The sequence below is a fragment of the Tympanuchus pallidicinctus genome, unplaced genomic scaffold, assembly GCF_026119805.1.
Source record: "Tympanuchus pallidicinctus isolate F22 unplaced genomic scaffold, pur_lepc_1.0 scaffold66, whole genome shotgun sequence".
NCBI classification, from domain to species: Eukaryota; Metazoa; Chordata; class Aves; order Galliformes; family Phasianidae; genus Tympanuchus; species Tympanuchus pallidicinctus.
The window spans coordinates 127,675-194,108 of record NW_026294787.1 but is presented as its reverse complement, the minus strand read 5'-3'; the positions used below and the strand labels follow the sequence as shown (position 1 = coordinate 194,108).

The following is a 66,434-nucleotide window of genomic DNA, read 5'->3' as shown; positions in this document are numbered from 1 at the left end:
GCCGTGCCCCACAGGGTGACCCCACGGCCTTTAGGAGATCCACCCCACAGATCCCAAATGCCGGCGCCTTCAGGTGCCCGACGCTGTGGGCCGGGGAGCCAACGCCCTGCAGTGGGCCTCTATGGGTCCCGGCCCCATTGGGAACCCAGCACCCCACAGCCTGCCCCATGGGTCCCAGCCACCCCGGAACCCAACACCCTATGGCCTGTCCTATGGGTCCCAGCCTCACTGGGAACCCAACTCCCCATGGCGCACCCTATGGGTCCTGACCCTCCAGAACCCAGCGCCCCACAGCCCGCCCTATGGGTCCCACAGCCCCCATAACCCAACTCCATCCATGCTGCCCCACACATTCAGACTCCCAATGCCGCAGTGTCGGAACCCAACGCCCCCCACACCCCACACAGACCCCACACCCCTCATAAACCCCACAGCCCCCCTACCCCCCCAGCCCCCTATGCTCCTCATACACCCCGCAGCCCCCCATAAACCCCACAACCAGCTACACTCCCCCTAGGCAGCCTTGTACCCCCATGCACCCCACAGCCCCTTGGACCCCCCCGATTCTCCTCAGACCCCACAGCCCCCCATACTGCCCCTATACTCCCCTTCAGAGCCCCCCTACCCCCCCACAGACTCCATGCCCCCCCACACCCCCATCTGCCCCACAGCCCCCCCACCCCTCGCAGTCCCCCATGCCCCCCACAGTCCCTTGGACCCCCTACTCTCCTCGGGCCCCACATCCCCCTGCCCCCCCCCTGCCCCCCACATTCCCCCTATACTCCCCTACAGCCCCCTACCTTCCCAGACTCCATGCCCCCCTGCCCCCCATCCACCCCGCAGCCCCCCGACCCACCTGGCCTTCAGCTCCTTGTGCTCCTCCCTCACTTTGCTCAGCTCCAGCTGCAGCCTCGCCCGCTCCTTCGCCACCGAGTCCAGCGTCTTCCTCGCGTCCGCCAGCTCGGCTTCGTAGGCGGCTTTGATTCCCGACACCTCCCGGCTCACCACCTCCTCGGACTCGGTGATCCGCAGCCTCAGCCCGGCGTTCTCCAGCTCCAAGGATCGCACTTTGTCGATGTAAACGGCCAGGCGGTCGTTGAGCTCTTGGAGGTCCTCCTTCTCCTGCAGCCGAGTGATGCGGGTCGGGGACAGGGGGGTCCCCGAAGTGCCGCCGCTCCGGCCGCTCCTCCGTTGGGACGGGGTGGACATGGCGGCTGCGGGGGGCGGCGAGGAGCCGGGGGGTCGAAACGGAGCGAAAATAAGAGGCGGGGGTCCGGAGGCGGCACCGGCGGCGGAGGGCAAAGGAGAGGCGGCGGGGGTCGGCAGGCGGAGCGGGGCGGAACGGCGGGGGGCTCCGGGTCGGGGGGCAGAGGGCGGCCGAAGGGGGGGCGGCGGAGCTGCCGGGGGGCGGCGGGGCGCAGGAGGAGGGCGGGGGGCGCACGGAGCAGCGCTGGATCCCGCGGGGGCTCCAACCCGAACGCCGGCGGAGCGCGGCGCCGCGGAGCTGCTGCTCTTATAGCGGGGGGGGCGGGGAATCCCAGCCCCGGGGGGGCGGGAAGGCGCTGCGTCACCGCGTGGGGCCGCGCGGAGGGGGGGCGGCGGGGCGGGCGGCGGCGCTGAGCCCCATAAGTTGTGGGGCGGGACGGGAGCCGGGGAACCCCGGGGGGCCGCAGTGAAAGCCGGAGCTGTGGGGCGAAAGGTCCCCGTGGAAGCCCAAAAGTGGGGGGCAGGAGGTGCCCATAAACCCGAGGCAAACCCCATAAGTGTGGGGCAGGAGGATCCCAGGTGACACCCATGAACACATAGGGAACCCCACACGTGTGGGGCAGCAGCTGTGCAAGTGACCCATAAACCCACGGCAAACCCCATAAGTGTGGAGTGAAAGACCCCAGGTGACCCCCATCACCCCATAGGGAAACCCAGAAGTGTGGGGCAGCAGCTCTGCAAGTGAACCCATGAACCCACGGCAAACCCCATAAGTGTGGGGCAGCAACTCCTCAAGAGACCCCACTGACCCCAGAGTGAAACCCCACAGATGTGGGGCAGAAGTTCTCCAATTGACCCCAATATCCTGCCCAGTATCCCCCAATGCCTCCCAGTACCCCCCGACCCCCCCAGTGCCCCCCAGTCCCCCCCCGGCCCCCTTTGAAGCCCCCCCCCATTCCGGGCCGCTTCCTGGCTGCCGGCTGGGCGGAGCGGGGTTCCCCCCTTGGCTGCAGACCCGCCCCCCCCCCCCCCCAAACCCCACCCAACCCCCCCCCTTCGACCCCCCCCCCCGGTGACTCACGGCGGCTCCGCGGCAACGCGACCCAAACAGCGCCGCGCCCCACGAGCCCGCGGGGGGGGGCGGCTCCGGAGGCCGCCGTGAGTCAGAGCTCCCTATGGGGAGGGGGGGGAAAGGGGGAATTGGGGGGAAGGGGGGAGGGGGGGGGGGAAGGGGAGGAAAGGGAGGGAATTGGGGGAATTGGGGGGAAGTGGGGAAGGGGGGAGGGGGGGAAAGGGGTCCGAGCTTGGAAAGTGAACGGCAGGGCTCAGTGAGGGGGGGGGAGGGGGAAAGATGTGGGGGGGGATGGGGGGGGGGGTGGGGGGTCAAATATGGGGTGGGATGTGGGGTGGTTGGGGTGGGACATTAATGACCCTGACCCCGTAACCCCAGCCCTGACCCTGTGAAACTGACCCTGACCCTATAACTCCAACTCTGACCCTATAACCCTAATCCTAATCCTAACCTTAACCCTATAACCCTAACCTTGACCCTAACCCTGTAACCCTGATCCCATAACCCTGAGCTTGACCCTGACTTTGATCCTATAACTCTAACCTTAACCTTAACCCTCACCCTATAACTCCAATCCTAACCCTGACCCTATAACCCTAATCCTAGCCTTGACCCTCACCCTAACCCTATAACCCCAACTCTGACCCTGACTCTGACCCTATAACCCCAGCCCAAACCCCAACTCTAACCCTGACCCCAACCCCAACCAACCCTGATCCTAACTCTGACCCCATAACCCCAACCCTCACCCTGTGACCCTGACCCTAACCTGACCCTGATACAGATCCGAACCCCAAGCAGCCTCGACCCTATAACTCTAATCCAAACCGTATCCCTGTCCCTATAACTCTAACCCCACAACTCTGACCCTATAAATCAACCCCAACCCCAACCCTATACCCAACACCAATCCTAAACTGAATGCTGACCCTGATACCTGAACTCTGACCCCAACCCCAACCCTGACCCCATAACTCTAAACTCTGACCCTATAACTCCAATCCTGACCCCATAACCCAACCCTGACCCTGAGTTTTCTCAGTGGCTTTGGGGTCTTTAGGGTGGCTTTCTTGAAGGGTTTTGTGCCTATCAGACTTTTCCCAATGGGTTTTGGGCGCTATGGGATTTTTCTCAGCGGTTTTGGGGTCTGTAGGAGGTTTTTTTTTCAATTTTGGGTCTATTTGGGCTTCTCTGTGGGTTTGGGGTCCAGGGGAATTTTCTCAATGGGGTTTTGAGCCCTACGGGGTTTTCTCAATGGGGTTTGGGAATGCAGGAATTTTCTCAATGGGTCTCAGGTTTTTTTTCAATGGGGTTTTGGGTCCATAGTTTTCCTATGGGGTTTTGGGCCCCTATGGGGTTTTCTCAGTGGGTTTTGCGTCCATAGGGGTTTTCTCAATGGGGTTTGGGACCCTATGGGATTTTTTTCCGTGGGGTTTTGGGGCCCTATGGGGTTTTCTCAACAGCTTTTGGGTCCTCAGGATTTTTCGCACTGGTTTTGGGTGCTGTGCGAGTTTCCTTAACGCAGTTTGGGTCAGGAGGATTTTTCCCAACAGGATTCGGGTCTACAGAAGTTCTTCAATGAGTTTTGAGTCTATGGGAACTTCCCGGATGTTTTCTGCCCCATAGGAGGTTTCCCAATGGGGTTCTGGGTCCGTGGGATTTTTCCCAATGGGTTTCGGGCCCTATGAGGTTTTCCCCACGGCTTTTGGGTCTGCAGTTCTCCCTATGGGTTCCGGCTCCACAGGCGTTTTCCCAATGGGGTTTCGGCTCCACAGGAGTTTTTTCAGCGGGATTTTGGAGCCCTGTAAGTTTTTCTCCACGGCTTTTGGCCCCACGGCGTTTTCCCAATGGGTTCTGGGTCCACAGCAGCTTTCCGGCGGCCTTTTGGGGCCGTACGGGAGTTTTCTGCACGGCTTTCGGCCGCCGGCGGCTTCGTGCAGCGCCCGAGGAGCCGCGCAGCGCAACTCGGCTTCAGGGCCGCCGGACCCAGCTCGATCCGCCGCTCCGCCGCTCCGCTGTTTGTTTGCGCGTTGCTCGGAGCTCCGCTCCTCTGCGGTTTCCCGTCCCCCGAAGCGGATATTTTGGGACCGTTATTACAATTCTTTCGGGTTTTTTAATTTTTCCTGTTGTTATTGGGGAGATCCCGACCTCCGGCCGGCGCTGACGCGGAGCTGACGGCAGCGCTACGAACGGGGATGGGAAGGAGGGGAAACGAGGGGCGGGGGAACGGGGGGCGGCGCGGCGGAGGGAAGCGGCAGCGGCACCGCGTGGCCATCGAGAGCCGGGCGGGATGCGGGATGGGATGCGGGATGGGATGAGGGATGGGATGCGGGATGGGATGCGGGATGGGATGAGGGATGGGATGAGGGATGGGATGCGGGATGGGATGCGGGATGGGATGAGGGATGGGATGCGGGATGGGATGCGGGATGGGATGCGGGACGGGATGCGGGATGGGATGAGGGATGGGATGCGGGACGGGATGCGGGATGGGATGCGGGATGGGATGAGGGATGGGATGCGGGATGGGATGCGGGATGGGATGAGGGATGGGATGCGGGATGGGATGCGGGATGGGATGCGGGACGGGATGAGGGATGGGATGCGGGATGGGATGCGGGATGGGATGCGGGATGGGATGCGGGATGGGATGAGGGATGGGATGCGGGATGGGATGAGGGATGGGATGAGGGATGGGATGCGGGATGGGATGAGGGATGGGATGCGGGATGGGATGCGGGATGGGATGAGGGATGGGATGCGGGATGGGATGCGGGATGGGATGTGGGATGGGATGCGGGATGGGATGAGGGATGGGATGCGGGATGGGATGCGGGATGGGATGAGGGATGGGATGAGGGATGGGATGCGGGATGGGGGATGCGGGATGGGATGCGGGATGGGATGAGGGATGGGATGAGGGATGGGATGCGGTATGGGGGATGCGGGACGGAATGCGGGATGGGATGCGGGATGGGATGAGGGATGGGATGCGGGATGGGATGCGGGATGGGATGTGGGATGGGATGCGGGATGGGATGAGGGATGGGATGTGGGATGGTATGCGGGATGGGATGCAGGACGAGATGCGGGACGGGATGAGGGATGGGATGAGGGATGGGATGAGGGATGGGATGAGGGATGGGATGCGGGATGGGATGAGGGATGGGATGAGGGATGGGATGAGGGATGGGATGCGGGATGGGATGAGGGATGGGATGCGGGATGGGATGAGGGATGGGATGAGGGATGGGATGAGGGATGGGATGAGGGATGGGATGAGGGATGGGATGCGGGACGGGATGCAGGACGGGATGCGGGATGGGATGAGGGATGGGATGCGGGATGGGATGAGGGATGGGATGAGGGACGGGATGAGGGATGGGATGCGGGATGGGATGAGGGATGGGATGCGGGATGGGATGAGGGATGGGATGAGGGATGGGATGAGGGACGGGATGAGGGATGGGATGAGGGATGAGATGAGGGATGGGATGCGGGATGGGATGAGGGATGGGATGAGGGATGGGATGAGGGATGGGATGAGGGACGGGATGCGGGATGGGATGCGGGACGGGATGCGGGATGGGATGAGGGATGGGATGAGGGATGGGATGCGGGATGGGATGCGGGATGGGATGCGGGATGGGATGAGAGATGGGATGCGGGATGGGATGAGGGATGGGATGAGGGACGGGATGAGGGATGGGATGAGGGATGGGATTTTGGATGGGATGCGGGACGGGATGCGGAATGGGATGCGGGATGGGATGAGGGATGGGATGCGGGATGGGATGTGGGATAGGATGAGGGATGGGATTTTGGATGGGATGCGGGATGGGATGAGGGATGGGATGTGGGAAGGGATGAGGGATGGGATGTGGGAAGGGATGAGGGATGGGATGAGGGATGGGATGCGGGATGGGATGCGGGATGGGATGCGGGATGGGATGCGGGACGGGATGCGGGATGGGATGAGGGATGGGATGTGGGATGGGATGAGGGATGGGATGTGGGATGGGATGCGGGATGGGATGCGGGATGGGATGTGGGATGGGATGCGGGATGGGATGAGGGGCAGGATGCGGAATGGGATTCGGGACGGGATGAGGGGCAGGATGCGGGACGGGATGAGGGGCGGGATGTGGGATGAGATGCGGGATGGGATGCGGGATGGGATGCGGGATGGGATGCGGGATGGGATGTGGGATGGGATGTGGGATGGGATGCGGGATGGGATGAGGGATGGGATGTGGGATGGGATGAGGGATGGGATGTGGGATGGTATGCGGGATGGGATGTGGGATGGGATGAGGGATGGGATGCGGGATGGGATGTGGGATGGGATGTGGGATGGGATGCGGGATGGGATGAGGGATGGGATGTGGGATGGGATGAGGGATGGGATGTGGGATGGTATGCGGGATGGGATGCAGGACGAGATGCGGGACGGGATGCGGGGCGGGATGCGGGATGGGATGCGGGGCGGGATGCAGGGTGGGGGCGGCTGCGGGCAGTGCTGCGCCGGGATGGGACAGCAGGGATCAAGGTCCCTTCCAACGCAGAGGCGCTGTGGTCCCACAGTTCTGCGGTCTGCAGGGCTCCTCCCAGCCCAGCCGGGTGGCTCTGCGATCTGTGGGGTTCCTTCCATCCCACGCATGCTGTGATCCCACGGCTCTGGGATCTGCAGGGCCTCTCCCAACCCAGCCGTGTGATCCTGTGATCCACAGGACCCCTTCCAACACACCCAGGTTGTGATCCCACCGTTTTATGATCTGTGGGATCTGAACCCAACCGTGTGATTCTGTGACCTGCAGGGCCCCTCCAACCCAACCACTCTGTGACCCCACGGTTCTGCAACCTATGGGGCTCCTCCCAACCCAACCGTGTGATTCCGTGGTTTTTAGGGCCCCAACCCAGCCTGCAGCTCATGATGTCACGAGGGACACGGAGCTGCGGTGCTCGATGTCGTCTTTGCTGCGTTCCTTACTGGTGAGGCTCTGCCCGCAGCGCCCAAACTGCAGGGAGCAGAGGTAGGAGCAGGAAGGAGGACGATCTGCCCTCCGTCAGCAAACACGAGCTCTGAAAGCACCCACAGATCCTGGAGCTGCACACGGCTGTGGGACCACCGAGATCCGTCGGTGGCTTTGGTGGAGCTGTGGGTGACGCTGCCACGCTGCTCTCCATCGTGTTCGGAAGGTGGTGGCATTTGGGAGAGGCTCTGACTGGTTGGGAAAGGGGACGCAGAGCCCCCGTCCCCAGGAAGGGGAAAAAGGGGGTGGGGGGAACCGCGGAGCGGAGGTTTCCCCTCTGTGCCTGCAGGCTGTGGGGCACGGCGTGCTGGGGCTGATGGAAAAGAAGGAGGGGCTGCTTGGTGGCAACCAGCACAGCTTCACCGGGGCGGTGAGGAGGGTTTGGGGCTGTGGGTGGGTGAAAGAGGGCCGGATCCTGCCTTGCATCGGCAGAAGTGTGGCCAGTAGGGGGAGGGGGGGGGTTCTGCCCCTCTGCTCTCCTGAGCCCCCTGGGAGCATCACGTCCAGATCCGAGCCCCTGTGGAGCTGCTGGGGCACCACGGAGCTGAGCAGAGCGGAGCATCTCCGAAACAGGGGCAGGCTGAGAGCTGGGGCTGTGCAGCCTGGGGAAAGGAAGGCTGTGGGGGGACCTTACTGCCCTGCCAGGACCTGGGGGGTGACGGGAAAGCTGGGAAGGGCTTTTTGTAAGGGCAGGTAGCGACAGGACAAGGGGAAATGGCTTCGAGCGGGAAGAAGGGAGGTTGAGAACGGATGTTAGGAAGGAATTCTTCACTGTGAGAGCGGGGAGAGGCTGGGACGGGTCACCGGGGGCTGTGGGTGTCCCCTGCCCGGGGCCACGGGGCTCTGAGCGGCCCGATGTGCTGGGAGCCGGCCCAGAGGCAGTGGGGCTGCAGCGAGGCGATGGATAGGATCCTCGCCAACCCCAGCTGCGCTGCCATTCGGTGATTCTGCCATCTGCGAGGTCCTTCAACCCCATGGCCGTGTCCCCACAGCCCCAGCGCAGCCCTGGGGAGGGAGGCGCCCCCTTTCCCCCCATTCCCGTTCCCCTGGTGCCGCAGCACCACCCAGCGCTCACCCCAGCCCAGTCTCCTTGTAATCTGCTCCCATTCCGGCGCAGCCCCGCGTCCCGATCTTCACGGCCAAGACGACCACGAAGCCTTACCCCATGTGGCTCCTCTCTGCTCGCTGAGGATCCGGCCCTGAAACGATTCCGGCCCCCCCTTGCTTTGTTATTAAATCAAATCCATCTGGCCCGCACCGTGACGCTTGTTACTCGAGCTCCCTCTCGAGCAGGGCTGGGATTCAGTGCCGGCCATGGGGGGATTCTCCCTCCTCCTCCCACCCACCCCGGCCCCTCCTGCTTTTACTCCTTTGTGTTTCTGCACAGCTCGGAGGAGCAGAGGGGCGCGGGCTCCCGGGGCAGCTTTTGTGCAACGCGGGACCCCACGAGAACATTGAAGGTCCGCAGAGACCCGACTGCCCCCTTCCCATCCTTCCATCACCAAGGGGCGACCTGGGCTCTGTCCCCCCCCCCCAACCTGCTGTCCCTCTGCTGACCCCAAGTTGGGCAGAGGCTGAGCTTGCTGGAGGGGGCTCTGCAGAGAAGCTCCTGGGGGTCCTGGCTGAGCAACGGTTGACCAACTTTTGTCCAACGGTTGACCAACAGCCAACACGTCCATGAACCCTGCATCCCCAAACCTCTATGTGGGGACCAAGGAGGTAAATCCCTCCCCACTGTAAGGGCAGAGCAAGTCCGAGAGTGCCTCCTTAGACTGAATGAATACAAGTCTATGGGGCCAGATGGCGTGCATTCCAGGGTCCTGAAGGAGCTGGCTGAGGTGGTTGCCGAGCCGCTCTCCATCATATTTGAGAAGTCGTGGCTGTCAGGTGAGGTCCCGGATGACTGGAGGAAGGGTCACGTCACTCCCATATACAAGAAGGGGAGCAGGGAGGACCCAGGGAACTACAGGCCGGTGAGTCTCACCTCCGTGCCTGGGAAGATCATGGAACAGATCCTCCTGGACAACATCTTGATCACATAAAGAATGAGCTGTGATCCGAGACAGCCAGCACGGCTTCACCAAGGGAAGGTCATGCCTGACTAATCTTGTGGCCTTCTATGATGGAGTGACGGCATTGGTGGACGAAGGGAAGGCGACCGATGTCATTTACCTGGACCTGAGCGAGGCCTTTGACATGGTCCCCCACCACATCCTCATCTCCAAATTGGAGGGAAGTGGATTTGATGGGTGGACGATCCGATAGATGAGCGATTGGTTGAAAGGCCGCAGACAGAGGGTGGTGGTCAATGGCTCTGTGTCCAGGTGGAGGCCGGTAACAAGTGGTGTCCCCCAAGGGTCTGCCTTGGGACCGGTGCTCTTTAACATCTTTATTAATGACATCGATGAGGGAATTGAGTGCACCCTCAGCAAGTTTGCTGACGACACCAAGCTGAGTGGTGCGGTTGATACGGTGGAAGGAAGGGATGCCATGCAGAGGGACCTCGACAGGCTGGAGGGCTGGGCTCGGGTGAACCTAATGAGGTTCAACACGGCAAAGTGCAAGGTTTTGCATTTGGGCCGGAAGAACCCCAGGCACCCGTAGAGGCTGGGAGGAGTGGGCCTTGAGAGCAGCTCGGCAGAGAAGGACCTCGGGGTCCTGATGGACGAGAGACTGAACATGAGCCAGCAGTGCGCTCTGGCAGCTCGAAAGGCAAATGGGATCCTGGGCTCCATCAGGAGAGGGGTGGTCAGCAGGGACAGGGAGGTGATCGTCCCTCTCTACTCGGCTCTTGTGAGGCCCCATCTGGAGTCCTGTGTCCAGGTGTGGAGCCCTCAGGACAAGAAAGACATGGAGATCTTGGAAAGGGTCCAGAGGAGGGCGACTGAGATGAGCAGGGGGCTGGAGCACCTCCCCTATGAGGACAGGCTGAGGGAGTTGGGCTTCAGCCTGGAGGAGAGAAGCTGCGGGGTGACCTCATTGCAGCCTATCAATACCTGAAGGGAACCTACAGCCAGGAGGGGAGTAAACTCTTCAGAAGGGCTGACAACAGCAGGACTAGGGGAAATGGATCCAAGTTGAAGGAGGAAAGATTTAGGTTGGATGTTAGGGGGAAGTTCTTCACAAGGAGAGCGGTTAGGGCCTGGAACGGGCTGCCCAGGGAGGCTGTGGATGCCCCGTCCTTGGCCGTGTTCAAGGCCAGGTTGGACGGGGTCCTGGGCAACCTGATCTGAATGTGGATGTTTGGTGGCCCTGCTGGGCAGGGGGTTGGAACTACATGATCCTTGAGGTCCCTTCCGACCCGGGTGATTCTGTGATTCTGTGATTCTGAACAGCGGTCGACCACGAGCCAGCAGTGTCCCCCAGTGGCCCTGAAGGCTGATGGTTCCTTGGGGGCAGCGGGGCCAGCAGGGCTGGGAGCTGCTGCCCTGCTCTGCTCTGCCCTGGGGAGGGCACAGCCAGAGCAGCAGGCAGATGGGAGCTGCTGGGAGAGCCCTGAGGAGGGGCAGCGGGCGCAGAATGGAGCGCGGGGAGTTCAGTCTGAATGAGACAAAAAACTTCTGCGTCGTGAGGGTGCAGCGCCCCGGAACCGAGCTGGGCTGGGTCTCCTCCAGAGGGATCCGAACGCTGATGGATGAGACCCCCGTCCGACAGCACCACGCTGGGTCGTGCAATTGCTGATGGCTGGGACACTGCCGGCCTGGGACGGCCACGCTCCCCCCCACCACCCTGCTGGTGAATGAGGTCGTGGTGAGTCTCACCCCGGCCCCACAGGGATCGCTGAACGGATCCGGGATCCCCGCAGGCACCGGGATGCCAGCAAAGCTGCTAATTAGCGCAGCAGATCGTTTGGGAGCTGCCACCAATCATGGGCGTCTGCTTAACGACACGGAGGACCTGGCGGTGCTGGTAGACCAGCAGCTGCAAAACGGTTGGCCAGTGGTTGACCAACAGTTGACCAGTAGGTAACCAATGGTTGATCGGTGGTCACCAACTGCTGACCAACAGTTGTCCACCAGTTGACCAATAGTTGACCAGCAGCTGACCAGCGGTTGGTCAATAGGTGACCAATGGTTGACCAGCGGTTGGCCAACAGTTGACAAGTGGTTGACCAACAGTTGATGAACAGTTGACCAATGGTTGACCAACGGTTGACCAGCAGTCAAGGAACAGCTGACCAACAGTTGACCAATAGTTAACCAGCAGTTGGCCAACAGGTGACCAATGGTTGTGCAGCAGTTGGCCAACAGTTGACCAATGGTTGACCAGCGGTTGACCAACAGTTGATGAACAGTTGACCAACAATTGACCAACGGTTGACAAGTGGTTGACCAGCAGTTGGCCAACAGTTGACATGTGGTTGACCAATGGTTGGCCAACAGTTGCCCAATGGTTAACCAACGCTTGACAAGTGGTTGACCAGCAGTCGAGGAACAGCTGACCAACAGCTGACCAACGGTTAACCAGCGGTTGGCCAACAGTTGACCAACAGTTGACCAGCAATTGACCATCAGCTGTGCAGCGGTTGGCCATGGCACATCAGCCGTGCCCCAGCCCCGCTGCTCTGAGCAGAGCCCAACCTGAGGAGCAGGGCAGGACGCGACGCACATCCACTCCTTCCCAACACAGCAATTAACAGAATTAACAGCAGGTGCCTCCATTCTTGGGCTGCTCGCACACCGGAGCGGTGTTACGGCGCCGACGCCGCCCTCCAGAGGGCTCTCAGCAGTTTGGAGCAACGTCTGCATCCCACAGGAGCTCGTGAGCGGTGCGAGGGCCCAGCCTGGGGGCAGCGCTGGTGCCTTCGCCCTCTCAGGGACGTTGGCCTGGCCCCGATTCCCCCCAGGCAGCCCCGGCTCTGGGGGAACCCAGGAACGGGTGCACTTGGCGTGCCTGAAAAGCAGCATACATCTCCCCGTTGCTATGGAAACGCTCCTTTTAAAACCAATGAATAATAATAATTAACACCGTCTATTAAATAATAGTAATGATGGCGTCCGTAATGACTCGTAATTGGTAAAGCGCCCTTAATGATGGATGGCGGCCCCGCGATCTGGGATCTTCCACCCCAAGGGCTGGGCTGAGCGCCGGGGGCTTAGCGGGATTCAGGGGGATCAGACGCTTATCAGGATAAGGAGGATGTCTAGACTGATAAGAAGAAGGGTTCAATTGGCTCAGGGCCGGATCCTGCTTCGCTGCACGCTCCGCGCATCCCGGCACACCTGGGAGGAAAGCGGGGGGGAAACCCGCGTTAAAGAGACCCACGGGGGGCACCCAGTCTGAGCCCGGCCCCACACAGCTCCCCCCAAACCCCACAGCTGACAGCGCCGCCCCAAAGCCCCCGCGGCTCCGGCAGCTCGGCGCTGCGCCCACCGCCCTCTGCTCGGTGCCCCCTGCCTTTGGGGCGGCCGCGCATCACATCCCCATCTCGGAGATTTAGGGAGATCCACGGGGGGCTGGAAGGGCCCTTCACAGAATCACAGAGTCACAGAATTGTAGGGCTGGAAGGGGCCTCCAACCATCGAGTCCAACCCCCGCCCAAGCGGATCCTACAGCAGGTAGCCATGAATCTGATCTGCAGAGCACGAGACCCCACAGCCCTGCAGCCCGTGCCAGCGCTCCGTCGCCTCACCTCAACAGCTTGCGCACATCGTGCAGAACTTCCTCTGCTGCCGCTGACGGCCGCTTCCCCTCGTCCTGCCTCCACGCACCGCCGAGCAGAGCCTGGCCCCACACCTCCGGTATTCATAAACCTGGATCAGCTCCCCTCTCCGTCTCCTGTTCTCCATGCTGAACAGACCCAGCTCACTCAGCCTTTCCCCATAGCAGAGATGCTCCAGGCCCCTCACCATCTTGGTGGCCCTCCGCTGGACTCTTCCCAAGAGATCCCTGCCTGTTTTGTGCTGGGGAGCCCAGAACTGGACGCAGTGCTCCAGATGAGGCCTCAGCAGGGCAGAGCAGAGGGGGAGGATCGCCTCCCTCGACCTGCTGGCCACGCTCTGTGCAATGCAGCCCAGGATGCCATTGGCCCTCTTGGCCACAAGGGCACACTGCTGGCTCATGGCCGACCTGTCGTCCACCAGGACACCCAGGTCCCTCTCCGCAGAGCTCCCCTCCAGCAGCTCATCCCCCAACCTGTACTGGTGCATGCAATTATTCCTCCCCAGATGCAAGACTCTACACTTGCTGCTGTTAAACCTCATCCGGTTTCTTGCTGCCCAGCTCTCAGCCTGTCCAGCTCTCGCTGAATGGCAGCACGGCCTTCAGCCAATCCTCCCAACTTCGTATCATCAGCAAACTCGCTGAGGGTTACCACCATCCCCTCATCAAGGTCATTGATGAAGATGTTGAACAAGGACCCAGCACCGACCCCTGAGGGACACCACTGGTTACAGGTCTCCAGCCAGACTCTGCGCCGCCAACGACGACCCTCTGCGCTCTGCCTCTCAGCCAGCTCTCAACCCACCCCGCCGTCCACTCGTCCATCCCACACTTCCCCAGCTTTGTTATAAGGATGTGGTGGCAGACAGCATCAAAAGCCCTGCTGAAATCAAGGCAGACCGCATCCACTGCTCTGCCCCCACCCAGCCTGCGACACCACAGAAGGCCGCCAGGTTGGTGGAGCGCGACCTCCCCCTGGTGAACCCCGCTGACGGCTCCTCATCACCTCCTTTCCCCCAGCGGTGTGGAGATGGCATCCAGCACAGCTGCTCCACCACCTTTCCAGGGACAGAGGTGAGGCCTGCAGTCCTTCCAACCCGGCCGCTGTGCTGGGCTCCCGTCGCTCCGCAGGGTGCCACCAACCCGGCCATTCCGTGCTTTCGTGGCCGTTGAGGCCCCACTCAACCCATTGTGCTGCGGTCCCACGGTTCTCCAACCCTGCAGAGTCCCTTCCAACCCAACCGTTCTGATCCCGTGTTCTCTTACCTACGGGATTCCTTCCCACCAAAACTGGGCTGGGATCCCACACTTCTCTGGTCTTTAGGGTCCCTCCCAACCCAACCATCCCACAGTTTCAGGTACTTGAGGTCCCGTCCGACCCATCCATGCTGTGCTCCCATGCTTCAATCCTATGGGGTCCCTCCCAGCGCAACCATTCTGCAATCGCATGGTTCTGTTATCTGTAGGGTTCCTTCCAAATCCAACATTCCTTGATTCTGTATAATCCAAGTGCGCTGCGATCCCACACTTCTATGATCCATACGGCCCCTTCCATCCCAACCACCCACGATCCCATATTTCTGTGATCCATACGGCCCCTTTCGGAATGGCTGGGACCCCCATCATGCTTTGCAATGATGCAAAACCCAAAGAGCCGACCTGCAGCAAACCCACCCCAGAGGCTTTGCAGTGGTGCAGCAAGCGACCCGCACACGTCCTGCAGCCACGCTGGATGCAGCAAACCCAAACCACTGGCTCTGCAACGGTGCAGCACCCAAAGGGCCGACGCAACAACTCCGCCCCATTGACTTTTAACGGTGCAAAACCCGAAGGACCAATGCAGCAAAACCCCCCCACCAGCACTGCAGTGGTGCAGAACCCAAGGCAGCAAAGGCGCCCTGCTGGCTTTGCAGTGACGCAGCGCCCAGAGGTGTTGCATCGCAGCGTCCACAGCCGCGCCGGCTGCAGCAAACTCGTCTCGTTGGCTCTGCGATGCCCCACAACCCAAAACCCAGCGCAACAAACCCGCTCCGTTGGCTTTGCGATGGTGTGAAATGCAAAGGGCCGACCCACACGACCCACAGACACAGAGGGCGCAGCAAACTCTTTCCAGTGGCTTTGCAGCGGTGCAGCACCCAAAGGGCCGACGCAACAAAGCCACCCCCCTGGCACCGCAGCCGTGCAAAACCCACGGCCCAACACAGCAAACCCAAACCACTGCCTTTGCAGCGGTGCAGCAGCCAAAGGGCCGAGCCACGCGCGCCCCACAGACACGGCGGGCGCCGCAAACACGCCGCGCTGGCCCTGCAGTGGTGCAAAACCCAAAGGGCCGACGCAGCAAAGCTCCCCGCCAGCACTGCAGCGGCGCAGAACCCAAAGGGCCGATGCCACAAACCCAAACCATTGGCTCTGCAGTTCGGGATGGAGAGATGGAGGCACCTGGGGCGGATGGCGACCTCCTGAGCCCCACATCCATGGGGCTGCCAAGGGCCCGGCGTCAGCACTGGGGCCGGATCGCTCCTGCGGCGCTGATGTCCCCATTCAGGCCGCCACAGAGGGCGGCTCCTGCAGCGCAGCTCAGCCATTGGGATCCACGCCTTTTGGGGATGGGCACCCATTTGGGACCTGCACTCATTTTTGGATGGCCTCTGCCGGCCATAAAAGGCCCCCAACAGCCCCCAATGGCCCCAGATGGCCCTCAGTAGACCCCAAATAGTTACAGATGGCCCCAAATGGCTCCAGACGGCCATCCCAGTTTTGGGATGTGAACCCACCTGGGAGCTGAACCCTTTGGGATCCGCACCTATTAAGGACCCACATCCATTTGGGATCCACATCTACTTCAGATCCACGCCCATTTGGGACCTACATCGATTTGGGATCCACACCTATTTGGGATGGGCACCCCTTTGGGAGCTGAACCCATTGGGATCCACACTGATTTGGGATGTGAACCCATTTGGGACATGAACCGGCTTGGGACCTGCACCCATTTGGGATCCACCCCCACCTGGAATGTGCACCCATGTGGGATTTGAACTCATTTTGGACCTGAACCCATATGGGACCTGAATCCATTTGGGACCCGCAGCCATTTGGGGTGTGCGTTCATCTGGGACCTGCACCCCCTTGGGATCTGATCCCTTTCAGGACCTGCACCCCTTTGGGGCCTGCACCCATTCAGGACCCGTTCTGCAGCAGACAGAACTCCCCTTTCTCTGTCCCACGGTGGGCTGTGGGGCTGTGGGGTGCAGGATATGGGATGAGGGCTTTGGGATGCGGGGTGAGGGATTTTCGGTGCCCTCGATCACTCATTTCAATGCATAGAGCCACAAGGAGGGGGGGGGGGGGGGGCAGGGCTGTGCTGTGCCCCCCCAGAGCAGCCCCACTTTGTGTGGGGCACCGCACGGCCTTGGGTGTGGTGACCCCCCCCCCCCCCCCACTGCTGAGTCCCATCTCCACCCTTTGTGTCCCCATTTCCTCCCTGGCCCACATGTGACCCCCCCCCCATCCAGCCCCCCCCCCAAGCACCTCCATGGCTGAGCAGCGCCCCACGGAGCCCCTCCCACCCGGGGCACCCAGTGGGGGTCCTCACACGACCTCTTCCATAGGGGACCCCTGATGACCCCCACCAATGTCCCAGACCCCAAACCATTCCCATTATACACGGTGCCCCCCCACTCGTGTCCCAGACGACCCCACACGATCCCCTCCACCCACAGGGACCCCGCGCTGTGCCCCACTCACATCCCCCAGGGACCCCCACAGCCCCCCCCACTCGTGACACAGCAGCCACCCCCCCACGCCACCCCCACTCATGTCCCCTCCTTCCCACTCCGTCCCCCTTCCCGTGTCCCCTGCTCCCCATGCTGTCCCCCCAGCTGTGTCCCACGTTCCCCACTTTGTCACCCCACTCGTGTCCACTGCTCCCCACTTTATCCCACCACCCACCTCCCCCACATCCCACGCTGTCTCCCCACCCATGTCTCATCTTCCCCACTTTATCCCCCCACTCGTGTCCCAGGGTCCCCAATTTATCCCCCCACCCACAGCCCCCACTCCCCACTTCCTCCATTCCACTCCCCCCACCCGTGTCCCATTTCCCCACTCGTGTCCCTTCCTCCCCACTCCGTCCCCATAAGCCGTGCCCCAGAGTCCCCACTCCATCCCCCCACCCGTCCCAGGCTCCCATGCAGCCCACCCCACCCGTGTCCCACGTTCCCAACCCCGTCCCCCCACCCGTGTCCCCACCTCCCCACGCTCTCACCCTGCCCCACACCACCACCCATCCGCGTCCCCTGCTCCCTGCACTGCCCCCCCAGCCACGTCCCACATTCCCCACTTTATCCCCCCACTCGTGTCCCAAGGTCCCCACTTTATCCCCTCACTCACACACCCCACTCCCCACTTCCTCCATTCCACTCCCCCCACCCGTGTCCAATTTCCCCACTCGTGTCCCCTCCTCCCCATTCCATCCCATAACCCGTGCCCCAGAGTCCCCACGCTGTTCCCCTGCCCCACTCCATCCCCCCACCCGTGTCCCCTGCTCCCCACACTGTTCTCCCACCCGTGTCCCACATTCCCCACTTTTTCACCCCACTCGTGTCCACTGCTCCCCACTTTGTCCCACCCCCCACCTCCCCCACATCCCACGCCGTCCCCCCACCGGTGTCCCACGTTCCCCACTTTATCCCCCCACGGGCGTCTCCTCTACATCCTCCCACTCACGCCCCCCACTCCCACCCGTGTCCCACCCCCACTTACGCCAATCCACTCCCCCCACCCGCGTCCCATCCCCCCACCCGCGACCCTCTCCCCACTCCCCCCCTCGCCCCGTTCCCACTCGTGTCCGCTCTCGGGTGGCGATGCGGGCCGCCGGACTACATCCCCCAGCATCCCACGGCAGCGCAGCGCGGTGCGGGGGGGGCGTCGGGGGGGGGGTGTTGGGGGCCGCCTCCCACCTTCAAACAAAAGAGTTTTTCCCCCCGCGGCGCCGCGCTCCGTTCCGCGCCCTTCGGGGGCTCCGCGCGGCGCTCCGGGCGCGGGGAGAGGAAAAGCGGAGGGGGGGGGGGGGGGGGTCGGGTGCGGGGTGGGGGGGGGGTCGGATCCCGCGTGTGGGGAGGGGGTGTGCGGGGGGGGGGGTCGGGTTACAGCGGGAGGGGCGGGGTGAGGTGGGCGGAGGGTCCTTTTCTGTCTGCTCCTTTTTTTTTCCTCCTTTTTTTTCTCCCTCCCTCCCTCCTCCCGAGCTCTTTGTGTCCCCCCCCCGCTCGCACACACTCGCACACTCGCACACCCCCACCCCCCCCATCCCCTCCTCTCCCCGCTCGCCCCCCCCCCCCCTCCCCGGCCCCCCCCCCCCGGCCCCCTCCCAGCTCTTTGTGAGCCATGCCGAGCCTGCTCGTCCCAGGGATAATGGAAAGGAACGGCGGCTTCGGCGATTTAGGCTGTTTCGGTGGGAGCGGCAAAGACAGAGCTCTGCTGGAAGATGACCGGGCGCTGCAGCTCGCCCTGGACCAGCTCTGCCTGCTGGGGCTCGGAGAGCCTTCCTCCTCCTCCTCTTCCTCCGCCGCGGTGTTGGTGGAGGACAGCAACAACAACAACAATAACCCTCCGCCGCCTCCTCCTCCGCAGCAGCCGCCGCCGCCGAACCCACCGCCGCCGCCGCAGCCGCAGCAGCAGCCGCCGCCGCCGCCTCCGCCTCCCCCGGCCCCGAAGGGTCCGTCGGCCGCGGGCGGAGGGGCGGCGGAACCCAAGTTGTGCGCGCTGTACAAAGAGGCCGAGCTGCGGTTGAAAAGCAGCTCCAACACCACCGAGTGCGTGCCCGTGCCCAGCTCCGAGCACGTGGCCGAGATCGTGGGGCGCCAAGGTGAGCGGCTCGCGTGGGAGGGGTCGCGCGTGGGGGGGCGACGGCTCGGCGGGGGGCGAAGGGGGGGGCGGGGGGTCTTTGTCGCTCGGAGCTGCCGGCCGGCCCGCGCTGTGCGCAGCCTGGGGGGAGGGGGTCGCGAGTGGGTGGGGGCGTGGGGGGCGCGAGTGGGCGTGCGGGGTGCGGGGTCGCTCCGTCGCGCTCGGGACAGACCCGCGCCGCTCCGCCCGTCCGAGTGTGGGGACGTGGGGATGTGCGGTGCGGGGGGGTCGCGCGTGGGGTGGGAGTGACGGCTGGTTGCGGGGGGTCTCTTTGTCGAGCGCTCCGAACTGCCCCGAGCCGCCGCTCCGCTCGCATTGTTCGGACCCCCATAAGGGGGGTACGGAGCCGGGGCGCGGTTCGGGTGGGGATCGCGCGTGGATGGGTCGCGAGTGGGGCGGGGGTCGCGGGTGGGCGCCGGGGATCGCCGGTGGGTGCGGGGGTTCCTTTGTGGAGAGGGTGCTCGGAACTTCCTCGCGCCGCCACTCCCCCTCGCATTGTTCGGGCCCTCAAAGGGGGCACGAGGGGGGTCGCGCGTGGGCTGGGGGGGGTCAAGGATGGGATGGAAGCTCACGTGGGGGTGGGGGTCACGGGTGGCTGCGGGGGGGCGTCCCTTTGTCGAGGGTGCTCGGAACTGCCCCGCGCCGCCGCCCCCATCGCATTGTTTCTCTGCCGGGGAAAAGGGGTCCGGGAGGGGGGCGGGGGGGGGGCACCGCTCCCGGACTTTCATTGTGGGGTCGTGGGGGGAGGAGGGGGGGGTCGTCTGCGGGGTCTCCGTGGATCAGCATCCATAGGAATGTCTGCGTGGGTCCGTCCGCCGAGCTTCCCCACCCCCCACGGCCCCCGGCCCCGTTTTGTGCCCCCCCCCAGCCCCACCGCCCTCCACCCTTAAAGACCCGCAGAGGGCCGCGGTGGGGGGCAGCGGGGCCGGGGGCTGCCGACCCCCTTCCCCCCCCCATCTCCGAGGAACAGCGACGGAGCGGGGAAGAAAAATCCCCTTTGTGTCGGGAGCGGCGTGGAAGCGAGGGGGGTGTGGTTGGGGCTCCGGATCGAGGATCGGATCCGAGCGAGCGGAACTCGGCTCCGAGCAGCGCCTGGCTCCCCGTCCCGCGTGGGTCCCCGTCCCGCGTGGGTGACGGCACCGCTTTGTTCTCCTCGCGGCTCCGCGCGGAGCGAGGTGGGATGGAGGAGGGCTTTAAAAATTATATATATCTCTGTAGTGAGAGGGAGAGAGGCGCGCACCACACCCAGCCCTCGGTCACCACGCGCCCACCCCCAGCCCTTCCTCCAGTGGGGTCCGCGGGAGGCTCGGGGCCGGGGGGGTCGGGGGGGTTGGTCGGGGGTGCACACACCGCACTTTGTGGGGTTGGTGGAGGGGGAAAATGGAGCGGGGCGGAAGGGGGGGATGGATGGGTGAGCGGCAAGTCGGAGTGCGGCGGGTGCAGAGTGCGGCTCCCGGGATCGGGGGGAGGTAAGGGGGGGTCATGGGGGGCTTATGGGGGTCCGTGGGGTGGGGGAGGCCGCTGTCAGTGGGGGACACGCAGAGGGTGGGGGACGGGAACGGCCGTGCATCGCTGCGCTCAGAACAATGGGGCTGGGGTGCATTTAGGGCACGGGGGGGGGGGGTTGGGGGAGTTCTGTTCGTCTTCCACCCTGAGAGCTCAGCGCCGCTGGGGGGGCACCGTGCGGGTCTTCCCTTTGTTTGGGAAAGTTCAGAAGGAGAGGAGGAGCCTTGGGGTGAGGGTGGGGATGCTGACTGGGGATCCCGGCTCAGTCCCCCCCCTGCCCCCCCATCGGGTCCTGCTGCCACCCCACACCAGGGGCCGCGTTTGGTGTCAGCCCGCGATGCTTGGAGGTTCCTTCCACCATCTTTTGTGTGCGTGAGGGTTTTCCCACATCTGGGAAGCGTTAGTGCTCGGGTCAGGCCGTGCCCCACACCGGGGGCCGCATCCCGTGCTGCCCCTGGCAGAGGGGGACCCTCCCTCCCCTGCACCCTGGCGATCCTGCGATGGGCAGAGCGTGGGTAGGGGGTACCGATTTCTCACCCCCCATTGGAAAAGAGAGGGGGAGGAGGGGGGAAGAAGAAGCGCCACTGAAATGAAAGTTGGGTGAAGGCTTTCGGCGGTGGCACGGCGGAGTTTTCTTCGCGCTTTTGGTGCTTTGTGGTCGGACGAAGCGCTGCGCTCCTTCCTGGTGGGACGGCGCGGTTCCCACGGCTGGATGTGGAAACGGGGGGGAGCTCTGGGCCCGGGTGTGGGGACCCTCCCTGTGCCCCCGAGCAGCGCGGGGCCATCGATGGAAGATGCTCTTGGTGGTGCTGGAGGGGCCTGCGGGCACTCGGCCACAGCTTGGCTGCAGGTGTTTGGGTCAGCGCGGCTGTGAAGCGTGGGCAGGGGGGAGGTTTGGTTGTGGGGGCTCTGATTTGTCTGGAAGGCACCGCGGGAGCTGAGCTCGGCGCCTTCAGCTTGCGTTGGCTGGAGGCGCGTTGACCGTAGGCCGCGTGGCTCCGGACCGTAGACTGCATTGACCTTGGAGCACGATGCCCATGGGCCTCGTCTGCCATCTACATCACCTGCACCAAATCCATCACCTGCACCAAATCCACCACCTGCACCAAATCCACCAAATCCACCAAATCCACCACCTGCACCAAATCCACCACCTCCACCACCTGCACCAAATCCACCACCTCCACCAAATCCACCACCTCCACCAAATCCACCACCTGCACCAAATCCATCACCTCCACCAAATCCACCACCTCCACCAAATCCACCACCTCCACCACCTCCACCACCTGCACCAAATCCACCACCTCCACCAAATCCACCACCTCCACCACCTGCACCAAATCCACCACCTGCATCACCTCCACCACATCCACCAAATCCACTACATCTACCAAATCCACCACCTCCACCACCTCCACCACCTCCGCCACCTCCACTAAATCCACCACCTCCATCACCTCCACCAAATCCACCACCTGCATCAAATCCACCACCTCCATCACCTCCACCAAATCCACCACCTCCACCACCTCCACCAAATCCACCACCTCCACCACCTCCACCAAATCCACCACCTCCACCACCTCCACCACCTCCCCCACCTCCACCACCTCCACCAAATCCACCACCTCCACCACCTCCACCAAATCCACCAAATCCACCACCTGCACCAAATCCACCACCTCCGCCATCATCCCCCACTTAACCACGTCCACCACGCGCCTTGTGCACGGCCCACGTTCACCACGGGCCGTGTTGGCTGTAGGCCCTGCGGCTGTGCGTCACGTTGACCATTGACCATGTTAACCATAAACTGCACTGGCAGTTGACTGCATTGACTGCAGACCTCGTTGGCCATGGCTTACGTTGACGGTAGACCGTGTTCAACATGAATTATGTTGGCTGTGTTGACCATGTTGACAGGAGACCACGTCTGACTGCAGACCAGGTTGACCACAGGCTGCGTTGGCCATGGACTCTGTTGGCTGCGGACCACATTGGTTGAGACCACGTTGCCCAGACGCTCGTGGGAGCGTTTGGCAGCGCTGGGACGGGCGCTGATCTCAAACGGTGCTTCGGCCTCTCCCAGCCTCCATGATTTTATGGTTCCCAGAGGTGCTGGGTGCCGTGGCGTCTGCGCCGGGACGGCGTGGAGTCCTGAGCTGGGGGGATCGGGGGATTCGGTTGGAGGCATCTGGAGCTGCTCCTCCAGAGTGGGGGGCTGCAGGGAAGGAATGAGGAGGGGGCGGTCGGAGCAGCGGCGCTGTGCGATGTGTGACCTCTTCCCTCTGCTCTGGCCGAGGTGAGGGGCGGCCAAAGGGAATTTCACCTCCCCATGTGCCCTCTTCTTCCTCGGTGTCGGCTGCAGGCGGCTGCGTGGCCTCGGAGGTGGCGTGAGCTCCGGAGCCCGCGGGGCACTCCGTGGTTCCGTCCCTTCCAGCTCTGCGTTGGGCACCGACCTCCCCGGCACCCGGAGCTGAGCGGTGGGTTTGCCGAAGTGCAGCACGGAAGCGCCCGAGGGCCTCGCAGGATTTGGGATGCGGTTTGGGATGAGGTTCTGGGGCAGAAGAGGTGGGGAGGCCCTCCTCCATCGCACCCTGAGGGTGTGGTTGCTGGGAAGGGTCACCACGGTGTCGCACGGAGATCCCCAGAGCGATGGAGGCGCGGGGGGGCGCGAGGACGGCGCCGCTCTCGCTTCGCTGCCGGGCCGCGCTCCGCTGCCTCTGACCCACGGAGCCGGGATGGCCGTGGGGCTCCGCGGGAGGGCTGGGTGTGGGTTCCTTTGTGCGCGGGGAGAGGGCCGAGGCCCCTTCGGCTTCCTGCTGCTGGGAGCGCCGCGGGGCCCGCAGCGCCTTCCCACCGGGCCGTGATGCTGCTGTCGGCAGCGGCCGCGTCCATTGTCACCCGGAGCCGGAGCCGCCCTTCGGAGGAGCGACTCCCGCCCCATTGTCAGTGGGAAGGAGCTCCGCGCCGGGAGCATCGCTCCTTCTCGGCAAGGTGAAGCCCGGCAGAAGCCCCGCTGACCCCGCTGTGGGGCTTTTTGTGTCCCCCCAGCAGCGCTCCGACGCTCCCAGGAATGCCGGGGGGGTCCGAGCGCAGCTCGCAGCCCCGTGGGGACGGGCGGAGGAGACGGAGGGCGTTCGGAGGGGCGCGTCGCAACGGGCGCGTGGCGGGGCCGACGCTCGCTGCGCTCCGGCGCTTGGGGACGGGTGAGCGGAGCCGCGCTCGGTGTCGGGCCGCGGCTGGGAAGAGATGCTGAGGGATCCGTCCGAAATTTGCACCGGGGAAAAGTGCGGCGCCGCGGGAGCGACTTCGAGCCGCTCCAACCGGAGGTGGGAGGAGAAAATGGGGCTGGGAGGGAAACAAAGGGAACGCTGCAGGGAGACGGCGCGGAGCGGAGCCGGGCTCGGGATGCTGGAGCCCAAATGTAGGGCAGTGGGCGAACGTGCCCCCCGCCCCCACCCCCGCCCCTTCCGCCGCCTTTGTCTGGCGGTGTTCTGCCCCCCCCTCCCGGCCCCACTCGTGTGCGGCGTCGCATCGCATGGCATCGCGTCGCACGGGGCCGTGGGCGCACCCAGGCGGTGCGGGGCGATGCGGGGCGGTGCGGTGGGACGCTCACATCCCCCCTCCTCCCCCCGGCGCAGACAAGGCGCCGATTGTCTGCGGGGTCGCGTTCTGTTGGGTTCTGCGTTGGTTTTGTGTTGGTGTCTTTTGGTTTTAACACAACTTTCATCCAACTCCCGGCGCTGCCGCACCGCGATGAGCGCTCCCTCATTTTCCTGCCTGTCGATTCCTTTTTTCCCTCTCTAACTTTTTTCCGCCCTCCCAGCACAACTCCTGGCATCACCAGAGCTGCAGACCCCCGAGCAGAGGGCTATCAGCGCCCTCGCCCCACACATCTCCACCAGGGTCTTTGTGTTGTCTTCGATGGCAGAAGCGCCCACCTCGCTGGGGATGTGGGGCGGCTGCTGGTGTTGGGGCCCTCTTTCATTTCACGACGTAACGGCAAAAAAGAGTGAATCCTGATCCCTGCAGTCCCTGGAGGTGCGCAGGGCCGGGTTGGATGGGGCCCTGGGCAGCCTGGGCCGGTGTTAAAGGCTGGCAGCCCCGCGTGTGGCGGGGGGTTGGAGATTCGTGATCCTTGAGTCCCTGCCAACCCAAACCAGTCTGTGATTCTGTGGTTCCCTGATTCCGTGATTCCATGATCCTGTGATTCCATGACTCTGTGATCCTGCTGTGCCCACCGGCTCCGTTTTCACCGCGCAGCGACGTCAGAGCGCTGCCTGCAGGGCCCTACAGGCAGAGCTGTGGGAAGGAGCCCCGGTGTCGATGAGAACCCCAAATCTTTTGTCCATACCAACGGTTTTCTATCGCACCAAAGGAAGAAATGCACCCTCCTGGTTTCTGTGATAGGAAGAGCGGTGGGGGCTGCGCCTGCTGCTCACCGTGGGACCCAGCAGAGCGGCGCAGACCTCCAGCTGTGCCACCGGCCTGGCGTCGGCCCTTCCAGCCCCATCAGGGCCGGGCTCAATGGCTGGGAGCTGGAGTGGAAACTGTAGGAAAACCACTGCACTGGGAATGTCGTGTTTCCCACTGCGCCGTCCTGCTGGCACTGCTGTTGTGTGTTCCCATTTCCCATTGCTGTTCTTAGTTCCCATTTCCCATTGATGCTGTGTGTTCCCATTTCCCCTTGATGCTGTGTGTTCCCATTTCCCATTGATGCTGTGTGTTCCCATTTCCCATTGCTGTTGTGTGTTCCCATTTCCCCTTGATGCTGTGTTCCCATTTCCCATTGCTGTTCTTAGTTCCCATTTCCCATTGCTGTTCTTAGTTCCCATTTCCCATTGATGCTGTGTTCCCATTTCCCCTTGATGCTGTGTTCCCATTTCCCATTGCTGTTCTTAGTTCCCATTTCCCCTTGATGCTGTGTGTTCCCATTTCCCCTTGATGCTGTGTGTTCCCATTTCCCATTGCTGTTGTGTGTTCCCATTTCCCATTGATGCTGTGTGTTCCCATTTCCCATTGCTGTTCTTAGTTCCCATTTCCCATTGCTGTTCTTAGTTCCCATTTCCCATTGCTGTTCTTAGTTCCCATTTCCCATTGCTGTTCTTAGTTCCCATTTCCCATTGCTGTTCTTAGTTCCCATTTCCCATTGCTGTTCTTAGTTCCCATGTCCCACAGCTCTTCACATCCCTCTGGCTCCGTCCCACTGGCTCTGCCCGTTCCCGCTGCTCACGTCGGCGCTCAGGCTGCGCTCGGGGCCTTTCCCCACACCTTGTGGTCAATGAGGTGCAGTGGAATCCCGGTGGCTTTGCGGTGCTCTGAGCTTGGAACGGTCCGGGATGAGTCTGCGCAGAGCCGAAGGCGGATGGGCCGCGTCCCACAGCCGCGTCGCCCCGTGAGCAGAGGGGCTCCTCAGTCCTTCCTTTACCTCGGGTGGATTTTGTTCGCTGCTCGCGCAGGGCAGAGTTTTGGCGCCGTGTCCCAGAGCCCCGTCCCCCCTTTCCCGGTTTCCCAGGACCTTTGCATTTGGACGGGAGCCGGAGGGGCCGTCACACCTGGGCGATGGCTGCACCAGATTCACCCACCTCCAGGTTTGGTCATTTGGAGACAAGGTTTATCCATTTCCATGCCAGATTTAGTCATTTCCAGACCAGACTGAGTTGTTTCTAGTCCAAATTTCTGATTTCTAGGGCATTTTTAGATAGGATTTGTCCATTTCTGGACCAGGTTCCTGCATTTCTTTGTTACCAGTGCTGTTCAGGCACTGGTCCCAGTTGGGTGTTTCAGGTTTGCCTCTGCTTTGAGTGTTTGTGGATCTCTATGGGAGCTGAACAAACACATTCACTTGGAGCCCGTTGGCCAAAGTCAGAAAAAAGAGAAAGAAATCACACGAAACGCGAATTGGTTTGGGATCAGTGCTGTGGCAGAAGGAAAGGATCCAGGCAGTGGAAGCTGCACTCTGCTCCGCTTTGCTTCGCGTTTTTGTGCCGCGCGCTGCGACCCCGAGCAAAACCGCTGTGGGGGCTTCAGCTCCGCATGGAGATGGGGAAAAACACAAACATACGTGGAGGGAAGCGGGGAGGTGGGAGGGGGGGCAGATTTCATTTTGATGCAGCGCCATAAAGGACCCTCGCCTGCTCTGCTGGGGATGGGGCTGCTGGGGGAGGAGGGGGGGCTCAGCTCCTGGGGTTTCATGATGGGGGCTGCGATGCGGAGCAGTGGATCAGAATTGGGTGGGTGGATCAGATGAGGGAGGGTGGATCAGATCGGGAAAGGTGGATCAGATTGGGGTGCGTGGATCAGATTGGGGTGTGTGGATCAGATCAGGGTGTGTGGATCAGATCGGGGTGTGTGGATCAGATTGGGGTGGGTGGATCAGATCGGGGTGGGTGGATCAGATCGGGAAAGGTGGATCAGATTGGGGTGCGTGGATCAGATCAGGGTGAGTGGAGATCAGCGCAGCGCTCTGGAAGTTGGGCAGTGCGTTGCCCACCCCGTGCTGTGGCTGTGCCGGAGCACCGTGCTGCTCCCCATCCCCACGGGGTCATTGATTGTCCTGCACAGCACGGCGCAGGATCCCCATCTGTCTGCCTGCACAAAGCCGCCTTTCCTGTCTGCAGGGCCGCGCAGACCCTCCCTCCTCCTCCTCCCCCCCCCTCCTCACACCACCGCTGCACCACGCGTCCTTTTGTCCGCCGCTCCATCTTCCCTCTCTCCTCTCGCCAGGCTCTCTCCCTCTCATTCCCTTTTTGGGGTCCCCCGTTGCCCCCCGCACCCCCATCCTCTCCCATTTGCTCTGGCTCCCCTCTCCCTCATTCCTGCCACCATTCCCCCATCCTTCCCCCCATCTCAGGCTCTGAGTCGCCCTCGCTCACGTGTGTTCCCACCGTTCCCCATCTGTCCCCAGCTCGGAGCCCCCATCCTTTGTCACCGCTCGGACTCTCAATGTCACCTCCACGACTGTTCCCCTTGGTGCTGCTCTCTCCCCCCAACACGGCGTTGTCCCACAGCGTTAAAAACCAACCTTGACAGTACCTGCAGCCCTCAGAAGAGGGATTCGTGCAAACCCTCCACCCTGGGGACAGCCAATGGGGGTCACCCCCAGCGCGGTGATCTCCCCTTCTCTCCCCACGCAGTGCTTCGGTGCGACCCTGGGGGGAAGTGGTGGCATTCTGTTCATCTCCCTAAGGCGGATCTCCATCCTCAGAGCCGGCACTGCAGCTGCGGGGATGATGTGCATCCCCTACCTGGGGATGGCAGACCCCAAACCGTTTGTTCCCCCAGGGGAGCCTTTCGGTGTTTGCATGGCACGCTGTGCCGTGCCTGCTGTGTGCTCTTCTCTGCTGGAGTTTCCCGACTCCAGCAGCGCGGTGCTGCAGGTCACCGCCGGTCCGCAGCAGCTGCTGCAAAACTTTCCTCAAGAAAACAGCGCAGATGGATTTCGGAGCGTGAGCTCAGCGTGGAGCGACGCGTCGGCTGCGCGGGGTCGGGGTTGGGTTGGGCTTTGGGATCGTCTTCCCGAGATGCATCTCCATCCTTGGATCCAGCATTGCAGCCTTGGGGCTGACGCGTGGCCCCACGTCCTGCATGGGGGCTGCGATGGCCACTCTTGGCCCCATCCCATTTTGCTGCTCCCTTGGAGCCGTTCCTCCATGGTTTTGCTCTCATCGCACAGCTGTGTCAACGCCCAGCGCTGCTCTTTGCTGGAGTTTCCCGAGTCCCAGCAGCAGAACCTGCAGGCAACCGGTCTGCATTTTGAACACAACACATCTGCCGCTCCACAGCAGCTGCTGCAAAACTTTCCTAAAGAAAACAGCGCCGATGGATTTGGGGTGTGAGCTCAGAGTTGAGCGACGCATCGGCAGCGTGGGGTTGGGCTTTGGGCTTTGCTCTTTCTCTGCACCAAATCCCACATTTCCAACCCCCAGGAGTGTGAGATCAGCGCCCCGGAGCTGCGCTGGGTGCAGCAGTGTCACCGCGTTCGGTATTCGGGTTTTGGCGCAGCTCAGGGCCGTCCTCTCCATCGTACAGCAAAGGAGCGAGCGCTCAGCGCGTGCAAATAACTGCCAGGAGTTGAAAGCTGTGCTGCGACTCTGCAGCAGGGCTGGGATTTGTGCATCGCGCCTTCCCCACCTGTGCCAAAGCTGCAAAAGGCGTTTTGGAGCGGAGAGCCGTCGTCGCAATGCCCTCCTGCATCGGCGCGGTGTCGTGCGTGCGACAGCAGCCGTGGGGCTGTGCGCCGTGCGGCCGGAGCTCTGGGCTGTGCCCGGTGTGGGGCGCGATTCCTGCCGCTGTGACGGCTGTGGGGTTCTGATTTTACCCCCAGAGGATTTCTTTGTGGTTGTGTCTTTTTGTGTTCCTGCCAACGGCACAAATTGTGCAGCAGGAGATGAACGCTGAGCGAGCGTCAGCCCCCGACATCAGGGAGAGGCGGTGCTGTCAGCTGGGGTCTGGGTCGCACTGGGCTGTGTGAGCTCACCATGGCGAGGAATCCGATTTTCTTGGTTCTAGAAGCGTCGTTGGTGGATCTTTAGTGGTAGAAGTGTGGTGGCAGCACGGTGTCGGGTGAGTGAGGAGAGAGATGGGCTTCTTCTGGGCAGAGGAGAACCAGAGAATTGCTCAGGTTGGAGAAGATGTCCAAGATCACCAAGTCCAACCCAACCTGTCCCTCCTGTGCCCATGGCCAAAGAATCATGGAATCATTCAGGTTGGAGAAGAGCTCTGAGATCTTAAAGCCCAACCCGACCCATCCCTACTGTGCCCATAAGCCAGAGGGTCTGGTTGTCACTCAGGAACCAGTAGCTGTGTAGGAACAAGTAGTTGTGCAGGGACTGGCAGCCGTGTAGGAACCGATTTAGGGACCAGAGGTTGTGTAGGAACTGGGGTTTGTGTAGGGACCGGTAGTCATGTAGAGACTGGCTGTCACTCAGGAGCCAGTAGTTGTGTCGGAGCCGAGAGTCAGCTGTGCGGGAACCCAGAGCTGTGCGGGAACTGGTAGTCTTACAGGAACCTGTCGTATAGGAACGAGCCACACCGCTGCGTCTCAGCCCTTGGAGAAAGCGCCACAGCACACTGCACAGCCCTGTGTGGGGGAGCAGAAGGACATTTTCAGGGCTGCAGGAGCTGCGGGAACAGTGCTGGTGGGCTCAGGGGCTCAGCACTGGTGTCACAAGTGGACAACATGGTGAGCGGCCTTGGAGGAAGGCCTGGGCCACCGTGGTGGGGAGGGGAGGCGGGGGGACAGCCTCCATCCCCAGCAGCTGCCATAGGGGCTTCAGCGAGCAGTGGGGTCTGGTGGGGTGGGACGCAGTGAGCAGTGGGGTTTGTGTGGTTTGATGGGGTGGGACGCATTGAGCAGTGGGGTTTCATATGGTTTGATGGGGTGGGATGCAGTGAGCAGTGGGGTTTTGTGTGGTTTGGTGGGGTGGGATGCAGTGAGCAGTGGGGTTTCATATGGTTTGGTGGGGTGGGATGCAGTGAGCAGTGGGGTTTTGTGTAGTTTGGTGGGGTGGGATGCAGTGAGCAGTGGGGTTTTGTGTGGTTTGATGGGGTGGGATGCAGTGAGCAGTGGGGTTTTGTGTGGTTTGATGGGGTGGGATGCAGTGAGCAGTGGGGTTTGTATGGTTTGATGGGGTGGGATGCAGTGAGCAGTGGGGTTTTGTGTGGTTTGGTGGGGTGGGATGCACAAAATGGCAGCGCCTTCTGGGGACTGTGGGGATGGCGATGGGAAAACCTTCCTCCGACATTTGTCTGCGGGTTTCGCTGCCGGCAGTCACCCATGGGTGTTGGGGGGACCGAAACCTCTCCGCCGTGCTCCGTGCCCCTCAGCCGTGGCTGCTTGATGCTGACTTCCTGTGGCAGAGGGCTGGCGGTGGTGCGGCCTTCCTGACCCTTCTTTTCTCTTTTCCTCTCTCCTCCAAGGCTGCAAGATCAAAGCTCTGCGGGCCAAGACCAACACGTACATCAAGACGCCGGTGCGGGGCGAGGAGCCGGTGTTCATGGTGACGGGGCGGCGCGAGGACGTGGCCATGGCACGGAGGGAGATCATCTCGGCGGCCGAGCACTTCTCCATGATCCGAGCGTCGCGCAACAAGGCCGGCACCACGTTCGGCAGCGCGCCCACCCTGCCGGGCCAGGTCACCATCCGGGTTCGCGTCCCCTACCGCGTGGTGGGGTTGGTGGTGGGCCCGAAAGGAGCCACCATCAAGAGGATCCAGCAGCAAACCAACACCTACATCATCACGCCCAGCCGGGACCGAGATCCCGTCTTCGAGATCACCGGCGCGCCGGGCAACGTGGAGCGCGCGCGGGAGGAGATCGAGACCCACATCGCCGTGAGGACGGGCAAGATCTTGGAGTACAACAACGAGAACGACTTCCTGTCCAGCAGCCCCGACTCCAGCATGGAGAACCGCTACTCGGAGGCCTGGCGGGTGCACACGCCGGCGCCGGGCTGCAAGCCGCTCTCCACCTTCCGGCAGAACAGCCTGGGCTGCATCGGGGACTGCGCGGTGGATCCGGTCTACGAGACGCCGCGGCTGAACGACCAAAACGACTTCAATTACGGTTACCTCTTCCCCAACTACGGCGTCAACAAGCAAGATCTGTACTACGGCGTGCCGGAGTCGGGCGCCCCGATGTGGGCCGGGCAGGAGAACGCCAACCCGGTCTCGGTGCTCTTCTCCAAGCAGCAGCGCTCCAGCAGCACCGGCGCCATCCACCCCAACTCCCACCGCTCGCCGTCCTCCTCCATCCAGGAGCCCAACCTCTCTGCTCTCCCTCGGCGCTCCCAGGGGGAGCCGCTCCAGGGCTTTTCCAAACTGGGGAGCACCGCCGCTGCCCGGACGTCCGTCTCCAGCAGCCGCGAGTGCATGGTGTGTTTCGAGAGCGAAGTGACGGCGGCGCTGGTGCCGTGCGGCCATAACCTCTTCTGCATGGAGTGCGCCGTGAGGATCTGCGAGAGGACTGACCCCGAGTGCCCGGTGTGCCACGCTGCAGCCACTCAGGCCATTAGAATATTTTCCTAAAGAGACAGAGCCAGGGCGGGGGGTGGGAGCGCGGGGAGGGGCGGCGGGGGGGGGCCAGGAGAGAGAAACGAAGGTAATAATAATTAATAATAATAATAATAATAATAATGAGACCTGAAGAACAAACGAAGGAAAGGATAAATTAATTTAAAGGAGAAGTAAGAAGAAAAAACAAAAAAAAAAAAGAAAATTATTTTACGAGCGACGTAGGTTATTTTTTACAAAGAAAAAAAAGCTAAAGGAAAAAGAGAAGCGGGTGAAGCAGGGAGCGAAGCGCGAAGCCGGGAGCCGGGGGGCAGAGGAGGCTCCACCTGCAGCGCCTCCTCCGAGGACGAGGCTGGGGGCGCGCAGCCACTCCTCGCAGCACAGCGCTGCGGCCGCTGCCCCGGGGTGGCACTGAGGTTCCTCGGCGCTGGATGATGGAGGATGGGGGGGTCCCGCCAGCCCCTCGAAGCCCCGCTGCCTCCCTGCGCCACCCCTGAGGGCCTCAGCTGCAGCGGGGCTCAGAAACGGAGAGGGAGATGAGATGAGTTGAGATGGGATGAGATGGGATGGGAACGGCCGTCGGAGATTGGAAGAGAAAAAGGAAAAAAAAAGACAAACAGAATAATAATAATAATAATATTTAAAAAAAAAAAAAAAAAGAAACCACCGACCTCTGGGAACCTGTTGGAACGAGGGCACAACTGTATTACCTCAAAGATTTAAACAAAAAAACACAAAACCGCAGCAGCTAAAGAGAACTTTGATCGTTTTCCTTTTTTTCTTTTTTTTTTTTTTTTAATTTGTCACTTTTCTAAAAAAAAAAAAAAAAAAAAAAAAAAGGCGAAAAAGGCAAAAAAAAAATAATAATAATAATAATTTTTTTTTTTTTTTTACCGATAAAATGAGAACAATAAGAGCGCGAGCGGCCGCTCGGCGGCGGGGCTGAAGGAGGCTGGAAGGGGCCGCGGGCCGAGCCGCCTCCTCCGCTCCTCCTCCGCTCCCTCCTCCTCCGCAGGGCCGGATCCTTCCGCTCACAGGGTATTTCCACACACGGTGCTTTCCTTTCCCTTTCCCCGCGCCGGGGCCGAAGAGGCGGCGGTGCAGGAGAGCGGCGCGTCCCGACGGTGAAGCAAAAAACGAAAGGCGGCGACCGAGCACGAAAGCCGGGATTTACAGAGATTTAATTTTGTTGTCGTCGTTTTTAAGCCGGACCAAAAGTTTCGTGACGCCGAGTTGGGGGGGGGAATAAAAAGAAGAAGAAAAAAATAAAATAAAATACAGAAGTATTTCTTTATGGACCAAAACCTCTCCAGCTGTCCGTTGCGTGGATCTTCCTGAGGTTGGCCGCTTTTATATATTCTATTTTTTTCAGAAGGAAACAGAAAAAAAAAAAAAAAAAAAAAAAAGAAAAGAAAAGCAAAAAAAAACAACAAGAAAAACAAACAGGAATTGCCTTGTCGAACATCCTTCGGTCATCTCAAGACTGCTGGTTCCGTTCGCTCCGATCCTTCGGTTGACCGTCGGGAAGTGGGGGAGGATGGGCGTCCGTGGGCACCCAGCCCTGGGCCAGCGACGGACGGCTGGCGGATTGGCGTCGGTTCAGCTGCTCTCCGGACGCCGAAATGCCTCAGTGGTGCAGATGTGCGTTGGACTGAGCCGGCAGCCAGGCAGCCCCGCGCACACGAAGGCACGCCGCCCTGCCAGCGCCGGGCTGGTCGTACAGCGGTGTTTCTCTCGTCTTCTCCCGCCCCGCTTCCTGCCGCTCGCAGATCCCAGACCCCAATTTAGAGCTGAACCAACGAGTTGCACAACTTGGCTGAGACAGTTCTGCAGCAAAAAATAATAATAATTGTCGTTATCGAAATCGCCCACGATTCTTTTCTTTCCCTTGGGTTTCAGGAGACTTCCATTCCGTCGTAGCGCTGTTCCTGGGAACATCCCCTCTTCTGCTCGGTTCCGCCCTCCAGATGGGGGTGGATGGGCACCAAGGGGTTTCCCTCCACCGTTTGGCATCAGTGGTAAAATTACGACCGTAGGCGGCGAGAGGTGGACGGAGGGCTGGGCTCTGTTCCTGGTTCTGCAGTGGATGCTGATATTGCGGAAAAAAAGAACAGAGATGCTGTGCTGAAGGGATGCTGTCGGGTCGGATGTGTGCTCGCCTCCTCCCCAGAGCTTTCAGAACCCTCTGGTTCCCCACGCGCTGCGCTGGGCGCCCGGAGCAGACCGGGATGTGAACATGTGCTGGGCTGGGCGCAGCCTTGAACGCGTCCTTCCTAAACCTGGTTCTTGTTCTGAGTCTGGCTTCGGTTTAGTCCCCACAAGGGGGTTTTGGGGCATGATGGTGCTCTGAGCCCTCCGTGCCAACACCTGCACTGCATCTGTGCCCCCGGGTTGCTTTGGAGCCCAGTGGTTGCTTTGAAGCCCCGTGGTTGCGTCGGAGCCCCAGCGGTTGTGTCACAGCTCCACGGTTGCATTGAAGTCTGGTGGTTTATTGGAGCCCCATGGTTGCGTTGGAGCCCCAATGATTGCGTTGCAGCCCCAGTTGTTGCGTTGGATCCCGATGATTGTGTTGGAGCCCCAATGGTTTCATCAGAGCTCCATAGTTGTGTTGAAGTCTCACGGTTCGTTGGAGCCCCATCGTTGCATTGGAGCCCCAATGACTGCATTGCAGCCCCAACTGTTGTGTTGGAGCCCCAATGACTGCGTTGGAGCCCCCAAATGTTGCATTGGAGCCCCTATGGTTTCATCAGAGCTCCAGTGTTGCGTTGAAATCTCACGGTTCATTGGAGCCCCATGGTGGCATTGGAGCCCATGGTTTGTTGGAGCCCCATGGTGGCATTGGAGGCCATGGTTTGATGGAGCCCCATGGTGGCATTGGAGCCCATGGTTTGTTGGAGCCCCATGGAGGCATTGGAGCCCATGGTTTGTTGGAGCCCCATGGTGGCATTGGAGGCCATGGTTTGTTGGAGCCCCATGGTGGCATTGGAGCCCATGGTTTGTTGGAGCCCCATGGAGGCATTGGAGCCCATGGTTTGTTGGAGCCCCATGGTGGCATTGGAGGCCATGGTTTGTTGGAGCCCCATGGTGGCGTTGGAGCCCATGGTTTGTTTGAAGCCCCATGGTGGCATTGGAGGCCATGGTTTGTTGGAGCCCCATGGTGGCATTGGAGCCCATGGTTTGTTGGAGCCCCATGGTGGCGTTGGAGGCCATGGTTTGTTGGGGCCCCATGGTGGCATTGGAGCCCATGGTTTGTTGGAGCCCCATGGTGGCGTTGCAGCTGCAATGGTTGCGTTGAAGCCCAGCCGTTGTGTTGGAGTCCAGTGGTTGCATTCGAGCCCCAGTGGTGCTGCTGGAGCCCAAGAGTGCGTTGAAGCCCAGCGGTCGCACTGCAGCTGCTCGCTGTGCCGCGTTCTCCTGCTGGTGGGAACGGAGCGCTGCGCTGCGGGGCTGCAACCGGCGCTCGAGGGGCGTTAGGGGCTGTGCAGTGCGGGACCGGAGGGGCTGGAGCAGGAAAGGGGACGTGGCTGAAGCGCTTCCTCGGCCGAGCCCCCGGAGGCCGCGCTGTTAGTTGAGTGACTGTAGTCGTTCTTGGCTGAGTGAAGTCTGTTCGTGGTAATGTGAGCAAGTTTTTGGTCGATGTCTTTCTTTGATGCCAGGTTGTGAAGAGGTGGGTGGGAGCGGGGAGGGGGGAAGGAGAGATCTGGGGCGGGGGGGAGCCGTGCTAGCACTGACCCTGGGGAATGGGGCGGGGGAGGCGAGGGGCTCCTTGGCCGCTCCTTTGGTCTCTGCCCTTCCCCTAGCAAGCAAAAAACGATGTAAAAGCCTCCTGCATGCTGGAAAAAGTAAACGGTAGAGAAAAGGAAAAAAAAAAAAAAAAAAGGAAAAAAAAAGAAAAAAAGAAAAAAAAAAAAAAAAAAAAAAGACCTTTCTTAAAAAAAAGGAATTAAAATTTAATAATAAAATGTGTAAAGGAATGAGGACCCAACCAAACATCCACGCTTGCTGGTGGGAAGCGGGGGCTCCGTGCGTCCCGGGGGCTCCTGCTCGAGTCGGCCTTGGGTAAAAGCTGCCGTCCCGGTCCCCGTGATGGATAGAAGTGTGCAGATCCAGATCCAGAGATACCGAAAGAAAGCTTGATGTAGCAGCTCTAGTCGGAAACGAATGGCAGTCGGCGGGCCCCGGTTTTGTGTTGGGTTCTCCTGCGTCCCCCCGCCCCCCCCGCTCCTCCTCCCTCTTTTCGATGTAGCAGCTGCGCAGGAAAGGACCGCGGGCGCGGTGCTGCAGCAATACCTCCGAGCGGGGGGGCGCCGCGACCGCGGGGGCTTCGCAACAGCATTTGCCTACTTTTTTGATTGGTTTTTTTTCTTTTTTTTTTTTTTTCTGGTCTCTTTTTTTTTTTTTTTTTTTTTTTAATATATGTATATATATATATATATATAGAAAAAAATTAAAAAAAAATCTCAAAAAAAAAAAAAGAAGAAAAAAAAAAAAAAGAATAATAATAATTGCCCATGACCTTAATGAAGCGCCTGCTCTGAGTTGGATCTTCGCGGAGAGGCGAGGCGGCGGCTCGCTGGGCTCTGGTCACCAGCAATAACGTTCCGACGAGCTCTGCGGCCCCGTCCCGATGGGGGCCGGGGGTCCCGGCGCCGGCAGTGGGTGCTGGGGGCCGGGGGGGCGACGGGAACGGGCGGAGGGGGCCGGGATGGCGGCGGGGGGCCGGGGGTCCCGCGCCGTCGCCAGCGGTGTGAACGCAGGGCAGCGCGGGAAGCGGCGGGGTTCGTAGCGTGGAGATCCGGCAGGGAATCCCCGGCCCCGGCCCCCAGGCGAATTTTGCAGCTCGGAGGGGAATCCGTGATTTTTTTTTTTCTCTTTTCTTCCTTTCGGAACAAAGAAAATCTCCGTACGTCCAAAGGCTCTGACTGTTAAATCCGCGGACCGGGACGCTCCGCCGCCGCTTCGGTGTCCGCAAGGGTTTATTTTGGTGTTTTTTAAAGAGAGGGAGAGAGAGGAGGGAAAAAAATAAAAAAAAAGAATAATAATAAGATGAAGATTTTAAAAATTAGAACATTTCTTTATAATTTAATATTCTATTTTAATAAAGGCATTTATTACGTGTAAATGTAGCAAGGAACTGGGCTCATAAAAATACTTTTTATTAGGTAATTTATTATGAGAAAAGAAAAAAAAAAAAGGATATTTTATTTTATGATAAAGTGATCCTTAAAAGTTTAGAAGGTTTAGAATATATGTAGGTTAAAAAAAAAAAAGGAATAATACGTTTGTATGCAGAGTATGGCTCACAAAGTGTGGTTAATATATGTTTCCTTTTCGCTGCGCGCGGCGCCTGCGGGAATCATCGGCACCGCGGCCGCGTCGAGGGGTGCAAACAGAAAGGGAGGAGCCGATCCCAGCCGCAGGAGCGAAACGGCCGCGTTGGGGAGGAAAAGGGTCGTTTTCTCCTTTTTTTTTTCGGTGGAGGAGAGCAAAACAAAAGCAGCCCTCATTGGTTTGGGTTTTTTGCCGCCTCCGCTGCGACTTCGGCCCCGCGGCCGCTTCTGCTCCTTCGCCTTTCAGAGAAGGAGAGGATGCGAAAAGGTGATTCGTCGTTTTTCGTTTTGTTTTGTTTTCCCATTTGTTTTGAACCAAAAAAAAAAAAGAAAAGAAAAAAAAAAAAAGAAAAAAAAAAAGAAAAAAAAAAAAAAAGGAGGAGGGGGAAAAGAAAAAAAAGTTGATGGATATTAAAAAAGTTAATAATAATAAGAAGAATAAAGGCTCCAATTTATTCATAGAATCTTAGAGTGAAGAGCGAAACGAAACGAAGCGCTCGGAGCAGCGGCTGCTCCCCGCCCCGCCGGCCCAGGGCTGAGGCGCGCCGGATTCCAGAAGCGCCGCCCCGCAGCTCCGGCCTTCGGCCTTTTGGCTTCGGTTGGGTTTTGGTGCTGCTTTTCGGAGCGCAGCGAGGGGCGCGGGGCGCAGCGCCGAGCTTCCGGCAGCCCCCGGGGCTTCTTAGAGAGGGGGGAAATATTAAAAATGAATGATGGGGTCACACGTGTTGTTTCAATAAGGTGCATTTTGCGTTGATGGCGGTCGTTTCTCTCGTTTTTGTTGTTTGTTTTTTTTAAGAACAAAATAGGAGGGTTTGGCTCGTTGCTGAGCAGAAATGAGAAGGCTTGAGGCCACTCTCTGCTGCCTTATTCCCACCTCCAGCCCTGAGCAGCAGAGCTTTCCGTGGGGAATTCCTTGACCGTTCCACCCATGTGCTCCGCAGTGCCGCCGGCTCCCCGCGGTGTTGGGAATCATCTGGGTTGGATGAGGCTGAAAATCGTCCATTCCAACCCCAACCCGTCACCACCGCGCCCGTGTGCTGAGTCACTGAGCTTGGAGGAGACCTGCGGGGCCATCGAGCGCAGCCAAGCCGTCTCTGCGCCCGCTCGTGAGATCACAGCACCTCTGAGGACGATCTGAGTCTCCTCCAAACCCGAACGATTCTGGAGACCCTCGGAGTCCCGGTGGCCGTGGCACGGGGTCAGACTGGATGAGCTTGGAGGTCTTTTCCAACAAATCCAACCATCCACCTACTGCCAGTATCGCCGACTGCGCCGTGGCAGGGTCCGACGGAAGGCTGCGTCCTATGGGTGCCCTCGGAGCCACCGGGGCATGAAATCGTTCGGGTTTGAAGGGACCCTTGGAGGTCACCTCGTCCAACTCAGAGTTGGATGTGGGCCGCGTGTCGGCACCCAGCCCGTGCTCGGCGTGAGTCGGGGCCAGTTCGCTCCCTTGGCTGTTCGGTGTTGGATTTATGGCGCGTGGGTTTGGGATTTGTGGCACTGGGGTTGCGTTGTGGGGAAGGGCCTCTGAACATCTCGGTGTGCGTCTTTGGGGCCGTGCGTCTTTGGGGCCGTGTTCCGCCGCTCTGCACTCTGTGCATCGCCGCAGCCGTGCCTGCTGTCATCCCACGGTTTGGGGGGAGCACACCGGTGCCATCCCATGCTTCGGGGGGCTCCCACCAACCTCTGGCTCCGCTCCGTTGCGTCGTGGCGCTGCGGGCGCTGTCCCCCATTTCAGTTGGTTCCCCCTTCCCCCCCCCCCGGGGGTCCCAAAGCTTTCCCCAACCGCCGCCATCGTTGTGGGGGGACGGGGGGCCGCTCCCAGCACTCAGCAAAGCCATGCAGTAGGGTTAGGGCAGGAAGCCAAGGCACTTCTCCTTCGGTTTCTGCCGATAGCACTGTGAATTGGACACCCCTCGCTGCGCCCGCCCTGCCAGCACCCCCCTTCCCCCCCGGGGCAGCGAGCGGCCTGTTTCCTCTTTTCCTTTTCATTTTACCTCATTTTGGGTTGTTTTTTGTTTTGTTTTGTTGTTGTGTTTGTTTAGGGGTTTTTTGGGGGGGGGGCGGGGTTTGATACTTGAAGAAAAGCCAGTGCTTGACATTGGGCAGCAGTGCGCCGGGCCGGAGGGCGGATGCACTTTATGGGTGTTTGGGTACGAAGGGGGGGGGTCGCATCCTTCAGGAGCCACATTGCACAGTGAAGGCCACCCCCAGGAGAGCGAAATGATGGGCAATGCGGAGTCGTCCCGCTGGACTGGGGGGAAGAAAGGAAGTCGGCGCAGCGCTGGCAGCAGCTCTCCGGGCGGCTGGCGGCAGATTGCAGCGCTCCGCTTTGGGCCGCCGTCCCGCGCTGCGCCACCTCCCTTCCGCACCCCCTGTGCCACCTCCCTTCCACGCCACCTCTCTGCATCCCCCCGCCTTCTTTCCACGCCGCCCTTCCGCGTCACAGCAGCTCTGTGCCGCCGTGCCGAGGGGCAGCAGAGCGCGGTGGACGGGGGAGGTGGCAGCCCTTTGGCCTGGGGACGGCCAGCACTCCTTTTTCCTCTTTCCTTACGAATTCTGCTCGAGGATCATTAAAAGGGGGAGAAATGAGCCCCCGAACCCAACCACGGAAGTCAGAGCGCAGCCCGTGGCGCCGTGCATCCGCTCTCCGCTGCCCCGCACGCCCCGCTGCCCCCCGGCGCTGCCCCCTGCTTACAGCCCGTTCCTCGGTACCTTGGGTTGTGTTTGCCGTATTTTATTTTATTTTATTTTTAATTACCGTTCTTTTAACGTCATAGGAAGTCTGTAGTCGGGATTGTTACTATTGGAAACCGATCGCGCGTTCCATCCAGGTATTCCCATCTCTCTGGCATTACGCAAAAAAAGAAAGGCCCGAGAGAGGTATAACTGAAGCTAGAAGTAGAGGTAGGCTCGTTGTCTGAGTTTTGAGGCATATAGTATAAGGGGAGAAGGAAAAAAAAATTAATAATAATAATTAAAAAAAAATTAAAATAATGATGTTGCACAACTTGTAGAAAACAAAGAAGGGAAAGGGTTAATGTATTAAATGTGCTAAAATTACATTAAGAACTTAATTTTATTAAAGTATTATTACTTAAGAAAGTCGGCGTCTGCTCTCGTCTGTCTGTCTGTCTCTTCTGGGGGGTGCTGGCTGCTTCCTGCCCCAGTGCCGCAGCCACGCTGCTCTGCTCTTCCTCCCTCCTCCTCCTCCTCGTGCCCCGCTCCCACGTGGGCACAGAGCCGACGCGATGCCTCGCTCAGGCAGGGACCACAGCGACCAGAAAGGGCCTCCAGAAAAACTGACCAGCAGGAGGAACCTCCAGGACCATAACGGCCATAGGAGCCTCCAGGAGCGCAACAACCAGGGCCGGAAAAACAGCACGAGGCTCCGGAAGCACAGCGAGCAGGAGATGAACGACCTGCAGGAGTCACCAGGGCCGTGAGGACCTGCAGGAGCCTCCAGGACCAAACTGACCAGGACCGAAATGACCAGCAGAAACCCTCACACTGACTTCACACTGGGCTTCGTCCCGCATTCCCACTTCACCCACTTCATCCCCAGGTGAACCCAGCAGGGACAGAGGGACCCCCCAATCCCCCTGACAGCCCGTGATGGGGACGCCCTCCTGGGGACCCCCCTGCTCCCCCACAGCTGCCCTGGGGGGGAGGATACCCAGCAGATACTGAGGCTCTTCCCTTTGTAGGGACTGCTGGAACTGCTGTGACTGTGGCGGAGGCCGCGAGGACATGGGGGGTGACATGGGGACACGTTGGGGTGACATGGGGGGTGACATGGGGACACGTTGGGGTGACATGGGGGGTGATGCAGCCCAAACCCCAGCAGGAGGACACAGATCCTACGTAAACATGAGGGATAACGTGGAGATGTTTCTCCCTCCCCTTTCGTGTGGGTCCTACATCAATTCAGGGGCAACACACAGATGTTTCCCCCCTCCCTTAGTGTAAGTCCTACACCAGTGCAGGGATGAGGAAGAGATGCTCTTCTGTTCTCTTTTGTGCAGCTCCTACGTAAATATGGATACAACACAGGGATGCTTCTCCCTTCCCTCGCTGCAGGTCCTTCATAAACGCGGGGAGGAAGGCAGCGCACAGCAGCGTCCCGCAGCGTCGCTGAGGAAGGCGCTGAGCAGAGGCTCAGATGCTCTGACAGCACTGCGCCTGGCGGCCGTCCTGCGTGGGCAGCACCTGGATGGGCTCCACGGAGCTGCTGGGGCCGAACTGCGCCTCGGGCTGCGCCGCGATCTGCCGCTGCGCCGCGCTGCGATAGATCTCTGCGGGCAGAGGGGGAACAGCAGCACTTCTTAAATGTCCGATTCCCAGCGAGGGGTCTGCCTGACCCACAGTGTGCAGCTGGGGGCTGGGGCTGCGGTGGGGTTAGGTTGGGTTGGGGTTGTGTTGGATTGGGTTGAGGATGGGCTGGGGTTGGGCTGGGGATGGGGTTGGGTTGGGTTGGGCTGGGGTTGGGTTGGATTGGGTTGAGGTTGGGCTGGGGATGGGGTTGGGGTTGGGTAACGTTGAGGTTGGGGTTGGGGTTGGTTTGGGGTTGAGGTTGGGGTTGGGGTTGGTTTGGGGTTGAGGTTGGGCTGGGGATGGGGTTGGGGTTGGGTAACGTTGAGGTTGGGGTTGGGGTTGGTTTGGGGTTGAGGTTGGGCTGGGGTTGGTTTGGGGTTGAGGTTGGGCTGGGGATGGGGTTGGGGTTGGGTAACGTTGAGGTTGGGGTTGGGGTTGGTTTGGGGTTGAGGTTGGGCTGGGGTTGGCATTGGGTTGGGGTTGGGTTTGGGTTGGGGTTGGGTTTGGGTTGGGTTGGGTTGGGATTGGTTTGGGTTGGGGCTGGGTTAGGGTAAGAGAGGGGTAGGGGTTGGGGTTAAGTTTGGGTTTGGGGTTGGAATTAGGTTATGGTTGGGGTTGGGACTAGGTTAGGGTTGGGTTTAAGGTCAGTTAGAGTGGGGGTTGGGTTGGGTGAGGGTTGGGTTTAAGATTGGTTTGGGGTTAGATTTAGGTGAGAGTAGGGGTTGGGTTAGGGTTAGAATTAGTTTAGGGGAGGGGTTAGGGTTGAGTTTGGGGTTAGAATTAGGTTTGGTTCGGGGGTTGGGTTTGGAGTTAGAGTTAGGTTAGGGTGGGGGTTGGGATTATGTTAAGGTAAGGGGTTGGGGTGAGGGTTGGGTTGGGGTTAGAGGTAGTTTACGGCAGGGTTTGGGGTTAAGGTTGGGGTTGGGGGTCGAGTTAGGTTAGGGTTAGGAATTGGGGTTTGGGTTGGATTAGATTTGAGGCTGGGTTTGGGGTTAGAGTTAGGTTAGGATTGGGATTGGGGCTAGGGTTAGGTTATGGTAGGGCTGGGCTTGGGGTTACAGTTAGGGAAGGGGTTGGAGTTGGGGTTAGAGTTGGGCTGGGGAGGGCTTGGTGTTAAGGGTGGGTTTGGGGTGAGAGTTAGGGCAGGGGTTGCAGTTCCCACCGTGTTACTGTTGGGATTGAGAGTAGGGCCAGGTTTAAGATTAGGGTTCAGGTTAGGGTTGGGATTCAGGATGAGGTTAAGGTTGGGATTAGGATTAGGGTTATTGTTGCGTTTGAGGTTGGAGTTAGGGTTAGGATTAAAGCTCGAGTTGGGGTTAGGGTTGGGGCTGGGGTTAGGATTAGGATTTGGGGTTAGGATCAGGTTTGGGGCTAAGGCTGGGGTTAGGATTAGGGTTGGGATTAAGGTTGGGCTTGGGTTGGAGTTTGGTTAGGGTTGCTGTTAGGATGAAGGTCGAGTTGGGTTCGGTGGGCTGGGAGCGCCCACATCTCCCCATGGCAGCGTGCTGGACCCAAGCCCACAGCTCACAGCAGGGATTCCGGGGGGACACAACCCCAAAGCACCTCATCCCCCCATCCTTACCGGAGAGGATGTTGTGGAACGCCATCTCCACGTTGGTGGAATCCAGAGCCGACGTCTCAAGGAAGGAGAGCCCATTCTTCTCTGCAGCAATGGGGAGAGCTCATGGGGTGCAACCACAGAACGGCTGAGGTTGGAGGGCCCCTTAAAGCCCAGCAGAGCTCATGGGGTGCAACCACAGAACGGCTGAGGTTGGAGGGCCCCTTAAAGCCCACCCAGCTCCAACGTGAGCTGATTGTTCCCGAAGATCCGGCCGCCCATCACCCCATCCAACCCAACGATGGCACCGCCACACGTGCTGGGATCGACGGGAGATGAATTTACCTGCAAAGCTCCGGGCCTCGTCGGTGGGCACGGCGCGCAGGTGCCGCAGGTCGCTCTTGTTGCCCACCAACATGATGACGATGTTGGCGTCGGCGTGGTCCTGCAGCTCCGTCAGCCAGCGCTCGGCGTTCTCGTACGTCAGGTACTTGGCGATGTCGTACACCAGCAGCGCTCCCACCGCCCCGCGGTAATACCTGGGGGCAGCGATGGGCGCGGGGGTCAGAGCCCCGGTTATGGGGTGCGGGCGCAGGGAGGGGGGGACGCTCACGCGGAGGTGATGGCGCGGTACCGCTCCTGCCCGGCCGTGTCCCAGATCTGTGCCTTCACCGTCTTGTTGTCCACCTGGATGCTCCGGGTAGCAAACTCCACCCCGATGGTGCTCTTGCTCTCCAGGTTGAACTCGTTGCGGGTGAAGCGGGACAGCAGGTTGCTCTTCCCCACGCCCGAGTCCCCGATGAGCACCACTGGGGTGTAAGGAGCGCAGCGTCAGCCCCCCCCGAGCATCGCCATCCACAGCCCAGCTCGAATGGGGAACCACCAGAGTTCAACACCAGTGGGGACCCATCAACAAGCGGGGGGGGGTTATTGGGATCTGCCCAACACGGGGCTCCAGGTGGAACCCCGTAAACACAGCGGGGGGCTCCAGGTGGAACCCCATAAACACAGCGGGGGGCTCCAGGTGGAACCCCATAAACACAGCGGGGGGCTCCAGCCCATCTCCAGCCCCGCGGGCACCCAACTGAGGAGCCAAATTGCGGTCCGGCTGCAGCACCCTGAGCCCTAAGTCCCGGGCTGTGGGCTGGATGAGCGCATTCTGGTAGAATGCGGTGAAACAGGTTCTGGGACATCGCTCCTGTTTCTCCCCTCTCAAGTTTGTCGAGTTGGTGACTCACCGGGTTTTGATTTTATTTACTTTTCATTCCCCAGCTGCCTGTGTCATTCGTCCTCCGACACCCAGATGGAATCGAGCCGGGGGGGAGTGGGGGGAGGGGGTTCACCGGGACTGACCCACAGCTCCCGCTTGCTACAGTGGGCCGAGCAGCCCCCCGGCACGGGGACAGCGGGGAAACGGAACTCAGTGAGCAGCAGAAGGCACTGAAAGCTGTGGGGTGTTCGGGGAGACCCCCAGAACGGCCCTGGATAGGATTCCCCTCGGTGGGGGTGCGTGGTGGTGGGGCAGCCCGGCCCGGCAGGAGGGGCTGAGTCACGGTGGGGAGGGGTCAACCCCGGCTGGTGCTGCTTGGAGGGGGGGGGAGTGGGGTTGTTGGCTGCCCCCTGCCCCGATCCTGTTGCGAGCAACTCCGGTGCTGCCCCATGTGGAGTCCCATCCCCATCCCCATCTCCATCCTCAACCCCATTCCTGTGCCCGATCCCAATCTCATCCCCACTCCCATCCCCAACTCAACCCCATCCCCATCACCACCCCCAACCCCAATCCCACCCCCATCTCCACCCGCATCCCCAACCCCAACCCAGTTCAACCCCATCCCCATCTCCACCCCCATCCCCAACCCAACTCAACCCCATTCCCAACCCCATTCCCGTGCCCAACTCCCACCCCATCCCGACCCATCCCAGTGCCCAAACTCCAACCTCAACCCCTTTCCCAACCCCGTCCCCGTGCCCCACACACCCTTGAAGAGGAAGTCGTACTCCTCATCCTTGCCCCGCATCCTGCGCAGTGCCGCGGCCGCACTGGGAACAGCGGGGATTTCCGCCCCGCTCCGCCCCGGGGGGCAGCCCCGCGCTCCCATTGGTCCCGCAACTCTCCTTCCTTCGCAGCCATTGGCTGTCGGTGCTGCCCGTCACCGCCCAGGTGCTCCGCTGGGGGCAGGTGTGAGGGGGGAGCTGCGAGGTGGGAATGGGATGAGATGGAGAGGGGAGGAATGGGATGGGAACAGGGATTGGATTGGGGATGGGATGCGATTGGATGGAGTGGAACGGCGTGGAAGGGAGCGGGATGGGAACAGGGATTAAAATGGGGAGGGGGGGACAGGAACAGGAATTAGAATAGGGATGGGATGGGAATAAAGATGGGGAAGGGGATGGGATCAGATGGAGCAGAAGGGAGTCGGAATGGGATGGGAACAGGGATTGGAATGGGGATAAGAATAGAGATGGGACGGGAATACAGGTGGGACCGGAGATAGGATTGGAGTGGCAACAGGGATGGAATGGGATGGAATGGGGCGGAATAGGGATACGGATGGGATGGGAATACAGACAGGCTGCATGGGGGAAGGAACGCACGTGGGGCTGGGCTGTGAGCCAGGCGGGCACCGGGGACGAGGCCACGAGCAGTCAGCGATCCCAGCCCAGCACAGCTGCCTTTCACAGTCCTTTAATGGCTGCGCCGGGCGAGCAGAGGGACCGCGGGCCGCGTTGTGCCTTCGGACGGGCCCACGGCACACCGAGATGGGGACAGAGGCGCGCAGGGTGGGCACAGCTGCTTCCCCCCTTAGGGTTCTTTCTTAGAGCCCTGTAGGGATCGGGATGCAGCGACCCCCGAGCGGCTCCCAGCGGGGTTGGAGAATGGTGGGGACGGGCGCATCCGTGGTGGGCGGCACAGAGACGGAGCGCGACGGCACCGGGGCAGCAACGCCACAACGGCAGCGGCTCCCGCAGCCGCGCAACCCGGCGGAGAAGCGGCGGCGGCACTCAGCGCATCTGCGCCGCGGGGACGGACCGACACCGAGCGGAGCTGCGGCGACGCCTCGCGCTGCTCACGGTGGAGCACGGCCGCGCTCCGGGCTGCCGCCGCGCCGGGACAACGGGCGGCACGGCGGGTCGGTCGCCACCGAGCTGTGCCGGCGGCCGCGAGCCTCGGGACGAGCTCAGATGGCCACGCAGCACGGGCGCTTTTCCGCCTGCGCTGGGGCAGCGCCGTCGGGGCTCTCGCTGCCGAGTGACACCGTGCTGCTTTGGCTGCTCCTCTGCTTCTGCTTCTGCACTTTGCTGAAGATCTCTGCGGAAACACAAAGCGGGGCCGCGTCTGCTTGGGGCGCCGGCACGGCTCGGTGCAGCGCTGGGAGCCGCTTTGCGGGGGGAAGCCGTTTTCCCCGGTTGCGTCCCCACGGCCGAGGCGGGGGACAGGGAACACCCTGCAACTTCCCCTGCTTCCCTCGGCTTCTCTCTGGCCCCGCGAGGATCAGGGCTGGAAGCTCGTGGGGATGGCACAGCACAGCACGGCACGGCACAGCGCGGCACAGCTGAACAGGGCTCAGTACAGAACATCGAAGCGTGCCATGGCACAGCACAGCAGGGCACAGCTTGGCACAGGAGGGCACAGCAGGGCACAGCACAGCATGGTATGGTACAGCATGGCACAGCACAGCAGGGCACAGCAGGGCACAGCACAGCAGGGCACAGCAGGGCATGGCAGGGCATGGCAAGGCACAGCAGGGCACGGCTCAGCATACCCTGAGGTGCCCCTGCCCTACATTCCCATTCCTGGAGAGACGCTCCCAGCTGCCATTGCCCCCCTCTGCCCCACATCCCTGCGGGTTGCTCTGCAGAGCTGCAGACACTGAGTCAGGCTGCACATCCGGACCGGACCGTGGATTACAGGGGGACAAGGAGCCCGTGGTGCTGCCCGGGGCCCCCGGCAATGGAACCAGAGCGGAACGCCCAGCACAGAGAGCCGGAAACCCAACCAGCCAGAAAGACAACACCGAAACCGGGCAGGGAGCTCAGGCGGGGCAGGGCGGAGGAGAGGCGCGGAGCATCCCCGGCACCCACCCTTCAGGACGGTCTCAAACGCCTGCTCGACGTTGGTGGAGTCCAGCGCCGACGTCTCAATGAAGAGCAGCCCGTTGTTCTCTGCAAGGACAGCGGTCCCCGAGACCCTGCGGACCCCACTGGGTTCCCTTTGGGGTCCCCACGTCGGGGTGGCACAACGCCGTACCTGCAAACATTTTCGCCTCCTCCGTGGGCACCTCCCGCGCCTGCGCCAGGTCGCTCTTGTTGCCCACCAGCATGACCACGATGCTGGCCTCGGCGTGGTCATACAGCTCCTTCAGCCAGCGCTCCACCACGTCGTACGTCTGGTGCTTGGTGATGTCAAAGACGACCAGAGCGCCCACAGCCCCACGGTAGTACCTGTGGGAGCAGCCCATCTTTGCCCTGTGCCGCAGGCAGCCGTGGAGCATCCTCGCAGGGATGTGAGTGTGGGGCAGCCATCCATGGGGCACCCACGGGGACGTGCATCCATGGGGCATTCGTTCATCCATAGGGAATCCATCCGTGGGGTACTCAATGGGGCGCCCGTCTATGAGACACCCACCCATCCATGGGGCACCCAATGGACATCCATCTATGGGGCACCCACCCATCCATGGGACACTCATCCATCCATGGGGCACCCATCCATCTATAGGTCACCCACTCATCCATGGGACACCTATCCGTGGGGCACCCATCCACCTAAAGAGCACCCACACATCTATAGGCCACCCACCCACCCATGGGGCACCCACTGATTCACAGGGCACCCTCGGGTGCCATCCCCCCTTACGCAGAGGTGATGGCGCGGTACCGCTCCAGCCCGGCCGTGTCCCAGATCTGTGCCTTCACCGCGGCGTCTCCCACCAGGACGGTGCGGGTGGAGAACTCCACGCCGATGGTGGTGCGGCTGTCGTGGTTGAACTCGTTGCGGGTGAAGCGGGACAGCAGGTTGGTTTTGCCCACGCCGGATTCCCCAATCAGAACCACTGAGGAGAGAAGAGGGATCCCACTGGATTCAGGTCAGCTCAGACAACCCTTCCAGGCCTCGACCAGACCGGCATCCCGCCGGGGTGCGCAGACACCCCTGGGAGCCTTACAGAAAAGGAAGAAAAAGGAGCAAAGCAGCCCCCTGCCCACGCTGCCCCTGCCCCCTGCGGTCCTCAAGCAGCCCAGAGATGGGCAGACAGACGGCTTCAGCCCCAGCGCAGTTGATCCTTAAGCACACGCAGTCCCCACCACCATGCTGGGAGCTCTCAGCCCCTCTCGGGGGTCTCCATCAGCCCCCACGGCGTCCCGGCTGCAGGAGCAGAGTGAGGGTCCTGCGGAGCCATGGGGACATCGCTGCGTGGCACCCAGTGCCCCGGGCTGCTGCTCCTCAGGGAGTGGGCACAGAGCACAGGATGCCCCCAGCTGGCACTGCAGCAGGATGACTTGGGAGCCCGCTGCTCCCTGCTCCCAATCTGCTGCTGTGGCAGCTGCAGATGTGTGTGTGTCCCCATCTGCGTCCCTTCCCTGCCTGCTGATGGCTCAGGGTGGCTGAGGGTTCCCTGTACTTCCAGGCCACACCCTGACCTCCCCATCACCACCATGGGACACCAGGCAGCACCTCGACCCCACCACCATGGAACACCCCAATCCCACCACTATGCAACACCAGGCAGCACCTTGACCTCCCCACCAGCCCTATGGGACACCAGGCAGCACCCCAATACCACTACTATGCAACACCAGGCAGCACCCCGACCTCCCCACCAGCACTACGGGACACCAGGCAGCACCCTGACCCCACCACCATGGGACACCCCAACTTCCCCCCACCTATGGGACATGGTTGAGGCCAGTGCCCCCCTCCATGCCAGGACCTCTGCAGGGCCACATCAGCCACAAGCACAGCCCCGGTCCCATCTTGCTTTGGGAACCCACAGACTGGGGAGGGCACTCCAGAGCCGGGGTCCCCCAGTCCTCCTGCCCCGTCCTTCTGGGAACCCCCTCACCTTTAAAGACGAAGTTGTAGTCCTCCTCGGCACTGCTCATAGCTCCCAGCTGCCGCCCGGTTTCCTCCTTCCCTCTGCCAGAGGTTTCCTCCTTCTCTCTGCAGAGCACAGAGCGGGGCGGGCTGCAGGGAACACGGGGGGCAAAGTCTCCTTACTGCCAGGGTGTGAGCGGGGTCCCAGCGGTGATGGGGGTTCCAGCAGTGAGGGGGGGTCCCAGCAGTGAGGGGGGGTCCCAGCAGTGAGGGGGAGTCCCAGCAGTGAGGGGGGGTCCCAGCAATGAGGGGAGTCCCAGCAGTGAGGGGGGTCCCAGCGGCGAGCGCAGTCAGGGAGCGAAGGCGACGCAGGCGGCGTTGGTGGAGCAGGGAGGCCCAGGCTGCCTGACTCCAGGCGTGGGAGCGGCGGCGCAGGTTGGGCAGGTAATGTCACCCCTGGGACCGTCACGGGGCACCCGGAGGAGGAGCCGAGCTCGGTCCTGGCTGCCAAGGCCACGCGGCGCAGGGCAGGCTGGGGCAGCGGGGCCTGGGCTCAGCGCAGAGCTGGCCGGGCACCAACGGCGGATGGGAGTGACGGAACGCGGGGGCAGCGCGGGGCTCCCAGCAGCGCCGCACCGCCGACCCTCAGCCCTCAGCCCAGTTTGCCGGGCGCACGACCGGCCCCGTCCCACCCTCACACCCTCCATTGACCCGAGAGACACTCAGAAGGACACGAGCACCACACGTGGTTTTATTCCCCCTTCCCTGCCGCCCAGCAGCGCGGCCGGGCTGCCATCGTGGTTCCCCCCACGCAGGCGTTGCTGCTCAGCCGTGGCACCGCGGCTCCGTGCTCAGGATGCGGCTCAGGATGCGGCCACCTGCGTCAGCGGCTCCTCCAGGTACTGCACCAGCGCCTGCGCCTGCAGGCAGGGATGGGTGCTGAGGGGTGCTGAGCACGCGGGGCCGCACCCCCAGCACCCACACACCGTGGGCAAACCCTCGTCCTGCCCCAACACCATTTGGGATCCACGCAGACCGTTCTCGTTTTGATTTAAATTTCACCACAGAGCCTCAAAAAAGTGCAGTTTTGTGGCTGAGCTGGAGTTGGGACACCTCAAAATCTGCACAGAGGAAGGAGGCATCCCCAGCACGGCCGCTTCCCCCCCACTCCCATCCTCTTCCCCCCAGCATTCACCCTGTGGCTCTTTCACACCTCGCATGAATGCCGCCCCCCCCCGTCTCCCCCCCTCAGCCCCTCACCTTGGCTTTCAGCATCCCAAATCCGACTGTTTCCTTGGCATACATGCACAGCAGGAGGTTTGCCACGCGGGTGATGGCCACGCGCCCCTCCTGCCCGGAGAGAATCGCGGCATGGTTGGGTTGAAGGGACCACAACGATCAGCCGCTTCCAACCCCATCCTGCAGGCTGCCCGCCCCCCACTCCAGCTGCTCAGAGCCCCCCAGTGGCCTCGTGCACCTCCAGGCATGGGGGACCCACAGCTCTGAGCAGTTCTGGGGCCCTCCTCCTTTCATTCAGCCCCACACCACGTTCCATCGCTCCCCTCCCGTCGGCTGAACTCTCCCTGGAGCCCCTCCATCCCAGCCAGCCCCGCTGCCACAGCTCCAGTCCATCCGCTGTGGATGCGCTGCTCCAGATGGGGCTCACAGCAGCAGAGCAGAGGGGCAGGGCCTCTCTGTGCCCCACTGCCGGCCCCTGATGCAGCCTGGGGGCTTCAGGCTCCGAGCACACACTGCTCTCACATCAGGTTTCCATGCAGCTCCACAGTGACCCCCAGCTGGCTCCGAGTGGCCCCCAGTGTGCTCCATACGGGACCATCAGCAGGTTCCGTGCAGGACCCCCAGTGGGCCCCGAGGTGCTCACCGTGTAGGAGGCCAACAGGCACCATCTGGAACCCCCAAAGGCTCCATGTGTCCCCCAGCAGGTTCCATGTGACCCCACTGGGCCCCATGTGGGACCCCCAGCAGGCTCCATGCAGGACCCCCAATGGGAACCCTGTGGGCTCCAAGGCGTTCCCCAGCAGGCTCCATGCTGACCCCGCATCCCCCAGCTGCCTTCATGCGGGACCCCCAGCAGGCTCTGTGTGCCCCCCAATGGGCGACATGTGGGACCCTCAGCACATTCCACGCAGGACCCCTAGCGGGACCCCACAGCACCAGGACGGCACTGAGCCCACTGGGGGTCACACGGAGCCTTCTGGGGGTCTCACAAGGTGCCTGCTGGGCATCCCACATGGAACCTGCTGGTGAACACCTCGAAGCCCTCTGGGGATCCCACAGAGCCTGCTGGGGGTCCTGCATGGAGCCCACCAGAGAACACACGGTGCCCACTGGGGGTCCTGCATGGAACCTGCTGGGTGTCCCACGTGGAGCCCACTGGGGGGCACACAGAGCCTTCAGGGAGTCCTGCATGGAGCCTGCAGGGGGGGGATACGGACCCCAATGGGGGAGACACACAGATCCCAGTGGGGGTCCCATGGATCCCACCGGGGTCTCACATGAATCTGCCGGGGGACACACACAGGGGTCCCACACGTATCCCAATGAGGGTCCCACAGAGCCTGCAGGGAGTTCTGCATGGAGCCTGTCGGGGTCCCACACAGATATCAATGAGGGTCCCACATGGATCCTGCAGGGGACCCCACACAGATCCCAACGGGGACCCCGCCCGGGGCCCGCCGTACCATGCAGTCCATGAGGATGAAGCGGAGGTTGTCCTCGTTGAAGGCGTGGTGTCCGTTCTTGTCGTACGCCACCCAGATGTTGCTGGCGATGGCCGCCGTCACGCGGGCGTCCGTGTCCCCATAACCCGAGTAGGCCAAGAGCGAGCCCTCGTTATTCAGCAGCCTGGAACAGACGGGCACCGCCGAGCTCCCGAACGAGCCCCCAACGAGCCCCCGAACGACGAGCTCGCTAACGGCCGCACGGTCACGCCTCGAGGTCCCCCCCCCGCCGCCCCCCGGCCCCGCTCACAGCGTGCTCTGGACGCCGCCGGTGTTGGCCTGGCTCAGCACCTGCGTCAGCGCTTTGGGCCGCAGCATGGCAGCCCGCGGGGCGCGGCGGGGCGCGGGGCGGTGCTCGGTGCAGGCCGCGGCCCTCGGCGGCTCGGCGTAGCGCGGAGCGAGGTTCCGTTCCGCGCTCCGTTCGGCGCTCCGTCACCTCTCGGTCCGCCGCGCCGCAAGGGGGCGCTCGGCGGCGACGCGGGCCGTGGCGGCGCTCCGTCCCCGCCTTTTTCTCTATCGGCCCGGGCTGGCGGGGCGGGCGGCGAAGATGGCGGAGCCGAGCGGCGGCGGCGGCGGGCCGGGCCCCGGCGGGCCGGAGCTGGGAGGTCCCGGCGGGGCCCTCATCCGCGTCACGGTGAAGACCCCCAAGGACAAGGAGGAGATCGTTATCGCGGACGGCGCCTCCGTGCGCGAGGTGGGGGCGGGACGGAGGATCGGGCCTAGGCCTTGGCGCTGAGAGGGGCCGGAGGGGAGCAGGGCCGGGGCCGGGGGTGGGCAATGGGAGGGGGCGGGGGGGCGGGCCGGGGGGGAGGAGGCTGAGAGTTGGAGGGGAGGAACTTCGGGGGGTGTGAGGAGCCGGGAAGCGGGGGGGGGGGGCGGTGGAAGGTGAGGGGGCGGGGAGCGGCGCGGGGCCGGGGCGGAGGGGGGGGCGGCGGCGGCCCAGGCCGGGGGCTGCAGTGCTAGCGGGGGCTGCAGCTGCGTGACGGCAGGCGTTAGGTTGAGGGGGGAGCGGCCCGAGCCCGAGGCTGGGGACCTAGGGTGGCTGGGCTGGGCTGCAGCTGCGTGACGGCGGGCCTTGGGCTGAGGCGGGGGCTGGGGGGCTGCCCGGGGCTGGGCTGGGCTGGGCTGCGTGACGGCGGGTGTTGGGTTGTGGGGGGAGGGTTTCAGCTGAGGGAGCTGAAACCTGTGGAAAGGTGAGAACGGGATGTTGTTGGGGCGGTCAGGAGGGGGTGTGGGGCAATGCTGGTGGAACGGGATGTGGGGGCCGGGAGGGGTCCGAAGGCTGGGGGAGGATGGGGGGCACGGCCCTGGGGCTGCGCTATTGTGAGTGGGTGTGATGTGGGGCAACAGATGGGCGTTGTGCGGTGGGGCTGGGTCTGGGGGGAGCTCCTTTTGGACAGGAGATGCCTCAGGTCTGGGGAGATGATGGGGGAGGGACGTGGCCCTGGAGCCGTGCTGCTGGGAGCTGTGGAGTGCTGCAGGGTGGGGGTGCTGTGGGGCAATGGACCGGCAGTGTGTGGTGGCTGAGGCCAGAGGCTCCTCCTTCCCTCCTTCCTTCCTTCCCTCCTTCCTTCCTTCCTTCCCTCCTTCTCGCTCCTCTTGAGCCTTCGGGGCAAAGGCAGGGTGAAGCAGAGAGAAGGGAGCATCAGCCATGTGAGGGTTTGCTCCGCAGGGCGCTGTGCACCTGGAGGGCAGGAGGGGGCTGATGAGAAGCGCTGTGCAGGCGGCTGTGCCCACTGGTGCGAGGTGTCAGCGGTGTGGATCTTGGCTTTGTGTGCTGCGCTGTGTGCTTTGACGTGGGCTTTAGGACACAGGTCGTGGTGTGCCGGCGCTGCTGGGAGCTGGGCGGGAGCTGCGTGTTGTTTGTGGCCCTTCTGCTCCTTCCCAGCCCTCTGCTGTGAGTGCGCAGAGCAGGGGGTGAAGCTTTGTGGCCCAGATCACCTCAGCTCCAGCAGTTTGTCCTCCCAGGTCCAGTTTTTGGGGAGTTCTGGCGCCAGGGCTGCGAGCTGCCCCAGGAAAGGCGTTTGCTCTTCTGGTCCTGGCCTTCCCATGAGAATTTCTTGAAATCTGTGGTGTCCAAATGCAAAGGTTTTTTTTTTTTCCTCACCTGCTGACTCAGGAATGCCCAGCTGAGCTGGCAGTGACAGCCTTACTGGCAGGTGCTGATCCCCCCCGTCACACAGCACAGAGATGTCGGTGTTGGGTGGTGCGGATGCTCGCAGGAGAACAGGAATTGGAGAAGAGCAGTTTAATCCATTGGCTGATGAGGGACCGGGCCCTTTTCTGTCCTGTACGGAATCAGAGTTGGGCTTTCCTTGGGAAAAAATGAGATGAGCAGAAACGAACAAAGCTCAGTTGTCCCGAGGACAAGTGGTGGGTTTGGGTCGGGCCTCAGGGCACGCGTGCTGTGGAAGCCTTCAGCTCATCCCCAGGTAACGGTTCGGGAGGCTTCTGCCCACGTTTTGAAGCAGTGCGGGGCTCATCTTTGCTTTCTGCCCTGGGCAGCTGGAGCTGCACTGCTACCCGCGCAGCTCCCTTCTGTCGGGGTGCTGAAGCCCTTTTGGTGCCCGCTGCCGTTTGTGCAGTGAACGTTGGGTGTCCGGAGCTTCAGGTTCCTGCCTTCTTCTTCTGCCTGAAAAGTCCACCTTTGTTTTTCAGTTCAAAGAAGAGATTTCCAGGCGGTTCAAAGCCAAACAGGATCAGCTGGTTCTGATCTTCGCTGGGAAGATCCTGAAGGACGGAGACACTCTGAATCAACACGGGATCAAAGACGGGCTGACCGTGCATTTGGTCATTAAGACTCCACAGAAGTAAGGAACCGTTTGGCGTCGGGGGGGCTGGGAGCGGGCGGCGAGAAGAGCGGCTGTGGCTCTGAGCTCTCCTCGCTGCGCAGCTCTGGTTTATCGCTTCTGTTGTGCACCTGTGTGAGCCCGTGGGGGGGAAAGCATCGTTAAGGCAATTAGCGTGGCTTTGTGTGCGCGGAGCCTTCGCCACTGGCAGCCTGGGCAGAAACCAATGGAACGTGGTTGTGTCCTGGATCTGATCAGGATGACTCACTGTTAGCAGAAATTACCTTCCCAGCAGCAATGCTGCAAGCACTGCCCAGGGTTCCTCTCACTTCCTGCTGTGCACCCTCGCCCTGCAGACTCCAAAGGTAACGAAGCGCTGTCCTGGCTTTTCGTTCTGTTCTCTGCCCGCCGTAGGGAATCGCAGAATCATAGAACCACCAAGGTTGGCAAAGACCTCAAAGCTCATCCAGTCCAACCGTTCCCCCATTCCCAGCAGCTCCCACTGAACCACGTCCCTCAACGCAACATCCAGCCTTTCCTTGAACACCCGCAGGGTCGGCGACTCCACCGCCTCCCTGGGCAGTAAAGTTGATGAAAGGAGTCGTGCTTATTGGCAGTGCTCACTGAAGGCACTGCAGCCCCTCCTGTGCTCGGAGAAACCAACTGCTTGTTCTCCTGCTTCCTTCTTTGGTTAAGCTTCCCGTCCGCTTTGTCCTCTGCTCCTGCTTGGGGGTTTCCAACGTCGGTCAGATGGGTCTGGAAAACACCAAGGGACCTTCGGGTTTGGTGTTCAGAAGTCCTGGAATGCGTGTGGGAAGGGAAAGGGACGTGGAGAAGGGAATCCTCCTGGGTTTGGGAAAGAGGAAATGATGTGCTCTTGGCTGTTTGAGTGACAGAATGGCGTTCCTTAGTTGAGGTGAGTGAAGGGAATGTTGGGTTCTGCCTCGTTTGAAAGCTCTTCAGTGTTCTTGAGCCCAGGACTGTCACTGCACGACTGCAGCTGCCTCAGAGAACCATTTAAAAGCTCTTTTTAAAAGGCCTGTGAAAGTCCTGAGGGAGAGCTGTGATTATGAGGCACTGCTGGGGTTGGATAACTGAGCAAAGCCGATGCGCTGCATCGCTGCTCTGCGGCTGGCGGTGCTGCGTGCCTGGTGAAGGGAGCTGTGCTGAACTTGTGCTGGGATGAGAAATCTCCTTTGTGAGGGACGGCCAATAAATGTGAGAGGTGAATTCGTAGCCACTGGGACAGAAATATTCTGCAGCTCCACGGGATGCTCGCTGCTGCCTGCCTGTTCTCTGTACTGTAAGGCAGGGACTTATTTGCCCCAGCGAGCACCGTAGCATTCAGCACACAAGAGAAGCTGCAGCCAGGCCGGCTGCTGTTTGCCCCTTGCAGCAGCCCTGCCGTAACCTCCTGTGGTTTCTGCGGGAGCTGCAGGAGGATTTTCCCGTTCAGAGCAAACTCGTTGCTCAAGGATACGGCGAGGTAAAAGTTCGGCCTGGTTCAGGCCGGAGCTCAGTGAGAGATCGGCTGCTCCATGTGGGTCGGCTGTTGTGCAGCAGGGTGGGAGGCGGCTCCTGGCAGCTGGGAGGCAGCTGGGAGCCACAGCCGTGCATCCGTACAGGTGGGAATAGGATGGGAATAGGATGGGAATGGGATGGGAATGGGATGGGAATGGGATGGGAATGGGATGGGAACGGCCCGGAGGAGCCGCCTGCCGCCGCCCGGAGGGAAGCCTGCGCAGAGGACGCCGCTCCGCTCTCCCGAGTGCCAGAAGCGTAACGGCTCATTTTGTTTCTTTGCAGGGTCCAAGATCCAACATCTGCTGCTTCTGCCCCCGGTGCTGCTTCTGCCCCCACCACAGCGTCCCCTTCTCCTGCTGCCCCATCTCAGCCTTCCACATCCAGCGGCGCCGCTCCGGACGCGGGGGGCGGCGGCCGGCGGAGCAGCAGCTCGGGGGGTCTGGGAGCTCCTGGAGACGGAGGCCCCAACAGCGCCACGTCGATCCTTTGTAAGTGGGGCCCACGAGGAGGTCAGGGGAGAAGCGTTCCTGAGGTGTAGGTGGAGGGGTTGGGTTTTTGGCTCTGTGGTTGTTTCTCCTGCTCGCCTGAGTCGTTGGCCTGCTCAGGACCGCCCCCAAGCCCTCTGTGCAGGGGATCCCCCTGAGAGCCGCCTGCTCGGGGTCGGGGCTCCCCCAGCTCCGTGTGGGCGCAGTTCAGCCCCTGAATGTCCTCTCCTTCCGCCGCGGCCGTCGTTCCCTGACCCACAGCTCTCTCCTCCCTCCTGCGTTGTTCCCTCTGCAGCTGGCTTCGGTGGCATCACTGGGCTGGGCAACCTGGGCATGGGCTCTGCCAACTTCATGGAGCTCCAGCAGCAGATGCAGCGACAGCTGATGTCCAACCCAGAGATGCTCTCTCAGATCATGGAGAACCCCTTGGTGCAAAACATGATGTCGAACCCCGACCTCATGCGGCAGATGATCATGGCCAACCCGCAGATGCAGCAGCTGATGGAGCGAAATCCGGAGATCAGCCACATGCTGAACAACCCGGAGCTGATGAGGCAGGTGGGTCGGCGCGCCGCGACGGATCCGAGCGCTGCCACAGTTTGTGGTGGCTCAGCTTCAGAGCTGCTCTAGCAGGGGGCGTGGGAATGCAGAACGGTGGATTGAAGGATCTCCTCCTCCTCCTTCGCACTGAAAACCCCTTGCAGACAGGCGGTGGTCTCAAGTGAAGTAAACAGCCATTACTCAGCCCGCGTGCGTGCGGCTCTTCCTCCCTGTCAGAGCTGCTGATCTATGAGTGTTGGGCAGAAAAGGGCTCTGGGATCATTGCAGTGCGCCGCACACGAGGCCGCTGTGTTCTGATCCGTGCACGGGAGCAAAAGGAGTCACAGAGAAGTGAAGCTGCCCTGCATGTGTTCTGCTCTTCTGTTTTTCTGCTGGTGGATGAACACAGGCTGCGCAGCTGTGCTGTGGTACCCGTAAAATATTGCACTGGTGATGGGCCGGGGTCCTGCAGGGCTCTATTTTCTGCACGGCCCCAGACGAGAGGTGGCCTTGCACCCTGGAGGACACGGGGAGGCAGCATGAGGGGAAACTTGAGCGTTAGGCAGCCCTCAGCAGGGCTCTGCTGCTCCCAGGAGGGCTGCTCTGCATGTGTTTCCGTGTGGCTGCTGAAGGAGCCCAGTTTCCATGCGCTTCCCATTATCTTGTTTTAATTTCAGCCGTGTCGGCCCTACGTGACATTGCAGAGCTGTAGGGCTCAATTGTGGATGTTTGGGATTTATGCAGCTCCCAGGATGTCTGGGTGCTCCTAGAGCAGGAGGGAGCCGTCAGGAGCCTGGAGCTGACGAACTGCTCGGTTTTCCTCCAGCAGGAAGATCCCAGCTCTTCCATCTCAGGGTTTTGAATGCAGTCCTCCTGCTTTGAGTGGGAACATGTGGCGGTTGGATGTTCGGATGTTCCGATACTGCTTAGAAGTCAGACAATCCCACAGAGCTGAGTTGGGGCTGTAAAGGCAGAGCGAGGTGGGAGGAGCCAGCATCGCCGGGCTCTCCTTGTTTGGATAAATGATCTCTCTGCTCCCCGGCTGTGAAACGGGTTTAATTATCCTCTTCCTTCTGGGAGCTCAGAGTGAACTCTGAGTCCTCAGCTGGCGGCTCAGCGTTGCGCTGCTGGGCTGCTCACAACCTCGGGGTGCACTTCGCTCTGCTGGGCGCACGCGGGCCCAGCCGTTCCACATTCCACGTTCTCCTCTCTGGCAGACCATGGAGCTGGCTCGTAACCCCGCCATGATGCAGGAGATGATGAGGAACCAGGACCGTGCTTTGAGCAACCTCGAGAGCATTCCAGGAGGGTACAACGCCCTGCGCCGCATGTACACGGACATCCAGGAGCCCATGTTCAGCGCCGCCAGGGAGCAGGTATGGAGCGCGGCTCTGCGGCACGGCTCTGCGGCACGGCTCTGCGGCACGGCTCTGTGGCATGGCTCTGCAGCACGGCTCTGCAGCACGGCTCTGCGGCGCAGCATAGCGCGCTGAGAAGGGAAGCTGGTTGTTCCTTCTCCAGCCGCAGCTCCTGGTCCTCTCCCTCCGGAGGTGACGAACGCAGCTGGAAGGAGAGGCGGTGCTGGCTGGCTGCTTTCATTGCAGGGGCTAGGGATGTGAGCGGGGAGCTGCTGCTGCTCCTTTGCTGTCCAAGTAGGCAGATGCCCAGGTGCCCAGATGCTGCAGCTCCGTTAGCGCGGTGGGGCTCTGTGTCAGTTCCAGCCTGACACCTTTGGGTCAGCTTTGGAGCACGGGAGGAGCGAGCAGGTCTGTCTGTGAGCTGTGCAGACGTCCTCCGGGCTGACGCTCCCTGTGGGTTTGGCTGGGTGCTGAATGCTCGTGGGTGTTCGGAAGCCCGGCCTGGGGCTCTGGCCATTTCTTGAGCTGGGGTTTCTCTGAATGTGGCGCCTTGTGGATCGCTCACTTCTCAGGAGGCAAACCCTGGTGTGTGTTCAGCAATCTGAGCACGAGCGATTGCCTCCCGGCTCACACAGCGACGGGCTGAGTCCGGCTTTCCCCATTGGGCTGACTAATGAGGCTGTTTCTTCTCTCTCCCTTCCCCAGTTTGGCAACAACCCCTTCTCTTCCTTGACGGGGAGCTCCGAGAGCTCCAGCTCTCAGCCTTTGCGGACAGAAAACAGAGAGCCGTTACCAAACCCCTGGAGCCCCAGCCCCCCTGCTTCACAGAGCCAGGCGCCCAGCAGCGAAGGGAGCGCTGGCTCAGGAAGCACCCAGAGCACCCCGACCGTGTCCAACCCCTTTGGGCTCAATGCTGCTAGCTTTGGGGCAGGTACGTGACGAGGGGGACCGGGGCGGAACGGTGGCACCGAGCAGCCGGGCGTCGGTGGGGGTTTTGCTGCAGAACGGGGCTGCTGTGCAGGCAGGCGTTACTGCAACTGCACCAGGTTATTTCCTGTGCGACTGGAGGAGCGCCGCTGTCCCTGCAGGCCTTGAGAGCTCGGCAGAGAGGGAAAGCGTTCCCTGTTGGCCCGTGGGTGAAGTAAAGGCGCTGTGGCACAGCTCTGCATTGCGCTGCAAGGAGTTTTCCTTTGTTTTCTCTTTCCTTCACCCTTGCAGGCATGTTTAACAGCCCGGAGATGCAAGGTCTCCTGCAGCAGATTTCAGAGAATCCTCAGCTGATGCAGAATATGATCTCTGCCCCTTACATGAGGAGCATGATGCAGACCCTTGCCCAGAACCCAGACTTTGCAGCACAGGTAACAGCTGTTGTATCTGCTATTCGTTATCAGGCAGGACTTGAGCACAGTGCTTGTGAGAACAGTCTGCTCCCGTAGTCAGAGAGGTTTGTCTTGCAGAAGGCTGAGCCGAGTGAGTGTAAACAATTCTGTTCAGTTTCTCTGTAGCTCGAAGGCAGACACGACGGTGGGCCCTGTGTTTTAGTGGAGCCGCTCACAGGAGGAGGGGGCTTTCAGGGGAGCACAGGGGTGGCCCTTCTCTTTGCCCGTGGGTCCTGTTCAACAACGCTGCCAGGAACTGAGCTGTCTTGTGTCAGTCTTTCAGTTCCCATAGGCAGGAAAACACGACGAGAGCCTGGGGAGAAAGTCGGGGACACGAGCGTCGTGTTCTTTGGGGCTCGGTTACGTGCAGCGTTACAGCCGTGGGCAGCAATGCTCTGATCCTCTGTGTGCCGTCTCTTGCTAGATCATGGTAAATGTTCCCCTCTTTGCTGGGAACCCACAGCTTCAAGAACAGCTCCGCCTTCAGCTCCCAGTCTTCCTGCAGCAGGTAACAGCCCCCGTCTGGCCCTGGGGGGGGTTGGTGCAGGGGAAGGAGAGTGGGAGCTTGTTTGGGCACGGCAATGTAAATGAGGTAACCTAAATTACCTCAGGGTTGACTTGAAATGAGACGAGCTCAGCCGCGTGAAACCCCTGTGTGGACGCTCTCTCCCAGTAATGAGTTTACGAAAATTAGCCTGGCTAATTGCGCTTGAGCAGCTGGTTCACTCGAGTGGATCAAAACGGCTTTAATTGTGGAGGCACGCGTGCCCCGTCCTAATCTGATTCTCCTACTTCATGTGGGAGATGTGATGGAAGCTCTGGGAGTGTGCAGAGCCCGGTGCTGGAGGGGCGGGGAGGGGAGCCCAGCGCTGAGGCTGGCTGTGCTGCAGCGCCGTGCTGAGCTGCCCTGCCTGCAGCTCTGGCTGCTCACCGCCGCCGTGTCTCTCCTTCGTTCCCAGATGCAGAACCCAGACTCCCTGTCCATTCTCACCAACCCCCGCGCCATGCAGGCGCTCCTGCAGATCCAGCAGGGGCTCCAGACGCTGCAAACGGAGGCCCCAGGACTGGTGCCAAGGTAAGGAGCTCCTCGGGGCGCGATGCTGCGGGCAGGGCGTGCTGGGGGCAGCAGGCAGCCTGGCGCCCGTTCACCCAGCAGATCCGGGAGCACTGTGCGCGCGCCTGCAGGGCTCTGGGCTCCAGCTGATGGGAGCTTTCCGTTTGTTTGCGTTTCGTGGGGGGAGTCCTTGACCTTCTCTGTTTGGAGAAAGGATTTGGGAACCGTTTGGTCCCTCCTCTGAGATTCGTTTGAGGTATTTAAGTGTCAGGGGGGCTCAGTTTTACTCTGAGGAATGTTTGAGATGCGCGCCGTGGGGCTGGGTGGGTAAGTGAGGGCACGCTGTGCTGCCGGGTGCCCTCGGGCCCTCTGCTCTTTGTCCGTGCGCAGTCTCTGCTCAGTCTCTGCAGTCTTTTGGGGCTGTGCTGTGTTAGGATGGCTTGCTCCCAGCGGTGCTGTGGCTGGGATACGAGCACAGCCAGTCGTGGAGCGTGACCAGCCTGGCCGAGCCTGCTGGCTCCCCGTGCTGCCTCACCCTCGCAAGGTAGGCAGGGGACAGCCAGAAGTGCCCGCTCGCCTCTGAGCAAACCCTGCCTTCCTCTGCAGCCTCGGCTCCTTTGGCATGCCTCGAATGCCCCCGTCCTCCACAGGAGGAAGCACAATCCCGGAGAACCCCGTTCCCTCCGCTTCGACGCCGGCCAGTGCCTCTCCAGCCGGGGGCGGTAACCCCCAGCAGCAGCTCATGCAGCAGATGATCCAGCTGCTGGCCGGAGGAAGCTCTCAAGTATGTAATCGTGGAGTCGTAGGATGCCTTAGGGTGGAAGGGATCTCAAAGATCATCCACTTCCTGAGCCCGCGCCCCGTCTGCTCAGGGTCTGTCCACAGCCTCCGGCACCTCCAGGGCTGGGGCACCCACAGCTCTGGGCAGCACGCGGTGCCCTCTGAGCAGAGAATTTCCACCTAACGTCTGAAGTCTCCCCTCCTTTACTTGAAGGCCTCGTCCTGTCCCCGTTTGCCCACACAGATCGCTCTCCCTCCGATTCATGAGCTCCCCATAAGTCCTGGGTGCCCATTTTCGTGCCGGTGGGCTTCTCGGGGGCACCGCTGGGTGAGCTCGGCTTGTCCTGCTCCCCCCCCCAGGGCCGTGGTTCAGCAGCCGGCTCCCTTTGGCTCTGCTGCTTTCTGCCGAGTTTGCTTTGGTCCCAGCCGGGTTGGTTCTTGGGTGCCGGCCGTCCTGGTTGCCGCAGGCGTGGAGCGGCCCGTGCGCGGCGAGGCTGCTCTGCCGAAGCCGCTGAGACCCGGGGCGCTGGATCGCAGTGCTGCAGGCACGGAGGAGTTGCAGCGCTGCCCCCGCTCCGCCTCGTGCCCGGATCCAGCGCAGCTGAGCGCTTTGTCCTTTCCCTCTGCAGGCGCAGAGTCCCGAAGTGCGATTCCAACAGCAGCTGGAGCAGCTGAACGCCATGGGCTTCATTAACCGTGAGGCCAACCTGCAGGCGCTCATCGCCACGGGCGGGGACATCAACGCGGCCATTGAGAGACTGCTGGGCTCCCAGCCTTCCTAAGCTCCGTCCCGCCGCCCCGCAGATGTCAGCTCGCATCCGTTCACACGCGCAGGGGATCTTTCAGGAAAGCCCGCCGTCATTTTCATATCTGACAGCTGTCCATGTATTTAAAACAAAAAAGATACAGCTTAACCCCGACCTTCCTACTAAGTTAAGATTTCATGTTGAAATGCTCTTTAACTGGCTTGTATGTGGATTCCAGTTCTCATCGTGGCCACAGAGACTTCAGATGTGTATTTTTCCTCAATATGCCCTCTGTTTCAGACACTCTTCTCTCTCTCTCTAGATGGTAGAGGCGATACTCCTAGTTATTTACCTGAATGATTGTGTTTTGAGTAGCTTGATTTTAACTGTACATGATTCCCTCCCTTCGCCCTCCTTTCAGGCAGATATTTAAAACTTGAGCCAAGTTTGCTTTCCGGTTCTTTCTCCCGGCATCTTCTTGGGGATAATAGAGCAAAAGAAAAATCGCAGCGACTTGGAAATTTCTGATGTCGTTTGTCTTAATAATTCCATGGCACGAATGGGGCCCTCGGCGCGCGGGGGGCTGCCGCCTCCTGCTCCAGGGCTGGCCTGCGTGCAAACCACGCCTGGAGTGGGGTCTCTGCGCAGCTGGGATGGCGACGCGGAGCCCCGGCGGCCTTCAGGGACGGGCTTTGCTGTCGTGGAAGCCGAGCTGAAGGCGCCGTGCGGAAGAAGGCGTTGCAGAGGCTGCTGCTGCCCCAGCGCTCCGCTCCTCGCGCGGCCGCGTCGCGTCTTCTTCTGCTCTGCGGGTTCGGTATCTGTAAAAACGAGAGGAGATGGAAAGATCCGATCTCTCCACTCAAAAGCGTCGGTGTCCGCGTGCTTCCCAGCCCGGCGCCATCCTCATTTCCCCCCCTCCCCGCTGTGGTGCGTTTGAACCACGCTGCATTCCGTGGAGGACCAACCTTTCCCCAGGGTCTCCGGGGCCGTGTGGTTTGCAGACCAGGTTTATCAACGAGAAAACAACAAATAATAAATGCGCACAACCATCCGTCTCCCTGCGCTCCGTGTATCGTCCTTGAGTGCCGCTGATTGAGTTTGCCTCGTTACCTCCTGATGAATCTCTCAGCCTGGGGCAGAGGGTGGGGGTCGGTGCAGCCCCTACCTCTCCGGCCCTCCTTCCCAGAATCACAGAAGGGCCAGGGTTGGGAGGGACCTCAAGGATCACGGATCTCCAACCCCCCCACCGCAGTTAGGGTCACCAACCTCCACATTTAATACTTGACCAGGCTGCCTGGTCCTTCTCTTCACCGCAGCAATCCCACATTTAATGCAATTCTTCCCTTTTTTCCATAGGGGAGGATGGGGCAGGGAGGGAAGGGGAGAGGCGGCAGCAGCACTGCAGCTGCAAAACAAAGCGCAGGGGGGGGGCTGAGCAGCACCGCAGCGTGGAGCTGAGGTTGCAGGAGCTGGGGCAGTTTGTCCCAGGCAGTGCTCATGGTTCCAGCCTTCCATTCCACGCTCTATTCTACCTCCTGCTGTCCTTGCAGCACAGTGCCAGCCCAGCCAGCGGCCCCTGCCTTCATCCCACGCTCTTCCTCGCTCGCCCTCTGGATGAGCTCTCCTCACTGACTCAGGAGAATGACTGATGAGCATAGGTGCCAAAATCACGATCTATCGTGGAGCTGTAGGGGCTGGAAGGGACCTCAGAGCTCACGGAGTCCAGCCCCTGCACAGCAGCTCCCTGCAGCAGGCTGCGCAGCTCGGCGCGCAGGAAGCTCTGCGATGCCTGCAGAGAAGGAGAACCCGCGGCCTCCCTGGGCAGCTCAGCGCTGTGCCGCCCTCACTGTGAAGGATCCCTTCCCACATCGGTGCAGACCTTCCCACGCTGCGCTTCGTGGCCGTTTCCCCCGTCCCGTCCCCACGCAGCGCTGAGAGGAGCCTGGCCGTGTCCCTTTGACAACCACACTCAAGAGATCTACGGACACTGATCCGATCGCCTCCCAGCCTTCCTTTCTGGGGGCTGAAAGCCCCGGGTCGCTCAGCCTGTGCTCACAGGAGATGCTTCAGGCCCGCATCACCTCTGCGCCCTCCGCTGCATCTCTACAGGAGATCCCTGTCGTTTTGAACGGAGTCCAGAATCAGTCCGGATCAGAACCAGAGCCCAGTGTTCCAAGCGTGGCCCCACCAGGGCAAAGCAGAGACGGGGGGATCGCCTCCCCTGCCCTGCTGGCCACGCTCCCCTTCATGCTCTTAATGCCCCCAGATCCCGCTGGCCCTCCTGGCCACCAGGGCACACAGCCCTCAGCCGACCTGTCGCCCACCAGGAGCCCCAGGTCCCCCTCTGCAGAGCTCCTCTCCAGCAGCTCGACCCCAGTGCAGTTATTCCTCCCCGGCTGCAAGACTCTGCCCTTGCTCTTGTTAAACCCCATCCGGTTTCCTTCTGCCCAGCTCTCAGCCTGCCCACGGCTTGTCGCTCAGCACTCAGCCCTCATTTCAGAGCATCCCACCAGTTTGGCTGCCTGTCCTTGGCTGACACCGATGGGTGGGAGATAAGGAGGATGGAGAGGAACATCTCTGCCCATCGCATCCCAACCTACACCCGGAGTGAGACAGCTCAGCCTCGGGTGGAGGCCCCGGCTGCTTCTCTCTTCCATTACTGTGTTTCTCCTGCTGAAGATCCCCTGTTAGAACAGAATGCCTTCCAACACGCCTTCCAGTCTGTCGCGCTGCATCCACTACCAGCCATGATATCTGCAGGCTGCTGCAGCTCTGCAAGGGAGAGCCCAGCGTGTAATGCAACGATGCAACAGCCCTGTTCCTACAAATGGGCCACTAGAAGGCACTGTGAGCCTGCCGCTTCAAATCAACGCACGGCCGATGGGGGAAAGTGCTTCTCTTGAAGGCAACCACAGCAACAGCCAGAGGGGTTGATGGGGACATTGCACCAGAGGGGTTGATGGGGACATTGCAAAGCGCAGCATCTGTTCGTGGTGCAGAGCGCTTCGGCAGGTTCGCACCGTGCTGAATTTGTGTTCCTCGTGCCTGCAGTCCTCGCTCTTTCCATGAGCTGCAGCACCAAAAGCCCGTTCAGCACCTGCCTGAAATGCTCGGACTGTTCCCTCCTTCTGAGCACACGGCGATGGCTGTGCCCGCATTGCCTTGGCGGCGGCAGTCACTGCGCATCCCGCATTACGTTTCCTTGAGTCAGAAAAGCGCTTCCATCGAGGAATCCTCACCATCTCCCAGTGGTTCCCCTGTCGCTCGGCCCAGCGGCACGGCCAGCCTCCGTCAGTCACACTGCTGGCTCACAGGTGGCTCCGCGTTGCTGCTCTGTGAGTCCGGCAAATTGCTGCCTTCCTTCTCTTCCACCAGCAGGGCTCTCTGTCGAGAAACTTGGTGGCCATTTAAACCCAGGAATTCAGTGAACTCGCAGCCCATGGCGCGCAGCCCTCTGCTGTCGTTGTGGCATCTTATTATCGCGCAGCAAAGCTCCACCCTGCCGTGGAGGCCCCCACTCAGGCTCAGGAGCTGACAAACCCCCACGACTCGCTGGGCTGCTCTCTGGGTGAGAGGTGGGTTGTGGTTTTGCAGTAGCAGCTTCCAGGATTTTCTGCACGCAGTATCAGCCTTTACTGAACTCCTATGTGAAACAGTTGGTTTTCTTCTGCTAAGCTACCGAGCAGAGTAAAAAGTTAACGATTTGGGGCGCTCTGAGTGGGGTAGAATTGAGCCAGGCAAAACGTGAGGCAAATACAGAGGGTGGAGAGAGAGCCCAGCACGGGCCAGCAGAACGTGTTGCTCATTCTTGGAATCATTGCCCTCCTAATCCGTGGAAAGCACAAATTACACCAAAGACACGACGTGTTGGTGACTGGGCTGACGTGGAGGTGAATCAGAGCAGCGGCGCGGGGCAGACCGTGAGCCTGAGGCGCTCAGCCTCTGAGCAGCAGCAGAGCCGCACTGCGCCGCCTGGGGCCACGGGACGCCGCCGACAGGCGCGACTCCTCCCTGCCAACCCTGCAGCCATGAATGAACACGGCTGCTGCCACCAACATCCCTAACCTGAAATCTGGGACTCGGACTTTTTCTCACGCCTGTTAGCAGCGCCCAGCTTCGCTGAGGCTTTGCTCCCCGTGTCGGGGTTTTCCTACTCTCCTGCTGCAATCCGGAAGGCGAACGCCACGCACTCATTGCTTAACTTGGCCAGTGGGTTTGCTGCCACCGGCTGCGCCTTCAACAGTCCCATCAACTGCCCCCCAGCCTTGGACCAAACTGTCGCTCCTCCCATCCATCATTAAATCAGCAGGACTGGGCTGCTCTCCTTGGGTTCACAGTCAGTGAATGATCCAAACTCCAAGAAGCGATCTGCTGCTCACAGGGCGCTGCTTCACCCACCTCC

General features: G+C 61.2%; 6 protein-coding genes across 9 annotated transcripts in view; 2 read left to right on the top strand and 4 right to left on the bottom strand.

Moving 5' to 3' along the window:
- Positions 1-1,378, bottom strand: part of LMNA (lamin A/C) — a gene marked incomplete at its 3' end in the record, with an annotated part of 13,107 nt that extends 11,729 nt beyond the window's left edge. Inside the window, 1 exon segment of the mRNA XM_052665402.1 lies at positions 857-1,378. Coding sequence (XP_052521362.1) covers positions 857-1,209 — 353 coding nt within the window.
- A 16,960-nt stretch (positions 1,379-18,338) lies between these two features.
- Positions 18,339-31,424, top strand: MEX3A (mex-3 RNA binding family member A). Its single transcript, XM_052665405.1, has 2 exons — positions 18,339-18,838; positions 30,310-31,424. Exons 1-2 carry the CDS (start codon positions 18,358-18,360, stop codon positions 31,413-31,415), a joined length of 1,587 nt encoding a protein of 528 aa, XP_052521365.1. The 5' UTR covers positions 18,339-18,357; the 3' UTR covers positions 31,416-31,424.
- An 8,050-nt stretch (positions 31,425-39,474) lies between these two features.
- On the bottom strand, positions 39,475-45,205 carry LOC128072029 (ras-related protein Rab-11A-like). Of its 3 annotated transcripts, XR_008202062.1 has the most exons (6): positions 44,581-44,789; positions 43,216-43,411; positions 42,948-43,141; positions 42,627-42,707; positions 39,828-41,025; positions 39,475-39,650 (listed from the first exon to the last, which is right to left on the bottom strand). XR_008202062.1 is itself a non-coding variant. In XM_052665408.1 (5 exons), exons 1-5 carry the CDS (start codon positions 44,699-44,701, stop codon positions 40,889-40,891), a joined length of 729 nt encoding a protein of 242 aa, XP_052521368.1. In that variant the 5' UTR covers positions 44,702-44,789; the 3' UTR covers positions 39,791-40,888. The 3 variants fall into 3 exon arrangements, 2 of the variants coding, with proteins under 2 accessions (XP_052521368.1, XP_052521367.1); XM_052665408.1 differs by lacking the exon at positions 39,475-39,650 and having other exon boundaries at positions 39,791-41,025; XM_052665407.1 differs by lacking the exons at positions 39,475-39,650; positions 39,828-41,025 and having other exon boundaries at positions 41,648-42,707; positions 44,581-45,205.
- A 455-nt stretch (positions 45,206-45,660) lies between these two features.
- Positions 45,661-49,036, bottom strand: RAB25 (RAB25, member RAS oncogene family). Of its 2 annotated transcripts, none has more exons than XM_052665410.1 (5): positions 48,665-49,036; positions 47,482-47,656; positions 46,852-47,045; positions 46,686-46,766; positions 45,661-45,912 (listed from the first exon to the last, which is right to left on the bottom strand). In XM_052665410.1, exons 1-5 carry the CDS (start codon positions 48,702-48,704, stop codon positions 45,782-45,784), a joined length of 621 nt encoding a protein of 206 aa, XP_052521370.1. In that variant the 5' UTR covers positions 48,705-49,036; the 3' UTR covers positions 45,661-45,781. The 2 variants fall into 2 exon arrangements, with proteins under 2 accessions (XP_052521370.1, XP_052521369.1); XM_052665409.1 differs by having other exon boundaries at positions 47,461-47,656; positions 48,665-48,919.
- A 329-nt stretch (positions 49,037-49,365) lies between these two features.
- LAMTOR2 (late endosomal/lysosomal adaptor, MAPK and MTOR activator 2) lies at positions 49,366-51,784 on the bottom strand. Its single transcript, XM_052665412.1, has 4 exons — positions 51,628-51,784; positions 51,339-51,501; positions 49,897-49,986; positions 49,366-49,556 (listed from the first exon to the last, which is right to left on the bottom strand). Exons 1-4 carry the CDS (start codon positions 51,693-51,695, stop codon positions 49,500-49,502), a joined length of 378 nt encoding a protein of 125 aa, XP_052521372.1. The 5' UTR covers positions 51,696-51,784; the 3' UTR covers positions 49,366-49,499.
- A 125-nt stretch (positions 51,785-51,909) lies between these two features.
- UBQLN4 (ubiquilin 4) lies at positions 51,910-63,087 on the top strand. Its single transcript, XM_052665404.1, has 11 exons — positions 51,910-52,071; positions 54,036-54,187; positions 55,973-56,178; positions 56,471-56,733; positions 57,933-58,091; positions 58,779-59,004; positions 59,292-59,431; positions 59,877-59,960; positions 60,412-60,527; positions 61,113-61,290; positions 61,916-63,087. Exons 1-11 carry the CDS (start codon positions 51,925-51,927, stop codon positions 62,066-62,068), a joined length of 1,824 nt encoding a protein of 607 aa, XP_052521364.1. The 5' UTR covers positions 51,910-51,924; the 3' UTR covers positions 62,069-63,087.
- The last annotated feature ends 3,347 nt before the right edge of the window (positions 63,088-66,434 follow it).

What these genes read in the sequence shown, in the direction of transcription:
- LOC128072029 (XM_052665407.1), bottom strand. Translation starts at nt 44,701, where the DNA reads ATGGGAGCGCGGGGCTGCCCCCCGGGGCGGAGCGGGGCGGAAATCCCC. An exon ending in TACCGCGCCATCACCTCCGC is followed by an intron (nt 43,142 to 43,215) that starts GTGAGCGTCCCC and finishes CGCTGCCCCCAG; the next exon opens with GTATTACCGCGGGGCGGTGG. An exon ending in CGAGGCCCGGAGCTTTGCAG is followed by an intron (nt 42,708 to 42,947) that starts GTAAATTCATCT and finishes CCATTGCTGCAG; the next exon opens with AGAAGAATGGGCTCTCCTTC.
- LAMTOR2 (XM_052665412.1), bottom strand. Translation starts at nt 51,695, where the DNA reads ATGCTGCGGCCCAAAGCGCTGACGCAGGTGCTGAGCCAGGCCAACACC. An exon ending in GGCGGCGTCCAGAGCACGCT is followed by an intron (nt 51,502 to 51,627) that starts GTGAGCGGGGCC and finishes CGTCTGTTCCAG; the next exon opens with GCTGCTGAATAACGAGGGCT. An exon ending in TTGGGATGCTGAAAGCCAAG is followed by an intron (nt 49,557 to 49,896) that starts GTGAGGGGCTGA and finishes CCCTGCCTGCAG; the next exon opens with GCGCAGGCGCTGGTGCAGTA.
- MEX3A (XM_052665405.1), top strand. Translation starts at nt 18,358, where the DNA reads ATGCCGAGCCTGCTCGTCCCAGGGATAATGGAAAGGAACGGCGGCTTC. An exon ending in CGAGATCGTGGGGCGCCAAG is followed by an intron (nt 18,839 to 30,309) that starts GTGAGCGGCTCG and finishes CTCTCCTCCAAG; the next exon opens with GCTGCAAGATCAAAGCTCTG.
- RAB25 (XM_052665409.1), bottom strand. Translation starts at nt 48,704, where the DNA reads ATGAGCAGTGCCGAGGAGGACTACAACTTCGTCTTTAAAG. An exon ending in TACCGCGCCATCACCTCTGC is followed by an intron (nt 47,046 to 47,460) that starts GTAAGGGGGGAT and finishes CTGCTCCCACAG; the next exon opens with GTACTACCGTGGGGCTGTGG. An exon ending in GGAGGCGAAAATGTTTGCAG is followed by an intron (nt 46,767 to 46,851) that starts GTACGGCGTTGT and finishes CTGTCCTTGCAG; the next exon opens with AGAACAACGGGCTGCTCTTC.
- UBQLN4 (XM_052665404.1), top strand. Translation starts at nt 51,925, where the DNA reads ATGGCGGAGCCGAGCGGCGGCGGCGGCGGGCCGGGCCCCGGCGGGCCG. An exon ending in TGCTGCTAGCTTTGGGGCAG is followed by an intron (nt 59,005 to 59,291) that starts GTACGTGACGAG and finishes TCACCCTTGCAG; the next exon opens with GCATGTTTAACAGCCCGGAG. An exon ending in GCCCCAGGACTGGTGCCAAG is followed by an intron (nt 60,528 to 61,112) that starts GTAAGGAGCTCC and finishes CTTCCTCTGCAG; the next exon opens with CCTCGGCTCCTTTGGCATGC.